Raw genomic sequence first — 72089 nt, forward strand, 5'->3', positions numbered from 1 at the left:
TATTTCTAAGTGCTCATTTGCATGCACATGTATATGTATATGCTGTTTATGAATATTCAACTCAGCATTTTATCTTATCCACACTTGCATATTCATACATAGACTCATATGCATATATGAAAAATATCTGTAATAGACTAAGATGGTGACTTTCAATATCAAAATGTGGTAGATAGTAATTCTGAGTGTAAAACAATTATCGCTTTTTTGTATCATCATCATTGTGTCACACATACTGCCTGGTGTTACTAAGTGAAATAAGAAAATCAAAATATATGAAAGACATTACTGGAACAAACTCAGCATTCATGTGGTAGGTAATAGAGTCGTATGTCCTGTTGTTAACTTGAACAATGGCTGTTCATGAGCAGTGGAATACCTCACACCCAGGTCTCTATCACTCGCAAATACCTTGTACCTTAGTGGCACATTCTGTTCAAACTTTCCCACAATTTGGCAATACTGGATAAATGTCCCAGGCTTAAGTGAGAAATCCCCCTGTGTTCTGGGCTTACAACTGACATTAGCTCTAAATTCTCATCAATTATTACTCAGAACCTAGAAGGGTGACAGGTTATAAATTTACTTACTCTGTTTTACTCATCTCTCCAGCAGGAGAGCAACATTTTCAATTGGGCAAATTATCTTTCAGCAGCCATTAGAACTGACAAGCAGGCAGGGGGGGGATGAGGAACCTTGGCAGCCTAATTATCCCAATGATCAAACTGCTTAAACTCTAGAATTTGATAAGAAGAATCTAAATGCAAGACACTCCCTTTGCTTATGTGGAGGAGTGTCATTATATCCCCGAGATGTATACCTAATGAGATAGTTTGATACTTGGAAAAGAAAGGAGCTTGATTACATCGGCCAGCATAGTTAAGAGTGCATTTATTGTGCTTTCATGTATCTAAAATGCACTTTCCGATCCTAAGAAAGCCAATCTGCTGGCTGATAAACTCTTTTACTAGAAAGATTCTATCACACATGTAAATCCCTTAGAGGATAACACGTGTTCTGTGTGATAACTATTATAATTATAAGCATTTGTCAAGATAACTTAAAACATTCTTATCACAGAAAGCTTGATTGTAAGAGTGGGCTGATCATCAGGGAACAGTCTATCTGGAGCACTTCAGAAATGGAAGAATAGCTTTTGTCTTGAATGCTAAAATTCCAAAAGGCTCCATTTGTGGTGTGAGTACCCCCATAGAAACACCGGGGGAGAGGAAGCACCAGCTTTGAGGGTCAGGCAGTGTCTTCAGTATCAGGTTCTCTCAGGACTAATAACACAGCTGTGGCACTGGAAAGGTAGTGACAAGTATGACACAGTTTGCAACTGCTGACACTGCAGATCTGGGGCATCAGAACAGCACTGTATGTCAGGATCCTAGTTCCATCAGAATGTGCCTATTAATGAGACACTATAAATTATCCTTTAAATAGCTCTGCTTTATTTTCACCTTAGTGACTCAGCTAAACAAGTGAGTTTGCAGGCCAAGTCTCAAGTTCAGTGGTTGTAGTCAGTCAGACGATTGGCTGTGACTCTCTGCATCTATATTGATCAGGTGCAGGTAGAACCTTCCAGGGAACAGCCTTACCAGGCTTCCATCAGCAAGTACTTCTTGGCATCAGCAAGAGTGTGGGGATTTTGTTCTGTAGATGGGATGGAACCCTATGTGGAGCAGTCTCTGGATGGCCTTTCCTTCAGTCACTGTTCCAATTTTTTTTTTTTTTGTCCCTGTCTTTCCTCTGGACAGAAACATTTCTGGGTTAACAATTTTGAGATTGGTGGGTGGTCCTATCACTCAACTGGGGGCCAGGCCTATGTACCGAAGGTGGTCTCTATAGATTCTATCTCCCCTTTGTTTAGTATTTCAGCTAAAGTCATTGCAGTTGGGTCCTGCGAGCCTCTTGTTTCCCTGGCATCTGGGACTTTCTAGTGACTGTCCCCCATTCCCATTCCCCACTGCGAGATATTTCTCTTTGATTTCCTGACTTTCTGTACCTCTCTCCTATCCCTTCAAATACTTGATTCTCCCCATCCTTTTTTCTCCCCCTTCTTTCTCACTCCCAGGCTCCTCCCGCCCTCCCCTCCCATGATTATTTTGTCCCCCCTTCTCTTGTAGGGTGGAAGCATCCACACTTTGGTCTTCTTACATTCCTGATGGTTTGTGGGGTTTATCAGGAGTATTCTGGGATTTGAGGCTAATATCCACTTATCAGTGAGTACATATCATATGTATTCTTTTGTGTCTGGGTTACTTCACTCAGGATGATATTTTCTAGTTCTGTCCATTTGTCTGTAAATTTCATGAAGTCATCGTTTTTCATAGCTGAATAGTACTCCATTGTGTAAATGTACCACGTTTTCTGTATCCATTCATCTGTTGAGGGATGTGTGGGTTGTTTCCAGCTTCTGACAATTAAATAAGGCTACTATAAACATAGTGGAGTATGTATCCTTGTATATGTTGGAGCATCTTTTGGGTATATGCCCAGAAATGGTATAGCTGGGACTTCAGGTAGAACTCACAGGTGAGGATCCAACCCCTGCCTCAATACCTTGCCTAACCAAGATCCCCAGGACTCAGGGGAAGCAGGAAACCCCTGCCCAGCCAGAAGATTCATTCTGGTTTGCACCTGCTCTGGATCCCCGCCCACTCAGCCCACGTAGAGATGCAGCTTGACGCCCAGGAGTCCTGACACATCCAGGATCACAGGTGAGATGCCAACCCCAATACCTGGCCTAATAGGAAACCCTTGGGACCCAGGGGACAGAGAAACCCCTGCCCAGCCAGGAGCAGAGGCTGTGCTCCTGGCTCCCAACCCACCCATGGCCAGAGATAGCTTGACACCCAGGAGTTCTGACACACCCAGGATCACAGGTAAAGCCCCAACCCCTGCCAGGCTCCAGTCAGAGACAGCAAGGCCACTTAACACCAGAGATAACCAGAAGATGAGAAGCAAGCACAAGAACAAACGCAACGAAACCCAATGAATGCTGCTTGGCAACATCAGAATGTGGTGGAATTCTCTCACCACAGCAAGCCCTGGATACCCCAACACACCCGAAAAGCAAGACTCAGATCTAAAATTCTATCTCATGTAGATGATAGAGGACTTTAAGGAGGACATAAATAACCCCCTTAAAGAAATACAGAACACAGGTAAACAAGTAGAAACCCTTAAAGAGAAACCATATAAATCTCTTAAAGAGATGCAGGAAAACATAATCAAACAGGTGAGGGAATTGAGCAAAATTGTCAAGGATCTAAAATTAGAAATAGAAACATTAAAGAAAACACAAAGGGGAAGAACGCTAGAGATGGAAAACCTAGGAAAGAGAGCAGGAGTCACAGATGCAAGTGTCACCAACAGAATACAAGAGCTAGAAGAGAGAATCTCAGGTGTAGAAGATACCGATTTAATCGTTCTTTTTTTTTTTTTTGTGTTCTTTTTTTTTTTTTATTTTTTATTTTTTTTTATTAACTTGAGTATTTCTTATATACATTTCGAGTGTTATTCCCTTTCCCGGTTTCCGGGCAAACATCCCCCTCCCCCCTCCCCTTCCTTATGGGTGTTCCCCTCCCAACCCTCCCACCATTGCCGCCCTCCCCCCATAGACTAGTTCACTGGGGGTTCAGTCTTAGCAGGACCCAGGGCTTCCCCTTCCATTGGTGCTCTTACTAGGATATTCATTGCTACCTATGGGGTCAGAGTCCAGGGTCAGTCCATGTATAGTCTTTAGGTAGTGGCTTAGTCCCTGGAAGCTCTGGTTGCTTGGCATTGTTGTACTTTTGGGGTCTCGAGCCCCTTCAAGCTCTTCCAGTTCTTTCTCTGATTCCTTCAATAGGGGACCTATTCTCAGTTCAGTGGTTTGCTGCTGGCATTCGCCTCTGTATTTGCTGTATTCTGGCTGTGTCTCTCAGGAGCGATCTACATCCGGCTCCTGTCGGTCTGCACTTCTTTGCTTCATCCATCTAGTCCAATTGGGTGGCTGTATATGTATGGGCCAAATGTGGGACAGGCTCTGAATGGGTGTTCCTTCAGTCTCTGTTTTAATCTTTGCCTCTCCCTTCCCTGCCAAGGGTATTCTTTTTCCTCATTTAAAGAAGGAGTGAAGCTTAAATGGCAATAATATTGTCCCTTAAAATGGCTGAAGATTTGTTCTCACACCTCTTTCTTTAAATGCTGACAATGGGAAACTTCCAGCTTATTACCATGTGGATAAAGAACCCTTCATTCTGACAGACTTTACCACTACTGCTAGTCAACCACAATCCTCCACTTTCCACACATTGGAATCCAGACATCATGGGCCATGCCCAAGACCCACTTACTGCCTAGTCATCACTCTTGCTTCAAAAGACAACTAGTACCCTGGACTTCAGAATCCAGTTTAGGTCATTCATTGACAGAAAGCCTGGGGGTGTTTACATCTAGATATTAGGAGTAAGTACCGTACACACATACTGCCCGTTCTCTGCTGTGGGTCAGATTTGTTCAGTGATTGCACTGACATTGCCAAGGCTGTCAATCAGCCTCTGCTGCTGAACACTGCAAGGACAGGTCATAAGTCAAGATAAAAGTCAACCATATTTTTTCAGCTATGGAGTTAGAGGTTCCAGTTTAAACTGAAGATAATTGTGGAAGCATGTTAAAATAACACTCGTATAGACTCAACAGTTATCATATTAAGATACGTATACTATATACATATGTTAAATGTATATATTCTTAAATCTAAGCTGTTGTGTATATATGTACACACACATATACATATGTATGTATGTATGTATGTATATTTTTATTCAGAAACAATTAATGAAAAAATTGCCATGAATTTGAAGGAGATTAGAAGGGGGTATATGAAATTATTTGGAGAGAGAAAATGGAAAGAATAATGTTGTAATCAAATCACCTTCTTCAAAAATAAATAACAGAAATGGTTATAAGCCCTTGGACGATAACCTTGACAAGGTATCAATAACAGAAGCCTAGACACAGAAACACTCATGAAGGCTGGATTGAGAGTGATTTTTAACTGACAATCCTGTCTCAATAGGATGAACATGGTAAAAATAATATGAAAACGTATTTTTATTTGTCTCTATCATTTTGTATTTACTAACTTACACCAAAGATTAATTGAGCTGTCTTTGTTATGAATAAACACATTCCTTTGGCCAGTATATCATACATGATTCATGGCACTGTGGGGTTATATTTGCCCTGAATAAGATAAAATTTAGTTAAAGCATTTTTTTAGTTCCACAGGAAAATAGAATTAAGTTTCACTTTAAAAATCATTAATATTAATAGATCTGGTGTAATCTTGCTTGAAGTAGTTTTGTTCATATTCTCATTTAAAACAAAACAGTTTCACAGTCTAAGCATGAGGATTATATGTGGGGTTTGTGGCAGACCACATTTTAAAACACTTGACATTTAATCTTTATCTGGGATTAGCAACACCTTGTATAAACGGATTTCAATTCTGACGCACTATTGGTTAAATCAGCTGGTTTTGTTGTTATTGGACAAGGAGGAAGAAGCCCTCTCCAAGACATTGGTCCTCTGCACAGAGACACAGCTGTCTGAGGTCACCCAAAGTCTACAGCACTGAGCTGAAGCCATTATCCACCTCCTCCCCTCCGCTTTCCTCCTTACTGTTCTGTCAACACTATCTTCCTGAATCTGTGACATCTTTAGATCATCCCACTTGTTAGCTTTTGTACCTATGTACAAAACCAATCCCGGTTTCCATACTAGTTATTTGTTATGGGTTGAAATGTTTGCTCTTGACATAGGATGAAGGCCTGACTCCTACTGTCTCAGAATGACTTTATTTGGAAATGGTGTCATTGGAGATGTAATTAATTAAGATGACGTCATTAGAGTGGATCTTAATCTAATGTACCCTATGTCCTTATTCTAAAAAGGGAAATATTGACATGTGAAGTACAAGTACAGAATGGCCATACTGCGTGCTCTAAAGACAGAAGGAGGAGATGGCATCTACGACGCAGAGGAGAAGTGGGCATCCCTCGTAGTCTTCTGAATGAAGCATTCGTGCAGTCTTCCAGCTTCTGAAGCTGTGAGACAATTGAGACTGTTTCTGTGACTCAGTGTATGTATTGATTTATGGAGGTCTATACTGTCCATATATAATATGGTACTTCCTACCTACATATAACCTTTTAGAATTTCAAAAAATAATTACATTTAGTATCCAAATTATCTTTCATGCTACAGTCCTTATTTTTAAAGAACAAAATTACACAATCATATAGAAGTATCTCATATTCCTCAGTTCTTCCCAAGTTACAATCTGCAATTGAAGCATCTGTTTCTGAGCATGTTCTCAGTACAGCACAGGAACTACTACCCTGAAGAAAGGATCTCTCCATTATTAATTTATCATTTCTTCATTTGTACTAGTGTTTGAATTCATCACACAGGGGATTGGCAAGATGTCCCAAGTAAAGTGCTTGCCACTCAACAGTAAAACTTAAGTTGAGACACTCGGCACCAACATAAAAATCTGAGGAGAGCAGCACACAGCAAGAATTTTAACTCTGAGAAAGAAGAGGAAGGAGTATGTATCCCTGGGCTCAGTGGCATGTCAGTCTTGATGGTCTCTAGTTCAGTGAAAGCCTGTCGAAAAATATTAAGGTAGAACCCAATAGAAGAACATGCCAATGTCAACCCCTGGCTTTCACACACATACACACACATATGTACAGACATACAGGCATACGTACACACATATACACAAATGTACATATCATACAACAAAAGTAAAAGAAGGATAAAATTATCATTCAGGATTATCCCAAAACTTTTCAAAACAAGTCAAGAAAGCAATTATGAGTCATCATGGAATTCCATGGGATTTCTGCAAAGCTAGAACATGGTAATGACTGAAGTCATGTTCCCTATAATGCTGAGGAATCACTATTGACATGGTCCATACTGTTTTTTCTTTATTCACTCCATTCATGTACATAGGTCTCACCTCACGGGAAAGAATGTTCTGTAGTTTATCCTGATCATTGTAACACAAGATCACACAAAGGTTTTCATCATCTGGGAAGCTGAAGGTTCCCCTGGCACTTCATACTCTTTATCACTTATGAAGACTTTAAATGATGACTGTCACAGCAACATCTCGAAGCAGAGCTCCACATTTGCATCATGAAAATAGAGTATAGACATACTGAGGCATAGGTACCCTGGGTCCTCCGGGGTGGCAGATGTCTCTTCACTCGACAGTATTTTAATAGCCTGAATTGACAGTAAGAGACTTCTGCTATTTCTTTTCTCTAAGAGTCGAGTTCTCCGTCTATATTTTTGACAATGGAAACGTGAGGCAGAGAAGTAGCTCATTCACATCATTTCAGATCAGGACACAGAGGACAATCAAAAATATACGTTAGAGACTGTTAACCTTCCAAGGCTCTCTCCTCTTCACATGCCAGCCCCTCCTACTTCTCATAGCTCCCAAAAAATGTAATCACCATTGGGAAAATATTCAAGACATGTGCGTGTAGGCAACACTTTCCTTCTGCCTAACAAAGTCTTATGGTAATCTCGTAACATAAAGCACTTCCTGTCTGATTTCTAAAGTTCCCCCAGCATCTTAACAACCTGAACATGGTTTTGAAGTGAAGAATCCAGGGCTACAGAGACGTACAGGAAGGTTTGCTACTATTGTAAAGGATCAGAGTTTGGTTCCTAGCATCAATGTCAGTCTCATAATCACCAATCTCCAGTTCCAGGAGTTCCAGTGCCCATTTCTGGCCTCCATGGTCACCCACACTCATGGGCACCCCCAACATGTGCATTGATTTTACAAACACATACATGACTTAACAAAATGTACAGTCTCTTCTAGGACTTAAGGCAACTTGGTAACTGGAGGCATAGGAATCAAAATGAAGGTTGTATGTACCCAAAATACAATGGTGCAGAGTAAATATTTCAATTCCAAAGCAGAAAAGTAAAACTATAGCAAGGAAATACAACAAATGAAGAAACAAAACATAGTATAAGGATATTAAACCCTTTATAATTGTGTGAATCACCTGAATGCCAGTGGAGTAATATGGGCTTTGTCAGGCCTGGGATCAGTTTTGCCCCATGTTCTTGACCATCTGTTGTACATATCATTACTTTTAGTCTGACTCCACTAAGTGCCTGCAGTTTTCCTCAGAAGACAGTCTACCTTTTTGGCATCTTCCCGCTATCCCAAGCTTTCCATTGCAAATTAGGATTACCTCCTAGTTTTAAGTATAGACCACTCTTGGAATTTCTACAGGTAATGCAGTTTTGTTGAACATAATCTGGCCTCCACTGCTTTACTGTGGGGGTCTTCTCACAAGGCATGATGACACTTGGAATTTGCATTCTCCATGCTTTCGAAAGCAGCCCCGTGTGGATAACGGAATGTTCTGTTGTTAGTTCTTGAGGTAACTGCACCTTTTGAACTGTGAACACATTGGCTTCTAAACATCTGGGCAGCTAAAGTGAAAAATTATTCCCATGGGTGACACTGTACAAGCAGAACACACCCACCCCGCGGATCCCTTCTCTTCTCACTCTCAAAGAAATTCTTACAAATAGTTGGTTCCTTTATGTTCTGGATCCATACACAGATACGAACTTGCTCTTTCCTAGTGACCCAGTATGAAGTGCAGTTTCTCCTCGGTGCTGCTTCTCTTTTAAGCAATTATAGCTCTGTTGTTTGTTTTTGCTTCACCTACTATTTTAAATGCATTTATGCCCTCCAAATTATACAGTTTTCAAATCCTTCTGCTCTCTGCTGTTAGCTCCCATTTTCAGTGTGAAAAAAAAAAAAACAAAAAAAAAAAAACAAAACAAAACTGGCAACAAGAAACCACAAATAACAATGGTACAAACTGAACATCATGTTATCTTGGAATGTTCTCTTTCAAATAGACCAATTTAGTACTTTTGGTTCAGCCCTATTCAGATTTTTCAGGACAGTCAGATCTACCACAGTCAGGTCATTTGTGAGAGTGCAGCACGGATAAATAGCTTCTAGCCCAGTTCCCAGTGTAGCCCTTGCTCTCAGCTGAAACCGCATGAATACATTCTTTCTTTGCATTTTCTGAGATCTGCCGTAATGGCTCGTCACACGTTATTCTAGCTTCCTCTGCCCCATATCTCCAGATTCTTTCACATTCTTACAGCATATCAATTCCCCACTCCGGTGTGAAGTTTATGTACTTAGTACTTTTACATTTAGTGATGAAATACTGAACAGTCTATGGAGAGAAAGGTATTTGGACTTATGGATTAGTCTTCAATCCTTCATAGCAGGGAAATCAGGGAAATGTGGCTTTGTTCCTGGCAGGAAGAATATGCAGGGAAACATCATATATACTTCAGACCTGAAAACAGAAAACAAGGATTGGTGGGGGGGAAGGTGAGCAGAGTGTCTTCAAAGACCTTCCTATACTGAACTAATTCCATCAGTCAAACCTCGTTTCCTAAACATTTCACAGCCTCCCAATATATGGCTACATTCTATGGAACATGCGTGTAAAATATAAGCTTGTATTGGATAAAGTTCAAATGCCAAATAACTGCCAATTATAAAGATAGCAACATAACTTAAACAATACAAGGTATAAACACCAGATTATAGGAAAGTTATTGTTTCTGCATAACCTTTTCTTGTCCTTATCATTGATTCTGCAGATCTTTACAAACCCTGTCTGAAGGCGGGAACGGTAGGTCCCATTGCCATAGTCACATAGGCATCTAACTGGTATCTCTCTGTAGGATGGATTCGTCCTAGCATTCAGAGAATGCAGTACTTTTTCCATTGGAAGGGACCCAATAAACAAATGAGCAAAGGAGCTGAAAGACAAAAGTGATCTCTAGGCAACATAAATCATATCTTATCCTGGGACCTGTAGCAAAATGAAAAGGGCATTGCCTTGTGCCAGATAAAGCAATTTTGCCTGAACTTTAAAAACTTGGCCTAAAATGCACACAGAATTCTCTCAATATTCAAAGCAATCATATTTTCCTTTATATGACAAAGCATCAAAATATTATCGTAAATATAATTACTTAAGCACACTAAAGAACTTTAGCAATACCCAAGCAGCCATAAATTCAAACAAGTATCACTCTGAGGCAAGGTCTGAGAGATGTTCCAGGGAAAAGGTGGGACTGAACAAAGGTGAGGCAGTTTCTGTCTAATGAGACTGACACAGTCTGTAAACTGAAATTATGCCTATTTTTAAGGAATCTTCAGATTACTTCTCTTCAGTGTATCTGTAGAACATAATTGGCATAGCAATTTATCAGATGACACACAAATATTTGAACCATTGATGGTCTATGTTATACCAAAATTGTTTCAAAATACTTGTGGGCAGATGACCTGCCTGGAAAGCCTCTTATTGCGTCACTTAAAACACGGAAGGAATCTTTCATCCTACTGAGTAAAGAAACAACTGCCTCATACCTTCTCTGGTACATGAAAAGGAAACTTCTGGTTTCTTTGGAAAGTCAATTATGTCAAATGACTCTTTTCAGGGGCACACAGGTGAAAGGATGTCTTGCTAAAGCCGACACGTGAAAGAATGTTTTCCTGAAGCAGATACAGGTGAAAGGACGTTTTGCTGAAGCAGACACAGGAAAGAATATGTTTTCCTGAAGCAGACCCAAGTGAAAGAGTGTTTTGATATACCAAACACGTGAAAGGACCCTTGATGAAGACGTACATAGGACCCGCCAGACGGTGAAAGACAAGCACTGAGCGTTGGTTTAGTCTGCTCTGCCTCTTTGCTAAGGACACACGTTTTGGTTCGCTTTACATAGCATCGTTGAGATCACCTTGTGATAACACTGCCATAGAGAGAAACTCGCCCAAGAATTGCTCATGAGGTTCCTTCAGCGGCTTGCTGCTTCGGTGGCCTTGTGTCAGGCCAGTGGGCAAGCCTGGCAGTTCCTTCAGGATTGAACTATAGTTGTTGGTTCTGGTTCGTGCATGGTGTCTGCCAGCCAAGAGGACTTGGACTGTAACTGCCGTTTCGTGTGTTGTGTCTTCATGCCTAGAGAACTGGTCTGCAGCTGCTGAGTCATGTTTAATGTTTGCTACAGGACTGAACCACTGAAAAAGAAGATCAAGCCAGCCCTCAAAGAACTATTACTAGCAGGTCCACTTCCCTCACAGCCTAATAACTCTTCTCTTACACTCTTTCTGCAGGATCGTGAGCTAGAAGAGAGGTTGAACCCTTATTAAAGGTAGGTTGCAGCAATCTGTGACTACAGGTAGAAGTATTTCTCATCAATTTTCTACTGTTATGCTTTTATGCTTGGAGCTGGTCAGGAAAAGAAAGCATCACAAAGCCCTCTCTTAGCAACATCATGTTCTAGAGTCTTCCTTAAATACTTTAGGATATTAAGCATTGGTTAGTTTAATCTAGACCTTATAAGTTCAGTCAAAAGTGAGTTTTCTTTTCTTGACGGTCGACTGCTGATTGTGATTTTTGACATCAGTAATTTCATATGCCCTTAACGTAATGAACACCTTATTTTATTAGGACATCCTTTTCATTTGATTAGTCCTCATCAAAACTGGAGACACTTCTTCGGCACTTCTGCTCTATCAATCCAAAACTTTTAGAATGACACACAAAAAAATAGTTACCTGTATATGCTTATTTCATTTGCTTTCTAGAACTAAAATAAGAGTTCTTCAAACAAATGAGCAAAATGTATGTTTTTCCAGTATTCTGAAAACTATGTTTCTAAGGTCTCTTTTATTCTAAACCAGCAGCAAATGGCTATGCACAGCTCAACTCGGAAAGATTATTAGATATGCTCAGGAGAAAGGGCTTTCCTCTCTTTTGCTGACTCTTCTGATGGTGACATGCATGACACAGGTTTTGTATTTTAGGATGCTGCTTAACAATGAGTGCTGTTGACTGGTACAATCATTTTGGAAATCGGTCTGGAGGTTCCTCAGAAAATTGGACATTGAACTACCTGAGGACCCAGATATACCACTCTTGGGCATATACCCAAAAGATTCCCCAACATATAACAAAGACACATGCTCCACTATGTTCATAGCAGCCTTATTTATAATAGCCAGAAGCTGGAAGGAACCCAGATGCCCTTCAACAGAGGAATGGATACAGAAAATGTGGTACATCTACACAATGGAATATTACTCAGCTATCAAAAACAATGACTTTATGAAACTCATAGGCAAATGGTTGGAACTGGAAAATATCATCCTGAGTGAGGTAACCCAATCACAGAAAAACACACGTGGTATGCACTCATTGATAAGTGGATATTAGCCCAAATGCTCGAATTACCCTAGATGCACAGAACACACGAAACTCAAGAAGGATGACCAAAATGCGAATGCTTCACTCCTTCTTTAAAAGGGGAACAAGAATACCCTCGGGAGGGAATAGGGAGGCAAAGTTTAGAACAGAGGCAGAAGGAACACCCATTCAGAGCCTGCCCCACATGTGGCCCATACATATATAGCCACCAAACTAGACTGGATGAAGCAAAGAAGTGCAGGCTGACAGGAACTGGATGTAGATCTCTCCTGAGAGACACAGCCAGAACACAGCAAATACAGAGGCGAATGCCAGCAGCAAACCAGTGAACTGAGAATGGGATCCCTGTTGAAGGAATCAGAGAAAGAACTGAAAGAGCTTGAAGGGACTTGAGACCCCATATGAACAACAATGCTAGCCAACCAGAGCTTCCAGGGACTAAGCCACTACCCAAAGACTATACATGGACTGACCCTGGACTTCAACCGCATAGGTAGCAATGGATAGCCTAGTAAGGGCACCAGTGGAAGGGGAAGCCCTTGGTCCTGCCAAGACTGAACCCCCAGTGAACATGATTGTTGAGGGAAGGGTGGTAATGGGGGGAGGATGGGGAGGGGAACACTCATATAGAAGGGGATGGGGAGGGGTTAGGGGGATGTTGGCCCGGAAACCTGGAAAGGGAATAACAATCAAAATGTAAATAAGAAATAACCAAGTTAATAAAAATGGAAAAAAAAATAAAAAGTGATAGGATAGCTGGTAAAAATAATAATAATAGTAATAATAATAATAATAATAATAATAATAATGAGTGCTGTTGCTCCTGCTGCTGGTTTGCGACTTCTAATTCTTCTTAGATACCTTCATATACTCTTTGTCTCTGTGATCTTTTATTCAACTTTCATTAAAAAATATAGGACTTGTTTTCTCTCTTTTATTTGATTTGCTATTTATTTATCATGTCCATTTTTCCAATTTCCATAGATTCTCTCCCGGAGGCCTTGGGAGGAGCAACCATGAGAGGAGCTATTGTGTAACACTATTACCTGTGAGATCTGAACAAATGTCTGTTTACTCCAGAGCCAATACCACACCAAAGTATGAATATCACCAAAGTCCAACTTGGTGAACCAATTTGTTGCTTTCAGGAAATTAATGAGGGTTTGCTTATAGGAGCAGAAATAAATGAAATATACAGCTAGCTGTATAAACAAAAGTCAAGTCCAGCATGGATGATGGCGTTGGAAAACTGGAACCCTTGAACTCACTATCCTATATTCAGGTAGGTCAACATGAGGAGAGTCTCTTTCCGGCAGCTCCAGTGGTCTGAGCCTTTTCCAGAAAGCTTGGCAGCTATGCTTACCTGAGACTGTCTCTCAAAAATTTTTATTGCTTATATAAACTGGAGGAGGAAAGAACCTAGAGAATCTGGTCAATTTCTGGGACTTCCTGAAGCTGTTGAGTTGCTTCCTTTCCACATTTGAAGGAGATTCTCTGCAATATGGAATATTTGACCTTTCTTTAGAATACCTGGTGTCCTAGGAACTTCCCTCCAAGATGGAATGTTGTATCTCAAGAAATTGCTGGACACCAGGAGCTTTTGGTGAAACTCTACGTTATGGGGGGTATTTATTTGAAATTAAAAAGTGATGATTATCAATGTGTACATTGAATGACGGATACAAACTATAATTCTCCAATGTTTGAATTATTCACTTTGTCTTAAAATCAGTTTTTGGATAATTAAATTCATCATGACTGTTGGACATGCTACTTTTTAACATTTCTGAAACAGTAATATATATTAGATTTAACTTTAGTAAAAGGTCTCTGATTTATTGTTTTTACCTTTTAAGTGTCAAATAAGGATCTCTGTCTAGCAAACAAGACAGACAGATAAACAGACATACAGAGAAAGAGAGAGAGAGTGAGAGAGAGAGAGAGAAAGAGAGAGAGAGATCCTTTTTATTGAAAGATTCTTACATCTCTGATTGACTAGGAGCCATGATTTTTATTTGTTTCTACAGATTATACAAAAGAGGCAAATTTGTGATTTCAAAAGAAACACAAATCATATAGTTTTGTCCCTGGACAAGTGTTATAAGTATAGAAAGACTAGGTATAATCAATCTCAAATCATTTTAGACAATGTGAACCTTTATGACATTCTATTCTCCAGGAAAGTGAAACATTAAACAAATAGAAAAGTATCTGACTCAGTCTAGGCAAGGTCCCAAGCCTTGAATTCTGGCTGCATCGTGCTTGTGCTTTAGCCTAGTTTGAAAGTTTGAAAGATCTCCCAGGCTGCAAGCTAACTTGTTTTAGTCATTCGTTTTTTTTTTTTTTCAAAATTTAATTAATTTATTTATGTTCTATTCATTGCCCCTTCCTGGTCCCCCCTCCCACAGTTCCTCATCCCATTCCTCTCGCCTTTGCCTCTGAGAGGGTGCTGCCCCCTAAACTCCCACCATCCCCCTTCCCTAGGAAGTTATACTGCCTGGTTTGTGGCTCAGTCTCTGGGAGTCCCCAGGGGTCCAGGTTAGTTGAGACTGCTGATCTTCCTATGGGATCATCCTCCCCTTTGGCTCATTAAATCCTTCCCCTAATTCCTCCACAAGGGTCCCTGACTTCAGTCCAATGGTTGGGTGTCAGTATCTGCTTCTGTCTCAGTCAGCTGCTGGCAGAGCCTCTCAGAGGACAGCCATACTAGGCTCCTGTCTGCAAGCACATCATAGCATTAGTAATAATGTCAGGCTTCGATGCCCTTGACCATGAGATGGATTCCAATTTGGGCCAGTCGCTGGACAGCCTTTCCTTCAGTATCTTCTCCATTTTTGTCCCTGTAGTTCTTTTAAACAAGAACAATTCTGGGTGATAAAATTTTGACTGTGAGTTTGTAACCCTGCTCCTCCACTTGGGGCCCCATCTATCTATTGGAGGTAGACTCTTCATGTTCCCTCTCCCCACTGTTAGGCATTTGGGCTAAGGTCACTCCAATTGAGCCCTGGGAGTCTGTCACATCCCAGGTCTCTGGGACTTTCTAGAGTGTCCCCCAGAAGATGCATATTTCATTCATTGTCCTCGCCCTTGTGGCTTCTCTCTTGACCACACCCACCTGCTCCATACCTGATCCTGTTCTCCTTTTCCCCTCCCCATCCATTCTCCTACCCAGGTCCCTCCTTCCTTCTGTCTTCCATGATTCTGTTCCCCCTTTTAAGTGGGATTGAAGCATCCTCACTTGGAATTCTTATGGTCTGTGAGTCCTGAGTATTCTGTAATTTTACAAATCACTGAGCATTCCATGATGTTGCAAACACCCAGAGTAGTGCCAATTCTTCACAGAACATGTGCATTAATTGAAAAATAAAGTTAAACTTAAAAGAAAAGTAACACAAAACAAATATTCCCAAATGAATGCTATTTCTATAGTTGGTAGAAATTTGATTATAACTATGAAGACTCTATTAAGAAAACTGAGTATTTTCACATCGTCTTCATTTTCAGAAAATAGATGAGTCAGAAGTGGAGAAATAAGGAGACTAAATAACTTTCAGTGAGTCCCACTGTCAAGTTTACCCAGAAGAAGTCAAGCCAAGTTAAGAAATGTTACCTAAAGGAATAGTTTTTCAGATCCACAAAACTCTATTATGACAAAATTGAAGTAGGCATGTAAAAAAATTAGTTATGTCAATCAAAATGGAGTTTGTAGTAGCATAAGACAAGTATGAAAAAACAAACATGGAAGAAAAATCTCAAAATTAAAATTAACTCAATTGCCCTATTTATTTATGTAAGAGAAGCTGTCAGGAATATCCCTGTAACAGTGCAAATAGTTTAAAATAAGTTTTAAGACATTAAACATTTAAGTCAAATGGCTAATTTTCTTTAATCTACCATGATCTTCTTAAGGAGATATTTTATGTTGCTTTCCCAAATTCCAACCATTTTGTTTGTTTGTTTGTTTGGTTGGTTGTTTGGTTGTTTGGTTTGGTTTGATTTTTGCTATTAATTTGCTTTTTACATAGTGGTTTAAAAGACTGATAAATTCATCCTTAAGTCCACACTTTCTGAAGATTTCCAAAGGCATTCTGGCTGCATGACAACCTCCTCGTGATGGACTCCGCCCTTCTACTGTGAACCAAAATACCTGTCTTAAGTTGTGTTTGACAAATACCTTACCACATCAACACAAATGAAACTGATGTATCTATCAAACCTCACAATAAGTTGCCTTTCTAAAAATGAGACTAATTATAATCAATCATTCTCATCTGAATTCGTGTGTTGTCTCACGGTTCTGTCATACATCAATTTTAACATTAAAATGGGCACCAAGAGAAAACACTAATGAACTTCAGCATGCCAGTGGATTGGTGAGCATGTTTTACATGGAGAGAGGTGATGAATGCCAAGCTCAACTCAAAAAGATTCCTTCTGATCAGGCAGAAGAGATGCATATTATTAACAAAACTCCTCTGAAAGTACATTGTCCCTGGAAGGCTGTGAAAGGAGGTGAAAGGAGTTGAAAGGAAAGCTTAAAGCTGTATGTGCTAGGTGTGGATGAGCTGGGTCCAGTTGTGCTACAACAAGCAATTGTGAATCTCTTGGCACAAGACAGTTTCTTCTTCTGGCCTTCCATTGTGACTTAACTGGCTCCCAGTCTACATACTCAGCTTCCTTACTCTCTGGCCCACTTGTTTCAGTGCAGCAACTGATTCAGTTAACAAGACTTGTGAACAGGATATAAATAAACCTCCCCTAGGAAAGAAAAGATAAGGAGGTGCTCGGAGAAGAAGGGAGAAATGACTTGTTAACATGCATAATACTATCGAAAGTGATCATTTGAACAACCGTATAATACAACAATGTCAAATTAAGTTGACTGAACCAAATGGTCAAAGCTCCAGAGAAACAGGAAGTCTGTTATTGTCTGAGTAGTGACTCTTTGAATATAAAACAGTATATGAAGCTGCAAGTTATACTTGATGAAAGGAAAGAGAAGACAAAATATAGACTCTGTCTCCTCTTCAGGCCCATCACTGCTCTATCTGCAGGATACAGTGCTCCTTATTACAGTAATGTATAATTTTTAAGATAGTTAAGATAGACCAAATGATAATTGTGTGCCTTCACTGACTTTCATTTTCAAACACAAAATTCAAACATGCTCTCATCTTTGCTAAAATAATTGACCTATGCTGCTATCTAGTGACCTTCACAATGGCCCTGTGCCCAAACTATGTGCCTTGCTTGGGGCTGAGAACACAAAGGGATTCTCATCGAGATCCCAAGACAAGGCACTGACATGTTGTCTTTTCTAAAATTGGAGGACAGCAAGTGTTCTAATCTGTACTCTCTAGTTCTGCCAAAACAGAAATTATAAGTGGATTATATGCAGAATCTACTCAGGCTTATTTTTGTTTTATTGGAAATGTAAAGGGTCATGTGTCTTAGTCAATTTTCTTAGGGAAACGAAGCAAACAATTAATTACAATTTCTACACAAAGTGACCCCCAGTAAAGAATTTGCAGGCCAATACAAACACATAGCCTATTTGGGGAAAGGATCACACAGACTTTGACATACCTAGTTAGGAAAATAAATAGCACTCAAAATCAGTGCCATATGATACCCTACACAAACTAAAAGTAGTGTGATAGAACATCATGTTCAGTTCCAGTTATGAGACTCTTTTTTCCACTAGTTTTAATATAGTCAGAGCTAATTTCATCAGTGGCACAAAAAAATGTTCCATATTTTCAAATCATCACAAAAGAGGCAACCTCGATATTATTGTGTTATAGATTGACTGTAAGATTCAGAAAATGAAACTAATCCATAAATTTTCTACAGGAAACACTTCAAAAGAGTAAAACACTTGCCCCAACGCCTTGTCTACTTTTTAAACTATAAATGCTCACATAGCTACTGAGTGTGCTGCAGAATTGCAACGGCCACCATACATGTTGTGTTGACTTTCTACTCAACAGTGTTCCACATAGCAGCACCTGATATTTCCTTCCTGTAATGTAAGAATTGTCATGGCTCTTCATCTGTAGCACTTGGTGTTTTTGTGTTTACAATGGTGGTGACTTTGATCCCAGCACTCAGGAGGCAGAGGCATGTGGATGTCTGTGAATTTGAGGCCAGGCTGGTCTACAGAGTGAGTTCTAGAACAGCCCAGGATACACTAAGAAACCCTGTCTGAAAAAACCAAAACCAAACTAAACAAAAACAAAACGAAGAGAACAAAAACAGTGGTCAAAAGCCTACTGCTGTCTAAGTAAACACAATTCTAAGATCCCCTTATAACCTCAGCCTTGGTGTCTCTCCCAGGAGTTCATTACATTGCGAGATCAAAAGTATTTGGCAAATGTGATTTCAGCTCCTAATCAGCCAGCTTTGAAATAAGAATCCAAACAAGTAACATCAGTAATGCAATAGCAAAGTTTTTCTCTACATGGAGGCAGAACAAAATTCAGGGGAAGATTAAAAGCACGACCAGAATCCCACATGAGAGAGATCCTCCATCTTGCTTGGGAAAAAATGAAGGAGATATGGATGGGTCAGGGAGCAGAAGTCAGCCCTTACTCACGGGCAGCCAGAAAATGTCAGCCTCAGACCCATAGTCATGAAAATCCAACTTCAGCCAATGACTTTTGCAGATGTGAAGGCCGTATTCTCTAGAGTTTGCAATCAAGAAACCACCTCTGTGAACTCCAGAACTGTGGCCCAATGAGCCCCTCATAAAAGAGGGGCCATACCCACATAGGATGAAAAGCCAACAAGTTACCATTGTGTTAAGTTACTCTGTGTGACAATGAGAATTTTTTATATAGCAATGAGAATTTAAACAACTATCTGTGACTGAGAAGGTAGTACCCCAGGCCAGTCAATGAGCCTCCTTCACCTACCTCTAGTGGGTTTTTGTCACAGGACTATGAGTTCACTGATTTAAGCCTTTTGCAAAATGCTAAAAATTATTCATTTTCAGTTTGGGTTGATTTTTTTAATCAATAATCAATTGAATGAAAAAATGAAATTGCTATGCAGACCAAATAAGTTGCTTCTGAGGCCAACTTGCTTGAAACTGTGACCTAGACAAGGACTAAAGGCCCATTCAGTTCTAGAGTCAGTAGACTCACTTACTTGTGCTATAAAGTATTTTTCTTTATGACTGAAATAGTAAATATCAAAGAACATTGTACTATCCTAACTAGCCTCTAACTTCCAAGAAGCAAAAACGAAAGATTTGTGATTTTTAACACACTTAATTTTTTTCTGTAAGGTACATTCTTACAAGAAAGTTTAAAGGAATTGCAGTTTACATTGGAATGTTGCTATGGCAAACCACTGGGCAAGAAATTTAAACACAGACTATAGTATTCATGTTTGTTCTCTGTCCTTTGAGTGCACAAATGGCAATAGTGTGTATGAAGAAGGAATGACTGTGATCTTGGTGATCAGGAGACAAGATTCTTTCCACACCACTGACTTACAGTCTTAAAAATCCCTTTGTCATTTGCAAACGTTAAGATTAAAAGAGAAGAAGAAGAAAAGAAAAAAAGAAAAAGGAAAAGGTCCTATCCTCACTAAAAATAGAACTTCAGGACTTGTCAGGACGAAGCAGAACTGGGCTTACTAAAGACAGTTTAATACAGCCTTTAAGCACAGTAAGCTTACAGGCAAAGAGATAGTGTGTTTCTCAGACAGAAATATATCCTAGAGCATGGGTATGAGCTTCTCAATGGAGAAACATGGTTCACCAAAAGATATTTTTACCATAGATATTTGAAAGCATAAAATTTTAAGTGGAAGGGGTGCTCATAAATGGTAGGACCCACCCAAGTGTTGAGTGTGTGCCTCTCAAGGCTGAGGGGCATTTCACTGTCTTCACATCGGAACCTAGTAGGGTTTGAAGCTCTTATCTTCAAGGGGTTGCTAAGAAACCTAAATGATATCACAGGGTGCTTCTGAGTGTTGCCTGATGGGATTAAAATTGGAGGTAAGCACAGATCGTTGGGATGCAGGAAAGTCTGCTGTCTTCATTGCAGATACAGAGAGCGCTCATGAGATGCCCAGCAGTGAGGACCTATCCAAGGTCATGCGTGATTAGGCCTTAAGATGGTTAATAGCAATTGTGATCATCAGTATATGAAATGAACATTGTCTTAACATTGATCAGCATATGTGGTTATTATGACACAGATCTTAGTTGGAAAGAGTCTGCTTCCACCAAAGCATATTTAGAGTGAGATGAATTTTCCCTTCCTCTGCCACATAATTCTCTCAGTCTCTTTCTCCTGCCTTCGTTTCCTTCTCATCCACATAGTGTGACCATGGGTAAGAACAACGATCTGGGAGAAGCATTCTCTAGCTCTGTGTAAGGCTTAAAGAAACCCATTCACCTGCTGCACTTAGACTAGTGAAGGGTCCTCAGTAAGATCTGAATTACCTAACAGTGATGAGGCTTTGACCCTGGCCTTGGCCTAGCCAGGAACACTTCATAGCTCCATCCTCCTTGTACTACTTTCAATCTAGCCCAGGTCCACATTCAAGGCCCTTGTCAACTATGCTGATTGTTTAACATATTTCAGATCCAATTCCCATTCTTTCTTATCACAATCTCACATTCAGAGGCACCGAGTGTACTGTTGATATTCTTTGTTTTCTATGTCCCTTCTAAAATTCAACCCTGCAGATATTACATTTCTTATAAACAGAAAATACATTTTATTTGTGATCCCAACAAAACTTAGTATGATTATCTGTATATTTAGGGATTTTATAAGTGCTAATTAAATTGAATAAAAATATGCAACATCAGTGGTTCAACAATATTCATCAAAAAGTAAAGATAAAATAAGACGACAATGACCTAGTGTATTTATTTTGGTAAGTTTAAATAGGCTCTGTACTACCCTTTGGTAGAATTTGATTTTCATTCATTGTATGTATGTGCTTACTTGCATATTTCTTTTCAGGCTTAAAAACCAAGTAGCTACAAGAATAAGAAGGCTCCAGGAAGCAAACACTTCAAATAACATAATTATGTGTACATTGCCTTGACTTAGGAGTGTTTCCATTCCTTAAGCAAGGTGAAGTTCCATTGTGACCCAATAGCCTAAAGTACATTTGTAAAACACACTCAGGCTTTTGGCAAAATCAAGTCACAAAACTGCAACAAAAAATGAACACTATGTGAGTCTACAAATGCAAGAGATTTTTTTTTTATAATCCACAATGTTTTCTTTATGGAGAGCAAGCTAAGAATGTTCCTTTGGCATAAATAGTGTTGCCTCGTAGAATCCCACATTACAGGGAAAAACAAGACTCTTAAAAAAATTGAAGGTTTTAAGTCAAAACATTCTTTATATCGTATCTTCTTGGTGATTTTCCAGTGCTTTGAAAAGACACCATGACCACAGCAATTCTTGAAAGCAGTTAATTGGGGACTTCCTTACAATTTTAGAGCCATGATCCATTATCATTAGGGTGGCCAGCATAGCAGAAGACATGGCAGGCATAGTTTTGGAGATATAGTTGAGAGTTACACCCTTACCCTCAGGCAGAAAAAACGACTGGATTATGGGCAATAAAACCTCAAAGTTCACTCTCAGTGACAGGCTTCCTCCAACAAAGCCACATTTCCTAATCCTTCTAATCCTTTCAAACAGCTATTCTCTGGTGACTGAGCATTCCAATATAAATATATGAGCCTATGGGGACATTCTCATTCAAACCACCACACCTACCCAAAGACAGATTTATGTCTTCATTTTATTTGAATACTAATGTCCTGCTTGGTTTGGCCAATAGCTAGGGCCACTGTCCCTGCCTCTCTACATAATAGGCAAGTGCCAGGACAGTCTGACACTTTAAACATATGTAGTTTGCCTCCTAATTTTCTCTGCTATGTACCTACTGTTGATGTTGAAGATATTACTGTCTACTGCCAAGGGCCTTTCAACTAGGATCTAGAAATAGCTGTATAGTCAAGTATAGCTAGTTCAATGGGAATTGCTGCAAACTGAATTTCAGGAAGAAAGATTTCATCCCTAGGAAAAACATCTCTTTCTGAGTCTGTACATGTAAGGGTCTCCCTATGACCTAGAAAACATTCTGAGACATGCTTAAAGACTAAAGATAAATCATTGAAATTCAGACATGGGAGGTTAGAAAACTCCCTACTCCTTAACAACACTGTTTTGACTGAAGGTCAGAGCCAGAACCAGTCAACTCTGGACTTCCTATGAGATAATAAATTCACATGATTTAAACCACTTTGATTTGTGTGTTGCTTTACATTCTCACATAAATCGAATTTTGCTTTCATAGTGTGTGTCTGTCCATTTGGCATGCTGTAAAGCGCTCCCACACTCTGGGTAACTTGAAGTATTCCTTTTTGAAGTTTAGTGGTTGGAAGCTGGAAATCAGAAAACCTGGTCATGGTCAAGTTAATTTTGATACCCATCTTCCGAGTTTACAGGTAGATACCTCTTTGCTGTATCCTCTCCTATCAGAAAACACAGATCTTTTGTTTTTATTCTTTCAATCAGGACATCTATCTTAGCCTCCCATCTATCCCCAATCACCTTCTGAAACCCTCACTCCAAACACCATCCCACTAACAATTGCAGTTTCAACTAAGGCATGTGAAGAGGGTTTAACTATTCAGACTGTAGGAGTTTAGATCTTGCAATGAGAACAACTTGCCTAAGGTGTTTCCCTAAATCTGTAGCATTCAACATAATCACAGCAGGCTCAGACTTACAATTTTCAATTAACAGAAAGGTTTACTTAAAATAAAATGATGACTTAAGGGACACTTAAAATGAAATCATGTGGCTGTCTTTATAAGCTTGGATACTTTCAAAGCTGAAGCTAAAGCTAATCTTGCACAGTTAAACGTTAATATTTGGCTAATCCTGGGCCTCTCTAGTGAGTACTTTGCACTTCACTGAATGCTGTTAATAAATATTCCAAGGTAATGCATGTCAATAATGCTGACTGTGTAAGGGCCATAGCCACTTTCTTCCAAATCAACAGAAAGACTCTGAATTCAAAACCTGCCATTTATTTTAGTACAGAAAAATAGGCAATTTCTCATGCTAACATGAAGTGATATAAGTCACCCAGTTTAAGATCCTTTGCTTTGAGAACTTACCCAGTTATGTCTGATGCATAGACTTCTTACGTTGTCATGGTGTTATATTTAGACATTACTGTTTTCATCATGGTAATTTGAAAGCTTTCTGTGTTAACATCCTTATAATCCTCTGCAGAAGTCACTCACATACACCTTTATGAAGCACACAAAGCTGGGGTTAAAATCCTCTTTTTTCAGATCCATCCTCCTTTCAAAAGGGAGCAGGGCTCCCAGGGATATTACAAGCATTGTAAATCATGTTACAAGACTAGACACATGCCCTCATATTAAGACTGGACAAGTCAGACCAGTAGTCGAAAAAGATCAGTACTTCTATGTCTGTACTTTAACTATTCACACACCATTCTTCATCTATTTCGTGTTTGTGGAAGAGTTGATTATGGTAGAATGTAAGAAAACTGGCTAATGACATGTTTCAAAGTGAATGGACCAAGAGGGCTCTCTGGAGAGAGATGGGTGGTGAAGAGTTTTATCTCATACTTGAAATCAACCAGTTACCATTCCTGTGACCTCACATGACAGACATTTGAACTCAGCCTGAATGAGGTCCAAACCACAAGCCTACTGGGGCAGGCATCCAATTCCAGAAGAGCCGAGTTTCATTCAGTCTGATAAGGTCATACTCAATGTCATTTGGAATGTGTGTCTCTGTTGTTTTGTTGTTTCTCTACTCATCTCTAACCTATGTACATGCCAGTAGGCTCTGGATCACAACAGCATCATTACTAGCATGATCAGTAAAAAAGACACAGGCCTTTCTTTCATTCACTTCAGAAAATATCTTCTTGCCAATCTAGGGATGGAGCTGAGTGATAGAGTCCTTAGCATGCACAAGAACTGAATCTGGGTTCAACCCAGTTCAAAAACAAAACCTATGCAAGGGTCTCCTTGCATTCTATTCTCTATGTTCTGGTTCATGTCTACTTCTGAGCTAGTGACTAGAGCAGTGTAACACCAATGAGCATGGAGCCAGAAGCACTCACTTTTGCCCTGTTCTACAAGTAAGAGAAAAATAAATAAAATAAAATAAATTTACAATTATTACAATGAAGTATGTAAAAATGGGTGCTGAACAGCAAAAACAAATGTGTTCACAACTATCTATCTGCATAAATCTACACTATATACAGTATTGCTATGCATATAAAACTAACCTGGGGTCTGTTCTTTTAAAAAATTACTCAATTAATTGTTTTTTTAAGCTTTCTTCTTCATATGACATATTCTGAGCATATAATTTTCCTCCCCTAATTTCTCTTTAATCCTTGCTACCTCCCTAACTATCCAACTTTATTTTCTCTATCTCACAATAAAAAAGAAAAAACACAAAAATCAAAACAAGTTAACAAAAGACAAACATAATCAAAAACAAAAGTGTACAAACACATGAAGTCCACTTTGTGTTAGCTCACTACTCCTGGGCATGGGACCTGCACTGGAGAATGGTCAATAAATCCAGTGATACTCTGTTGGAGTAAATGATTTTGCCCTTAACGTAGATATCAACTGCAAATAGTTTCTTGATTAGAGGTTGGATTTGTGCTCATTCTCCTTTCCATGCTGGGATTTTGTTTTTTCTAATTTGAGTTTGTGCTCATCTTTTGGGTGTTGTTCTAGTCTCTGTAAGTTCATGTGTGTATCAGTCTAGCTGAGTCTGGAAGCTGCTGTTTCCCTGGAGTCCTATTCTGCTTCTGGTCTTACAATCTTTCTACCCTATTCTGTGTAGATCCCTAAGTCTTGAGGGATGATTTCATCCTTAGGGCTGAGTACTCCTAAGTCTTTTGCTCTCTGCATATTGTCCAGTTGTGGGTCTGAAGTGGAAATTCCTGGTTCCCTTGCAAACTCAGTTGTGGCACATGATGTTTTTCTGGAAGCTGTTTTGTCAGAAGATGTTTTGCTAAAACACACATGTGAGAGGATGTTTTGTTGCATGTGATGTTTTGCTGGATAAAAGCTTGAGAGGCCACATGATAGTTGGAAAGACCATAAATAGTGAGAGGATGCTCTTGCATTGCTAAGCCTTGCAACACTTTGCTGGTCTTTTCTGGTCTTCACTTTATAGAGAGAAATGAATCAAAGAATTCATGGTATTCCAATTGATTCTTGCTGCTTCCATTGACTGGTGCAGATTCGGTGAAGTCTTACAGTCTAGCTGCTGCTACTAATTTGTATGTGGTGTTTGCAGTTGGACTAGACTAATGGTATCCTGATAACAAAGAGTAGAATCACCCCAAGAAACTACTTCTAAACAGATCCACAATCCCCTTTTCCTATAAACTTTCTTTCTCCCTACCTTTAGTCAGGGGGCTATAAAGGAGGTTGAAGTGTTCTAGAATAGTAAATAAATAAGGTTTAGAGTGAAGTTCCATCTAAAGACTAGGTGAGTGAGAATGTGAAGTACAGGTTGGCCTGGAATATCTGATCAACCCTGATATAACTTGAAAAAGGGTTAGGTAAAGGTGAGTGAAGACTTAGAAGACTGAGGCAGAGCACACTTGAGTCCTTGGCTCTAGAGACTGAGGAACCTATCTTGAGTCCATATTTTCTCACCTATTAGCTGTTTAGCCGTAATAAGTTCTATGTCCATGCTAAATATCAGTTTCTTCACCTGTGAAATATGAGTATTCAGAATAATTATGACAGTGTGTTGGTGTAAGGAGTAGATGAGGTCATACAAGTGACATGGTGTGACAGTAGATCATTAATACTCAACTCAACAACCTTCTGTGGTCATCTTGACTCCAAGAAGAGTTCAGACGGTAAAGATTGAACTTTACTTAAAAGTTCCAGAGCCCTTAGAAAAGAGGCTGACCTGAAAGTGCAAAGACCAGGCTCATCGTTGGATGTGTTGGGTGTTGTGCTGTAGGAAGGAATATCTAATTACAGGGAGAAGAAAAAAAATGTGCTGGGGAAGAGAACAGAGATAACTCTGTTAGAAAGAGTATCATTACTCATTTATAGGAACATAGAACTTTCTTAATTTGAACTATGAATAATGTTGTGTAAGTTATCAACCTTTTATACCATTTAAAATATATTCTGAAATTAACTGGAAAGATCAATATAAGTGATTTTAATTTATACAAGTATCATGTGAAGTTTCTTTCAAAATAAATCATGTGAAATAATGTTCCTTAAGGAGTGAGTGTATGTAGAAATATTTAGAAGACTATAATGTATTGATAGAATTTTAAATTACTTCTGTGTGCCATGTCATTTAATACTCCAGAAGGTGTGATGACTTCTCGGTGGGGTCTATCAGAAATTCTGTAAACATGTTAAGCACCACTGCCTCTTATCAACTTCTCAAGCAATAAATCACATCATCCTTTCCCAATGACTCCATTCAACACACACACACACACGCACACACACACACACACACACACACACACACACACACACACACACAGAGAGAGAGAGAGAGAGAGAGAGAGAGAGAGAGATCACCAAGATTCTTTGTATGAATTCTTTGCCACTCAGATGGTCCTTACCCTGTGTTCCAACTATCATTCCTTTTTTAAAAAATTTATTATTGATTATTTTATTTATTTACCTTTTCAAATTTTACCCCCCTTCCTGGTTTCCCCTCCAAAGACCCCCTATTTCACCCCGTCTCCCTGCTTCTATGAGGGTGCTCCCCCACCCACCCACCTACTCATTCCCGCCTCACAACCCTAGCATTCCCCTATGCAGGGGCATCAAGTCTTCACAGGACCAGTGGCCTTCCATCCCATTGATACCAGATAAGGCCATCCTCTGCCATGTATGCAGCTGGAGTCATGGGTCCCTTCATGTGTATTCTCTGGTTGGTGGTTTAGTATCTGGGATCTCTGGGGGTTCTGGTTGGTGGACATTGTTGTTTCTCCTATGGGGTTGTAAACCCCTTCAGCTCCTTCAGTCCTTTCTCTAACTCCTCCCTTGGGGTCCCCATGCTTAGTCCGATGGTAGGCTGCAAGCATCTATATCTGCATCCCCAAGGCTGTAACAGGGCCTTTCAGGAGACATCCATATCAGGCTCCTGTCATCAAGTACTTCTTGGCATCAGAAATAGTGACTGGGATTGGTGGTTGCACATGGGTTGGATCCCCAGGTAGGGCAGTCTCTGAATGGCCTTTTCTTCAGTCTCTGTTCCACTCTTTGTCCCTGTATTTCCTTTAGACTGGAGCAATTCTGGGTTAAAGTTTTGAGAAGGGTGGATGGCCCCATCTCTCAGCCGGGTGCCTTGCCTAATCTCTAGAAATGGTCTCTATAGGTTCTCTCACCCCTTTGTTGGATATTTCAGCTAATGTCATCCCTGTTGGGTCTTGAGAGCTTCCTGTTTTTGTGGAGTCTAGAACTTTCTGTTGGCTACCCCCAGTTCCCCATCACCCATTGCTACACACCTCTGTTCAATTTCCTGACTCTTTGTACATCTTCCATGTCTCCTCCCACACTTGATCCTATCTCCTATTTTTCTCTCCTCCTCCTCTATTACTCCCAAGTCCTTCCCACCCTCTACCTCCTGTGATCATTTTGGTCCCCCCTTCTAAGTAGAACTGAAGCATCCACACTTTGGTCTGCCTTCTTCTTGACCTTCCTGTGGTCTATAAGTTGTATCATGGGTATTCTGGGCTTTTTTCCTAATATCCACTTATCTGAAGGTACATAGCATGTGTGTTCTTTAGTGACTGTTTTACCTCACTCAGGACGATATTTTCTAGTTCTATCCATTTGCCTAAGAATTTCATGTAGTCATTGTTTTTAATAGTTGAGTTGTACTCCATTGTGTAAATGTACCACATTTTCTGTATCCATTCCTCCATTGAAGGACATCTAGATACTTTCTAACTTTTGGCTATTATAAATAAGGCTGCTATGAACTAGTGGGGAACATATGGGTATATGCCCAGGAATAGTATAGCTTGGTCCTTAGGTAGTACTATGACCAATTTTCTGAGGAACTGCCAGTCTGATTTCCAGAGTGGTTTTACCAACTTGCAAGCCCATCAGCAATAGAGGAGTATTCCTCTTTCTCCATATCCTCATCAGCATCTGCTGTCATCTGAGTGTCTTTATCTTAGCCTTTCTGACTGGTGTTAGGTGGAATCGCAGGGTTGTTTTGATTTTCATTTCCCTAATGACTAAGGATGTTGAACATTTCTTTAGGTGTTTCCTGATTGTTCAAGATTTCTCAGTTGAGAATTCTTTGTTTAGCTCTGTACCCTATTTTTAATAGGGTTATTTGGTTCTCTGGAATCTAACTTCTTGATTTTTTTGTATATATTAGATATTAGCTGTCTATTGGATGTAGGGCTGGTAAAGATCATTCCCTTAATCTAAGGCAGTCACCTTGCTTGTAGCAGACTCCATCCAATTTTCTGGGCCACTGTCATGACTTACAAGCCACTTTTACTCATGTTCTTTTCCAATCCTCATTGTGAAACATAATGTAATCTTGCTTGTCTAATCCTTAAATGCCAACAGTTATTTCCTGCAGACCTTCGATGAAATCCAATCTCTCTGACACAATGTACATGGCCCCTGTCTGGCTGAGATCTCCTTGCAATGTCTCATCTGTCGCCAATCTCTAATCTCTACTCATCATCAGTGTCTGCATTCTTTGTAGCTCATGGCTTACCCTCTGTCTTCGTCCTATCTGCCTGGACATACCTAAACAACTAGACTGTGCACATGAATTCTTCTAAGTAAATACTTTCTAAGTGGTCCTTTCTGCCACCTTTCCTCTTCTAATTCGTTCCTCATGAAAACCAACACACACAGAATTCCCTGCTTATTCTGCTCATCGAGCTGCACACTCATAGAAGACCATGGGAGTTTTGTGTGCAGTCAAAACTGCAAGGGTAAATAGCTTAACCTACAGTGCTGAAAGAATATAATATTTATTGGATACATTGATTTTTTTGAAATAATTCTATAAGATCAAGTAAAAATCATTTGAATTTGGTGCTGAGTAATTATATCATTTCAATTATTTATCCAGAACGCCCATTTAGTTTACATTCTGCAACATGAGATATACTAAGGAGCATAAAAGGCATTTATATATGCAAATTTTAAGTCAGAAAATGCATGTTTATATTAACTAAAAGAGATACCCTTCCTTTTAAGACTCTGACTTCATACGAGCATTGGCTTCATAGCTATGTATATGATTTTAGAAAATATGAAAATCTGTTTTTCACAAATATATCTCTGTGCTACTAAACTTTTGGCAAGAGATTAACTGTGTAATTGCCCTGGATTCTTTCCTCTGAACTCTTTTGCAATCCAAATACTTTCTTTATATTGAATTAATATGAATTGTTCAGTTTATAAATAATCTCATATGAGAAAGAATAAACTGCGAAACCTGGTGCTTGGACATGTCTGTATATGCTAGTCAATCTAAGCTGACTGAAGAATGTCACAAATGTAGATGTGGCTTAATTGTCAGTGTGGGCCAAATGGCATAATGTGACAGCTATAATGCTTGAGGCTCAGTTGTACTTGAATTTCTCAAGGAAACACACCCTTCAATATACAAAGGTCATTTCAATTCAATCCCAAAATAATGGAGCCTAAATTATTAAATAGAATCTGTTTCAGACACCTCGAATTAAACCAGAAGTCAATTAAGGCTTAGTGCTGTGGGGTATCGTGAACTAATTCTCCCAAACTCCAGGGACAAGGTTCTTTCTAACCCAGTTCTAAAAATAAGAAAACTGGGAGCCTGAGAATATTTTATTTCATCCCAGGTTATCCATTGAGCCCCTGGCTGTTCTTATGTGGAAGTGAGGACAGCAAAGTGCAGGCTGTGATAGGGAAAGCATTTACAGGTTAAGACAGACAATGATTGATGGAATGAATAAGTAAAGAATAAGTAAATACTCTTGATTGGCAGAGTTAGGGATGAAGAGGAGGAGGCAGGAGGGAGGAAGGAGAGAGGGGAGAAAGAGAGAGAGAGAGAGAGAGAGAGAGAGAGAGAGAGATCATTTTACCCTTGTTGACTGTTGCCAGCAGTAGCAGTGAGGATAGCACACAGGTGTTTCCACCCCCTGCCATCTGCTGGTGGCCCTAGTAGTTGCCAAGGGCATCTCACATTTCTTCCATGTGCCTGAGGGCTGTGGTGTTTGATGATTCTGTTAATTCTGCTATTCTGTAAGCTGAACTTGCTGAGGATTCAGATGTCATTCTTCCCTTCCTTCTTGTCCAATCTCTCCACTCTACTCCACGAGGAATTCTATCTGCCTCTTAAACATGTCTTCAATCCTTTGCTTGGTTCAGCTCTCAACATCACTGAAATCTTGACATCTTGAGCAATGGCAGACACAATCCTAGCAATTTTGTCTCAAATGAGGAGTCTATTGTCACTTCTGGCCATAGGTTGAAAGAAAAACTATCTCTATATAATCTAGAAACCTCAATCCAGACTGCCAATGATCCCATAAAACCAAAACCAGAAGATTCTTCTTGGCTTTAGTCTTTCCATCATTGGACATCATTTGGTAATAAATTTCATCCTTCCTCTTTTGGTCTCCATGAACAAACACTGCACTCCTGGTTCTCCTTATACTTAATGAAGTGAACCCCCATACACACACCTGTAATTCTCCATTGTGTATAAAGGAGTCACTCCCTATGAGACCTGTGTCACCTCAGGCTTTGCCTTCTATTTCTGTGCTTCTTTCACATATACTGTGATTTCCTACAATAACGGAAAGTGCAGCTAGACAAACAGAGCAGCACTCTTAGAAAGCCATTGTCTACCATATATATTTCAAAATCCACAACGTGGTGTTCAGACACTGTCAATTTAGCTCCCCAACAATGTTCTTGTCACTGATGAGGGATCCACCCAATGGAAGCCAAACACATCAAAGTTCTGCACCATACCTTGTGCTTTTTCTTTCTGTAAACATTCTCTCTCTTTTTCTTTCTTTACCTATTTACAATCCATTCCCTTTCAGGCTCTGGGATGCAGGCCACTCACTGTGATTTACCAAACATTCCCTCTTCTCTTCCATTCACCCAGGAGATGGCAGAGCTAGACACTCACTTTATAGAACCACATCTAGCAACTGACCCTACCCTTACTGTAGACAATGTATCGTTTTATCATACTCACTTTCCTATTTTATTTTTTTTAGCTCTAAGACCTTCCTGGATGAGACTGTCTTATTAGTGTGCATATACCTGGGTTTCAGTAGAACAGTGTCTTACAGTTAATATTTGATCATTGAATGAAAATAGATGGACAGATGCGTTAAACCATGTTTAAGTCTCCTGAGCTGGCTCAAACACATTTCTATTGAAGCTTATGTAAGGAAAGCTTATGCATTTGGGGGCAGGGGGAGCCCATGTCAGGAGCATTGTGTCTTTTCAGTGAAAGACGAAATGTGGAAAGCAGTACAACTAAACCACAGTGTCCTTCGGCTTAATGAAGACACACACTGAGAATAATTTGGCTAATGGAATATTAGGCCACATAAGTGGCTACCTAGCAATTCTCTAAGAACAAAGACACTCTAGCAATTCTGTTGTATTCTTGGCGACACTGAAGAAAGCCAGCATGGATTTACGACATTCGCTGTGCTTAAGTAGAAAGGATCTAGGCCATCTTTACAGAAAAAGGAGAAACAATTCACTTTAAATATGGCACAGAGTGGGAGGAAGGATTAGCCCTGAATATAAATTATTAATGGACAACCAAAATAAAATCTTTAGGTCCCTCTTAGGCCAGTCAATGGCATAAATCTCTTCATGTTTTATAGCATATTACTCAAGGGTTTCATATAGCTCATTTATTTATACATTCATTATTTTAAAAATATGTAGCATAAAACACAATAGCTCCAGTAGGGATATTATGCTAAGTATGCCAAGGGATTCAAAGAAGACTGACCCTTACACCCAACCTTTAAATATACCCAATGCAGAATTGCTGGTACTCTGAGAAAGGCCTTTCTTGGTGTGGGATGGTACACTGCATACCAGGTTGATTAGGATTCCTGTTACCCTTCACTGAATACTGGTATTATCCCTGGGTCAAGGTAGCAGAAGTCCTTGTGTATTTCCTAATATTTCCTAGGGCCAGAAACACCTACAGTTGAGACTTATCAGACTTTTAGTATCCTTATGAGTAACATCCCCCACCCCCACCAATAACAGCACTTAGCCTTGTTCTGCCGTCCCTCCCATACTGAAGGGAGTGCAAATAAACAATGGATGGATGCTTACATTTAACTGACACTTGCTTGCGTTAATATTCACATGCTACTCACAGTTCATTACAGTTTACCTGTGAATACTCATGGCACTTTAGGAATCAGTTACCAAAGAAATAAACATAACTTAAATTAATGGGATCTATTGGGTCATAGATTGTGTTATCTGGACTGGAATCTAGTTAGACTACATGCACATAAGAGAATGGTTAATGTCCTACCAATAAATCACATAAACAAGTGTACTAAATTTTGTGGAAAACTAATTTGCATACACTGTAGACAAGTGTCTACAGTGGACTGTGGCAGTGACTTCTCATTTTGTTCCTTAATTATATAATGAAGTATTTATTTTATTACTTTATTAATGTAATGAAGACTTGTTTTTAATACAAAAATAAATCTAAAAATAGATAATCCATAATGTCAATTTCTTAATTTCAACTGTTTGACAGAGCATTTTAATTATCTCCTGAGAGTCATTCCATAAGACACATTTTTATGTAAATTCATCTCTCCATATGGAATGTTTCCGTCCTTGTCCAGTTCATTCAGTGACGTCTAAATCCGCCTCTGGGTTCATCGTCAATGTGTTTACCTCGGGTAATGAGTGATCTTAAAACTCCATGGCAATTTCCCTGTCTTGTTTAGTCCCTCTTAATGGCTTTTCATTGCTCTGAGGATAAAAACTTATAAAGGCTGTTTTTAAAAATAAAAACTGGAAGATTTAATAGTCAGCAAACTGGGGCCCTGAAACAATTCTAAACTAACCTTTACCAACTAAACAAAAACCACAACAAATGAAAAGTGGGCACAACATGTGTAGGGGAAGAATTCGAAAATGGTTAAATGTGTGGGTAATAAAAACCTCACTTGATTCATTGTCTTTATTTCTTCAAGTGCTGAGCAATATTTACAAGAATAATAATGGCATTACAGTGTTGATTTATAATATATGAAAAGGAAAGCTGTAGGATTACATGATAACTTATATTATAATTTTACAAGATTTTCTCTTTATGTAGTTTTGAGAATTTCACACATGAGTACCATATTCATATAATTTCTAATGACTGCATTCCTAAACCAACTCTACCCTCACCTTTCTCCAACTCCTTAACAAATTTATAACCTTCTCTTCTTTATTGGTATTACAAACACACAGACACAGACACAGACACACACACACACACACACACACAGACACACACACACACACACACAGGACTCCTGCTGAACCCTTCAGTACCATGTGCTAATATTTATATTTACAACTGAGCACTGTGATCATAACCTATCAGGAGGCTCATCACAGGAGAACAAGTGTTCTTTTTTCTCAGCAGCCATCACCTATAGCTCATTACCTACACGTTTGAGACCAAAAGAAGGGGCATGAGTAGAAAGATTGTAAGGTCTTTTGGGGCTTATGTATAAAGATTGTGACATATCTATTGTCATTGGACACCCTACAGTCAGCTGCTCTGTACACCTTGACCAGTTGTGAGTTTCTGAGTTAGTGGACAGTCCGGCTCATAATGCTTTGTTATGAATTTTCTAATTGGGTTATTAAGTTTTTCAATTACATCTTCATTTCTGCTTGAGCTCTCTTCAATATTTTTATCTCTTTGCTGAATTCAGTTTCATATCTTGGATTGTCTTCTTTACTTCATCCAGCAGCATATTTGTATTTTCTTGACCATCACTCAGGCTTTCATTCTAGTCCTCTTCAAGTTCAATGACAAGTTAGTCCTCAGGTTCTTCAAGCTTTGATTCTTTGATCTGCTTTATGATTGCTCCTTTAAATTCTGTGTCCTGCGCTTGATCTAGGGGATTCTCATCAGAAAACATTTCTGTAGGACTAGTGAAGGTTCTCAGGGAGTGGGAAGGACATAATGCCTTGGCATCCATATTGCTCATGTTTTATTTGCTTGTGTTTGAGGTGAGGTTGTACCCTGCCTCAGGCTGGGCCAGTGTGGGAGCTTCAGCACAGACTTGGCCTGGGAGTGTGGAGAAGTAACATTTGCAAGGCTTTCTGACCCTACATGATGTGTTACAAAATTAATTCCAATAGTACTATCTTAGTTTTGCAAAAATAGCAAAACATTTTAAATGTATAATTCATAAATGAAATAATGAAATTATTATTATTATTATTATCATTATTATTATTATATTTTTAAAGGTGAAATAGAAAGGACAGAATGGTCACTCAGTCATAAAGGGCTTCCCACGTAAGTATGAGGACGTGAGCTTGGAAAAGTTGGGCATAGTAGGGATGTGGTCGTAAACCAGGCCTTGGGCAGCAGAGGCAAAGGCCAACAAGCCTTTTCTGCTGGATAAGACCCTCAGAGTAAACCTGTCTCAAAAACAAGGGCGACAGTAACAGAAGAATAACAGCTGAGGTTGCCTTGTCCTGTGGCTTCAACATACATGTGCACAATCTATGCATGCATGTACACCTAAACATATGTACTTACACACACTAACATGAACAAATGTGTACCTACATGTACAAACAATAAAATATTTTAAATGAAGTAGAAAGTTAGAAAAGCTTCAAGCAAGTAAAGCCAGAAAGTAATCCTATAAAAAAAACTATAGACTAATGTGTCATATCAATAATTAGAAAGGTTTAAGTCCACCCAAAAAGTAAATGTAAATCTGTGTCAGTGTGGATAAGTAAGTAAAGGACTACATAGTTGAGGCAAAGCCATAGAGACACTGAAAGCAAGAGTCAAAATTACAGACCATCCAGAAAAGAAAGCCAGTATAGTTTTAGAAATGATAGTGTTTCTAAAGGAACTAATACCAAACTTATAAATGAGACAGCTTCAAATAAATAATAATAATATTAGAAAGTGATGCCACCAGCCAGAATGGCTAAGATAAAAAACTCAGGTGACAACAGTTGCTGGTGAGGATGTTGAAAAAGAGGAACACTCCTCCATTGTTGGTGAGATTGTGAACTAGTACAACCACTCTGGAAATCAGTCAGGAAGTTCCTCAGAAAATTGTACATTGCACTACCTTAGGACCAGTTATACCACTCCTGCCACTCCTGGGCATATACCCAAAAGATGCTCCAACATATAACAAAGACACATGCTCTCAAAAACAATGACGTTATGAAATTCATAGGCAAATGGATGGAACTAGAAAATATCATCCTGAGTGAGGTAACCCAAAATCTATCTCTCTCTCTCTCTCTCTCTCTCTCTCTCTCTCTCTCTCACACACACACACACACACACACACACACACACACACACAGCATGCTTCAGTCCTTTTTAAAAAGGGGAAACAAAAATATTCATAAGAGGGGATATGGAGACAAAGTTTGGAGCAGAGACTGAAGGAATGGCAATTCAGAGCCAGAGCCTGTCCCACCTGGGGATCTGGATATATATATATATATATATATATATATATCCACCAAAACTAGATAATCTTGATGAAGCCAAGAAGTGCATGCTGACAGGAGCCTGATATAGCTGTCTCCTGAGAGGCTCAGCCAGAGCATGTCAAATATATAAGCGAATGCTAGCAGCAAACTATTAAATGGGGTCCCTGTTGGAGGAGTTCGAGAAAGGATTGAAGAAGCTGAAGGGGCTTGCAACCCCATAAGAAGAACAATACCAACCAACCACAGCTCCCAGGGACTAAACTACTATCCAGAGACTACACATGGACAGACCCATGGCTCCAGCTGAATATGTAGCAGAGGATGGCCTTGTTGGGCACCAATGGGAGGAGAAGCCCTTTGTCCAGCCAAGGCTGGACCTCCCAGTGTAGGAGATTGTTGGGGGTAGAGGGTGAGGGCGACAGGAAGTGGGGTGGTTGGGAAGGGGAACACCCTATAGAAGGGGAAGGGATAGGGGGCTTAATGGCTGGGAAACCGGAAAAGGGAATAACATTTGAAATGTAAATAAAAAATATCAAATAAAAAAAAGAAAGTTGATGCACATGGAAATACAACTTCATGTTTTTTTTTAATAATAAACCAACATGTAGCAAAACTAAAGAGAGGGATATACAAATCCAATGTAATAATAATACTCATATGTACAAAAGCTGACTTCAACCAGTAGATTTCAAAACTGTAATTAATATTAATAACAGTAGTGGCCATATAGAAGATTGGAAACAATTGACAGGGTGGATCATCCTGGCAGAATAAATTCTCTCTTCAGTGCACCTGCTTCATGCTTCCCCAGATTCTTTAGGCACTGTGCAAAACACAACAAATTTCAAGAATTAGAGATTAAACCGCCATCATGCATAAGAGGCAGACATTTTAATCAGATAATATACTGTAAATTTGTACTAATTAAAACAAATGATAGGAAAAATTTTAACCTAAGGAATCATGAATAGAAATAATTACTGGGAGGCAGCTGAAACAGAGGAAGTCTAGTGACACTCCATGTCTATTTTGTAAAGGAAGGTAGAATTAAAGCCAATCTAAGTATCTATCCCAGGGAATATAAAGGATTAAATTATAAGAACAGATGCCAAACTAAAAGCATTCATCAGAGAAATTCATATCTAATGGAGAAAGTTAACTACGGCAGACAAAATGCTGCTGTGATCTCTGAAGTCTGAGCATGGGTGCTTTACACGGCAAATGGGCTTTAGAGCTATATAATGTAAGGGTGTGTAATTTAGAGAGAGAAGATTGTTCTCAGTTACCTAGATGGGCAAGACTTTAGAAGGAATTTTTTTTCTTTCTCAAATCAGAGACTTTGCAGAGATTGGAGACCTGGGGGGGACTTCAGGGACTGTTCTGGACTGATCCTGAAAAGGTAAAATGATCAGGAAGGTAGTGCTCCTGGTAAGAGACCTGTGGCCATGAGAAACAGAGAAACAGAGCTGAGATGCAGGGCTCAAAAGTTTCCCCAGCCTGTGCTGCTTGGGATGGGAAGGGAGAGAGGGGGAGAGGAAAGTCCTGTGTTTATAAACTGAATTTGTTAAAAATCCCTCCCAAAAGAAAATATCAAGCCAACATCATATTTGAACGATGAGTTCATGTATGAAATGCTAATGAATTTTCATTTCATTTAATTAATGTGTTTGCATCTTAGCTGAATCTGCAAATAGAATAGAGTAACCTTTTAGAATGCTGAAATTCCCCTGACTGAACCACGGTTTGTATATTTGCATATAAATGAAATTAGTTCATTTCTTCAAATTAATACCAGAGTTAAAGAAACCCAATCCTCAAATCTGAAATTTCAAAGCCTATTCATATTTCTCATGCATTCCTCCCCTGGTAAATGCATTTCTGTCTGAGGTTGTCTCCTGTTGACATTAGCATGTAGCATCCGTAGAGATCTGGGCAGACAGGTTATCAAGTACGATGCCATGTACCAATCTGTGAAACATAAATTGTGTTTTAAGATATGAATTAGTTCAGCTTGCCAAACATTTCTCTGAGACATTTTACAACCCTCGGCTAATGAAGCATGGGTCATGATAATGAGGCAGATACTGTTATTTATTTCAGTGTGAGACTCTGTATTTTATATTTCTGAATATGGCTGCTTAGTTAAGATAAATGTGTGAAATGGGATTTGCCCTGATTGGTCAGATTCCCCTTAGTGGAGCTTGCATTATACACATAGAAAAGGGTAGGAAAAGCTGAAGACCTGAAGTAGTGAATTGTGCAAACCAATCTCTTCAAGATCAGTTTCAGTATAGCAAAGTTAAAAATCTAGCATAAGAACCTAACATCCATTTCAATGACCAGAGCCAAAATTAAATGATGACTATAGCCGGGATGACTTAAAGTTCATACATCTGCCAAGATTCATTAAGATCAAAATCTTTCTTTCCCCCTAAAACCTCTTACCCTGAAACAGTCCTGGATAGCCCGGGAATTTCTCCATAAGTGAATTTAGAATGAGCAAACACAAAAACTAAATGGAACAGTGGTTAGGGAGGAGTGGCAGGCAGCTCACTGGAGCGTGGATTTGGGGAACTCGGAGGGTGAGATTGCCACGGAACAAAGCCTTTGGCTCCACAGAATAGAAAAGGGGAAGAGGGTAACAGCTTCTAGAGCAATATGTTCTCAGAACACCAAGTGGTAAATACTGAGATGAGAGCTAGCTGCTGCCCCAGAGGACACAATAACAACACCAGAATCAAAGGATGAACTCAGAGTGGATCCTCCAAGAGTTCAAGGTAGATGATGCCCCTGCTGCAGAAAACAGTCGGGTGGTGGAAGATGAGAACCGGCTGACAGCTTTGGTTCTAATGAGCCCGAAGGCTTTGGAATGGTTAGGTGGCAGGTACCCATGACAGTTGAAACATCACCCAGCAGATCATCCTTCTGTAGTGGTCATTCTCAGGCTGAAGGACAAATTCGAGCTCTCCCATAAATAAAACCATCCCCACTCCCAGAAAATTCCTTTTTACAAATCTCTAAATACTTAAAAAAACAAAACAAAGCAAAACATTTCCTGGGTACCAAGTTCATCGTCCTCACTAGCTTTCTTCTCATAATGTGGTACTGCCCCTTTCCTAAAAGTTAGAAACCATCAGGTGGGACCTAATAACTTTTAGGGTTATACTGTACTTCATAATTTTTCTCCACAAGAAAAATAAAAGACCCTAGTGGAATGTGTACTTCTAATCCTTCAAACAAAACAAATCCAATTTGTTTCCTTCTCTGTGCCTATAATGTTTCCTCAACCAAGAGGAAAGCAATTTCCCTAGTGGACATTCAACCCTTGTAGACCTACAGAGACCTGTAAGGGTCACCAGACGGCAAATGCATTTATCACAGCACAAGACAGTGCCTGCTCCACATGCTTTCATGGGTCTCCTTACTACGCAATGCATCTTACTTTCAGTGACTTGTGTTCGATGTGGGATGACTGTGGGCCAACTGTGTGAAACAGCCATTCATCCCAGAATCCTTCAAAAAGAAGCCTTTACATTGTCAGTAGAAACTCATATTTGGGCCAATCAGTTGGGGTAGCTGCCCTCTGTCAATCTAAATGTTTTCCTCCTTTGACTGAAAGAATCATTTTCCTCTTTAAGTTTTAATATATTGTAAAATTCTGGAAGTCACTTTAGTAATACCTATTAATCAGTAAAGACAGCAGCTTTCAGTTGCTTTTTCCCCACAGCAAATGACTTAGATATTCCGGGCCTTATTTTTCTCACCGGAGAAGCAGTAACATCAAACTGAAATGGCATTCCTCCAGGTAGGTTTTATGGAACCTGGCCAGTCCTGCAGAGTGAATAATACTGTCTGAATTTTATAAAGGACTTATCATTTACAAAAGGCCTATTACAGAAGTTAAAAGGTAGTTCCCAGCTGGAGGTTCATCCTCCAGTTCCCTGACTTCAGAAGCAGGATTTTTACACATGTGAGGTGACTCTCCAACCTGCCTCCACCCAGAGTTAGAAGCAAGGATGTCACCTAAGTTTCATCAGAAGAAAGGAAGGTGGGCTGTGTACCACTAAATTAGACCATTACAAAATGCTGTTTAGAAAGAATACTGCCAGCATGATAACCCCATGTGAACAACAATGCTAACCAACCAGAGCTTCCAGGGGCTAAACCACTACCAAAAGACTATATATACCTGGACTGACTCAGGGCTCCAACTGCATATGTAGCAGAGAATAGCCTTGTTGGGGCACCAGTGGAAGAAGAAGCCCTTGGGCCTGCCAAGGTTGGACCCCCCAGTGCAGGGGAATGTTGGGGGGTGGGAACATTAAGGGGGGATGGATGGGGGCACCCTTATGGGGGAGAGGGTGGGATGGGGGCTTATGGACTGGAAACTGGAAAAAGAATACCATTTGAAATGTAAGTAAAGAAATGTATCTAACAAAAAAAAGATGTGGAAGAAACAAAGGTATTCACATATGAGCTACTAATTAGTAAATCTGCTCATTAGTACAGGGCTCTTTGTAGGAAACAGGTTGAGTAGGCATTGGAGAAACCATATTGTCAATCGCACAGGCCTATTTTCTTCAATGGAAGGAAAGATAGGAATGAGTACACCTCGTCATCTGGAATGCCAGTGAAAGTAGTCAAACAGCCTGATGACCCTTTGCTAGTCTGCTAAGAGGTAGCCTCCCTGTGAAATCCCCCAATATCCTGAGAATTGTTGAAGCCTTCATCCTGGGCTTTGTCTCTCAGTGAATGGACCTCATTCCTATGGGAGAAGCTTCATGATGAGAAGCTTTGCACCTTCCACCAACAGAATCTATCCTTACGCTTACCACAGACCCTTCCTGTAGACCCTAGTCCTGAGCTCCATTTACCAGCCAATAGAACTCATTCTTGTTGTAGAGGCCACAGGTAATTCACTCCATTGCTAGGGAGTTTCTATGTAGTTATGCTTAAAGTTTGCTTGTGCTAACTGCCCATGGAAGTCCTTTCATTCTTCACCTTGTACACATCTTTCCCTCACCTGTGGTGAGGCTTTTAGGGTCCCCTAGAGCTTGTGCATGTTTCTAAGAAGAAATGGCTCTTATGAGATATTACTGTTTGGAGTATGTAAGTGAAGTTCATCTCACATCCTAGAAGAGACTGAAGAATGCAAAGATCAAGTACTGCATGTTCCTTAGTGATGGAAGGCGAATTATTTTCCACCATTATTGGATGCATTGTTCTGAAGGGAAAGATCTATGACTTTCTTTTGAAGTTGCATGGGGGGAAAAACCTTCCTAAAACTCATGGGCAGGTCACTGTGTGGGCTGTGCAGTTGTGAGTGCTTTAGTTAATGTATGGTTTGTTTTGCAAAGAGTTTTGAACATTTAAAAGGAACGCTCGTGAATTTCAAAATGCTATGTTTGCAGCAGCAAGAAACTCAGAGTAATCATTACCTCCAGTTGTGCTTTCCATCTTCCCACCTCTGCGCCCCCTGTGCGCTTGTTTTAAAGTTGACAGACACTCGACATTTTTAACCTTCCTGACAATAATTATGCATTTGGTGAGCAGCTTAGGTGCACTTAGTCCCAACCCAGTCCCAATTATGTGATCATAAAGCACTTCAAGAGGTAGCACAAAAGCCAAGAGTTACAACAATAAAAAGTAGCATTTAAATAAAAAGGAAAGTTATTTTGAGTGAAGTAGAAGAGAGGCATGTCTTTTCACAGAGGTTCTTGTTAATGTAATAAATTACCTTGAAACAAAGTACTCAAAACTAATTCGTGAAATTGCCATTAGAAAGTACATATTGTGTATAAAGAATCCATGCAAACGTTAAAAACCTTTGGAAAATTAAAACATTTTTAGCAACACTGTCCCCAAATAATGTTATTATCTGGTAACTTCAAGGAGGATTTTTTTTTCTGTTCAGAACCTCAGAATGTGAATTGTCCTATTATAAAACAACAACCGATGGGTCTTTTATCCCAAATAAAATTTGTAAATTTTATTTACAAATCCAACACAATTTAAAGTTGTGTCTAAATGGCATTGCCCTTAAAATATAGAAATAAAGCCAGTGATAGTATATTGGCACATTAAATTTCTTAGATTAGTTGGGTGGATAAAGAAAATGAGGTCTAGATGTATCCATTGAGATTGCGCTCCAAAACTCTGCATTTTGATTGCTTGTTATTTTCTGCACTTGTCTCCCCCTGCTAAGAAAGAAAAGCTCCCTTCATGAAGCTTTTTCTTAGATCTGTGAGTTTCACTAGCAGTGAGTGGCTACCTAAGTTCCCAGTGTGTGGCATGATTTTCCTCTGGTTGAGTGGCTGCTAAGTCCAATTAGAGAACTTTTGGTTACAGTTAGGCATAAGTGCCACTATGGCACCCTTGGAGTTACCATGCCATGCTGGGGGCTGTGATTCACACTCATCAGAGCTGGATAGAACTCTTGTTTATGCCCCTCCTTTACAAGCTGCATGGTATCTTTCTGGTACTGTGAAAGCTAGTCTGAGGGAGGAGACACTTAGGTCAGTTCCAGCTCAGCGTTCTCTGGACCCTGTATCTGAAGAGAGGCAGAGGATCAGGGAGTTTGCTGTGAGATTGTGTCTCTTATTAATATCAAGACCAACATAACTGTCTAGACATGAACTAAACAGAACGACTATAAAAGACATACTAATGTGGATGGGAAAAAGCCTGCAAGACCTCACCTTTACGTGGAGAAATTTGGGCAACTTAGGAAGACTGAGAGTGGGGGAAATATTCTACTTCAAGGAAGAGCACACCAATTGTTTGTCCAATTGCAAATGGCCGGTCATAAACACATAGAAAGAATGACATTATACAGATTGAACAGGTTGTATTTAGGATGATATATGTTTATGCAAATGCATGGATGCATGGAACAACAATTAATGAAAAATAGGCCATGAATCTGAAAGAGAGCTGGGGGGGAGGGTGTGAAGGAAGAACCAGAAAGCAGGAAATGATGAAATTATAAGTGCAAATAAACAGAAAACGAAAATGATGCTATATACATGACAGAATTTTATTCATCTTAATAAAAATCTATGGCAGTACAGGAAAATAGGAGGAACTAAAAATTATATTAGGGAAATGATCAAGACTGGAAAAGCATTTATATATAAAGGCTAGAGCGGCTCAGCTCAGCGGCTTTAGTCTCTAGTATGCACATGGTGGCTTACAACCAGCCAAGCCTTCAGTTTTCGGGAAATTTATACCATCTTTTGACCACTGTAAGCACCAAACATGCTCATGGTGGACACAAATATATGTTCAGTCATACACATAAAGTAAAATAAATGAATTAATTTACAGTTTAATTTTACACGTAAATGTGTGTGATGTTTATATAGGGAATGAAAATGAAAAGGGGACAGTGAGAAGGGATGAGGGATGCTTATTTGGGGGTAGGCTGGAGACTGGTGGATGGGGAATGGGTAACAGGAAAGGATAGTCAAAGGAGAAAATAAGAACAAAGGATACATCTATTAATTAAGTTAATTAAGAGCTTGGGCACTAGCTCTATACTCTCGGCCATACACTGAGATACAAAACAAATATGAAACTCGGAAGGGAAGCAAGGGATTTTATGTACCTCAGCTGACGGTGATGCCGCAGAGCTTCAGTCAATAGCAAAGCAATCCCTAGCAATGACACAGTCTCATGGAGATTAAACAGCGTTGTATTATTTACTCTTCTATTGCTGTGACAAAACACTGTGACACAGGTGACTGATAAACAGGGAAACACTTAATTTAACTAACACTTTCAGAAAGTTAAAAAGTCTATGATGAGAGAGTGAAGACCGTAGCTTGAACAGCTGAGAGCTCACATCTTGATCCTCACAGAGAAAGCATACAAGGGAAAGATCACATTTTTGAAACCTCAAACCCTGTCTTCTGTGACCTTCAACAAAGTTGCACCTTCCTATCTTCTCCAAATAGAGCCGTATATTCAAACATGAGCCTAAGGGAGTCATTCTCATCCAAACTCCCTGACCCCGTATAGGCTCCTGGCAAGGTCACAATGTAAAAATGTGCTTTAGTCCCATTTCAAAATTCACTGTGCATTTTCAGTCTCAACTCCATTAAAAAACCCAAAGTTCAAAATCTCTTCTGAGACTCAAGATGATCTCTAAACTGAAAGCCCTTGTAAAATCAAAAATCAAATTACATACTTCCCACATACAATGTATAGAATCAAGGGATACTGAGAAAATATTAGACCAAAACCCAGTAGGGAAAATTCCAAATCCAGTAGCTTCTCTGTCAGATGTCAGAGGGCCGAGATGGCTCTGCCTTACTGGATTTGTGCCTCCAATGTACTCCTTGATTTAGGCTGGTTCCATTTCTTGCCTTCAGATCTCCTTTGGTAGATGTCTCATAGCTCTGAAATCGCCAACATTTTGGGCTGTCCAAAGCAACCCAGTCTTCACCTTAGCAACGATATATAACAGCCTTTCAGGCCCTCCAAGAAGAAATTCTCCTGCCCCATATCTGGCCTTAGTTGCTCTCCTTAACCACAAAGAAGTCTCCATGATCCCTTTACTTATGTCTACTTCATGATGCTAAAGCCAGAAGCACGTAGACTATGCTGCCAAGTTTCTCTACCAAGGTGAAGGGAAATTTGCAGAAGCTTTGACTTGATTTGTTTTCTTTGTCTTTCTAGAAGCAGAAAATTCCTAAAGCTGCACCCACGAAATCTGAATAGCATGATTAACATGACCAGCACAGTGAAAAGACCAGTCTACCTGCCTACACTGATTAGTAAAATCTCATAAGGCCCCACCACTACACGAAGACGAGAGCTAAAGACAATTTATGAACACTAAAGGAAGCAGAAACAGTCTTGTCTAGGGACGATCCCTGATTGGTTATCCAACCCCAAGTGGTAAGAACAGTACTAAATGGCCTCAGCAGGCTGTATCGGTACACGCTCATGCATGTGCGTCCATGCGTGCTTTCGAGTATGCCTGTGCTCATGCTCAAAACAACAATAATTAGAGAGCAGGTCATGAACGTGAAATAGAGTGGGAGGACGAGGGAGGAGTTGAAGGTGAAGTGAGGGGTGGAAATCATATAAATACAATACTCCTGTATAAAAGCCTCAAAATAAAATAAGAAGTGTAGAGGGAAAAACAAAGAATAAGACAGACAAGATCACATTGTTACAGGGAGACCACCACCAGACCTGACCACTCAAGACTCATTGTAGTCTATTCCAGCTATCTGGGACCACACTCAAGTATTCGGGTTCCTAGATGTGGCTCCAAGCATCCAGAATATGATTTCAAAAAAAAAAAGTCAGAGACCTCATGGAGGCATCTGACTTGACATCTGCCAAGGAGGCTTCCCACAGTAAGTGGTTTGAATCGAGCACTTTTAGTTGAAGCTAAGTTAATCTGTTAGGTAGCTGGAGGGAGGTTCCTCACAAGCTGGCAGCTAAGAGAGATGGAGGAGGTTCTACACAGACATGCCCTTTTAACAAATGCTAAGTTAGCTAGGATATCCTGACCATTGGTTCCTTGAGTAGACTTAATTCTTTGAGTAGAGTTTCCATGGGATTCTCCACCAATGAGGTTAGATTCCAGATAAACCTGGGCAAGGCTTCAGGAACAGTACAAAATGGAGGATCCTCTGCACTGTCTTGCCCTGCTTCAGCATGAAGAAGGCAGAGAAAAGAGTGATAATATGTAATAAATAACTATTTACTTTATGTCTTCTTACCTGATGCTGAAAATGCTGATTACTGACACCTGCTGGAAGTTAGTAGAACCCAAGGAGGATTCTTTCCTAAGACCTTTGAAAGCAAACACTTGATTTTAGATACCAAGCCTCCAAAGATGTGAAAGCCTTAAGGAAACATATATATGAAGTTCTTCTATCTAGGGCTTGTCTTACGCCAAACAAAAGTCTGAACCTTCACTTTTCCCCTCTCTTATATAGGCTAGAGCCCTTCTCCATGGGTGAACTATTATGCTATTTTTTTTCTAAATTACCAGGGACACAACCATGTCTCATTCATCAGTACTGTGGAGAGAGAATCAATGCTGCCCATAGGACCAAGTAAGGTTCAGCACTGGGGCAGGACTCAGGCTACCTATGAAAACAATTTTCTCTCTGCTTCTCTTTGTTGCCCAGGATATGGTAATTTTGCCACTGGAGAAAACCTCATTTGCTTTTGTATAGCGCCTAATATGCTTGTTCATGGGTGTTCATTTCAAAGTTAAACAAACTGTGGAGTTCTATGCCCTAAGTAGGACATCTACATCACACCTCCTCCTACCAAGTCTCAGGGATCATTGCAGTGATACAAAATTTATCTGACGCGATAGGGCCATGGCACGTATGCATTCAAAGTGGTTAGGGTGCATGCACAAGACCCACATAAGATTAATCCATCCAAAACCTCATCATGGTCTGGAAAGACACTTATAAAATCCACCCCTAATTAAGAGGCTATTGGAAATTGATGGCTGCTGGGGGAGGAGAGTTCTTTTTAGTGTTTGGTTGGCCCCATGCAGGAGGTGCTGCAGTGGGCAAGTGAGCTTCCTGGAGACGACATAGGGTTTTGTTTAGATGAGATGGTTATATTCTGAAGATGAAGAGTCCCAGAATTGCTTCTTGCTACTGATGTGTCTTCTCATGTTTGTCATTTGATAGTCCTCATAAACCTGGCATGGTGTGATTGGGCATGGGCTTGGGGAGACCCTGACTACCTATAGCCTAGTGTGATAACTCACTCTGTTGAGCAAATTTCCTGCAGATCAACGGGAAGACAAACTTCCATTAGATAACGCTGTCCAAATGAATTAATGATTTTATGGAGTTCCTGATTTGATTTCAATAGATTTAGGAAGTTTGGTTGATTTAAGTAGTTTTCAGAAGTTAGGGTAGTCAATAGAAAGTTTAAGGAGATGGTTGAAGTTGTTTTGCCAGAAATATATAATGAAGTTAGAATCAGGAATAGAACATGCCCCCTACTTGTAGAATGGTAAGCAAAGGCTGAATAGATTAAAAAGAAGCATGGTGAGCTTTCATGTTTCATAAGCATGAAAAAAACGCGCTTGGGACAAGTTAATGATCAAAGAAATACTTCATCCTAGGTTGGGTCTGAGTTCCTGGGTCTTGTGATCTTTGGATGTGGCCACAGGCAGGTTTCAGTGTGCACCATGAAAAGGCAGGGTTATGAATAGAGAATAAATAGTTCTATTATGATTATAAGAACAGAGAGTAGATGATTAGCCAGTTTAGCTGAACAAGACTTCAAAGGTAAGATGTAAGATAGATGATGGTCTGTTTCTTGGTAAATACAAATTGTGACCGGCTAGGCATGGAATAAAACTTGCTACTGTAGACATGACTTGCTTTTAATCAATAACATAAAAATTATTGCTTTGGGGTTACAACGAACTTGTGGAGAGAAAGATAGATGAGAAATGTATAGTTTGGTATAAGTTTCCAAAGAAGAATATATAATCAATAATCCTTGTGTAATTTTCTTTTGTGTAATGACTTTAATCCATTTTTTGAAGGATATGTTTTTGTGGTGATTGCTTTTAGAAAATATGTAACTTGTGGCTATGAGGTAATTTTTTTCTTACATAGAGAACTTTGTCTTGGGGGGTTATAAAAGTGATAAGGGAAAAAACATTGTTGGAGCCTGTTCATTAAAGCTTGTTCCATCCACCAAATATGTGAATGTGTATGAATGCATGTATGTGTGTGTATGTATGTATGTATGTATGTATGTATGTATGTATGCATGCATGTGTATGTAAGTGTATATGTGAACTTGTTGGTGCTTATCTTGCTTCATCCACCAAGTGTGTGTATGTGTGTGCCTGCTTTATGTCATCTCTGACTGAACTTCCCCTACTTGGATCACTGAACATATTGTCAGACTTGGCCTTTCACAAGTGTTACATGTATAAATATGTGTTTAGTGATGAACTTGGTTTTAGATTATCAATTAGGAGACTCATCTCAGGAGAAGACTGATTCTCCATCTCTCAGTAGTCATAAATTACCTGTAGCTCTTCATTTAAGTTTCCCCATCCATATTGTTCTGGTCTTTTTATGTATTCATATTGAGATTCTGTGGGTGTGGCTTCTGTCATATATATGCAAATAATAATTCCTAGAAAGAAGCTGCTTCTACAGAGACAAATTTGGCTGGTTAGAATTTCAGTGTTGTGAGAAAATTAGAATGTTACAGGCCTTGGGCTAATTGCCTTGTCTTGGGCGAGTTCTAGCCTTCTTGAATACCATTCTTTGCCCACTAATCAGACCACTAGCTTCTACCAACCCAAAATGTGAGTGTCATCAGACAGCATGTTGGAGAAAAGCTTCCCCCATCTTCTTGTACCTGCCTTTCCAGTGTACCCAGCAATATATATTAAACTTGCCTTGTTTTATGACTTTCTTTTGTCTGTAAAACTCTAAAACTTTACGAATCACATCATAACATGTAATTTCTTATAAGCTATTCTGTATTCCCTGGCCATGCTCATTAGGTTATTCAAAATGACTTCAGAATAAATTATATCTTGTTTTATTATGTATTTTTATCATACTGTATTATAAGTGTAATCTTACATATAATATATATCTTCAAGGTTAAAGTGAGAGTTGTGATCTTTGCATTGACATATTGAAGACAATATCTCATAACCGATTTCCTGTTTCTCAGTCTCTTACTCTCTTGCTTACTCTTCTTCTGCCATGTTCCCCAATATCCATAACTATCTCTATCAAAAGTGTGGTGAACGTAAGGAAATAATCCCTAATATGACTATCTATACTGACCCCACTGAAATGAAAATCATGGCCATCCCAAATTTCAGTCAAGTAAATTTTATAATACATAAATTTTACTTTTGAAACAAAGTCTAGAAATTCAAAGTAATACCCTGATGTCTTAGCAGTTCAAAAATGTTTGGAAATTTTATAGGAATAGATATGGCTTTTGATTTATTATTTCTACTAACCACAGAGTACATGTTTTTGATGTTTAATATTATGGATGAATCCAGAACTCAGTGGGGACAAACTGCCTCCTTTGGCATATTAGTTTTGGATAGAGAGGACATGCACTTGTCACCTGCTCTCCTGGCAAGTAAATTAAATAATAAAAAATATTATCTGATCATGAGATTGGAACAAATATGAAAAATCTGGAGCCTCTGTGTTAGAAAGCTTGCCATTTGTAGACACCATTCTAAGCACACTGGAGTGGAACCTTCCTCTCTTCAGTCCTGTCCCAGTGGCTATGGCAAACTGTCCAACACAAAGTTAATGGGAGAAGCTAAAAGGAGATTCAGTCTGAACAACCACTGCAGACAGTGTCTGATACATGCAAATACATTCTTCCCAACTACCCTTGATCTATGTGTATGATCTCTTTGCATGAACAATTCATATCTTCCTTTATTGGATTTTTGACTATGTCTGACTGCTCTAGAATCTATTTATGATTGATCTGTGATCCCTATTGGATATGCTAAATTGTATTTGCTTGTTGTCCCCATTGTCTTTCTCCAATAATCTGGTGTTTTCCCCAGGAATTCTTAGGCAAGCAATAGTCACAATTCAAAGCATTAAATTAGCTTCTACAGTTGTTATTCTATGAATTGTGATAGGACTAATTAGAAAATTAATTTACACATAGCACGTGAAATATCAAAGCTGATGACCAACAATAGAGAGAAAATTACTTAAAAGGTCACCTTTCTAAACATGTTTACCAAGTATATGAAATCAGTTTGAGAATTGATGCTGCTACTTCAACATCTACTCGCATTGAGAGCTGTGAAGTTTATGATTTCATGTGCACGGAAGCCTACTGGGTTCTGGGAGTATAACTGAGTGCTAGCACACTTGCCCCCGAGTTCCATCTCAGGCAACACAGAGTAAACAAATCAAAGCAAAACAAAAATCCAAGCCAATTCTTAATGTGCTTCTGCAGGGTTACATTCACTTAGTGCATCAGAAGTCACCGAGAGGTTAGTGATGATCAGTACCTGGCAGATTCCATCAGTTATTATGGATAACTCGCAGAAAAAAAGTTATTCTGCGTCCTCATACTCACGCTGCCTCCACTCTACATTTGTGCTATTAAAAACTATTTCATGGTACCCAGGAATCAATTCCATAATTCTCCAATGACACCTACAGAGGAAGCTTTAAAAACTAGTTAAGACATCAGTCCATGCTATCTAGTGAGTAGTCTGCTTGCAGGTAAGATCCAAGGTTATAACAGCTACAGAGGCGTCCCTTGCCTGTGATCATTGTCCTCGTCTTCTGGGTGCAGAGTTCAAAATCGGCATACTTGAGAGTCATAGCCTTTATTTCCAAAGGGGCACATTTAAATTAATCTTGGAAAAAAATTTTTGCATGTGAAGCAAAGTGTTGAATCCTGCCCCAAGATAAAACTACACCCACCCTATCCCTGGAGACCATGTGCAGGACTCACGGAGAGATCCACATACACTGATGAGCTCATGTCTACTTAGTAGTTCAGCCCTAGCCGAAAAACAGAAATTTTACACTTACACTTTAATCTTTTTATTAAGTTCTATTAAAGAAGCTTAATTCTTCTTTGTCCTAGAGGAAGCAAGCAGCTATGTTGTTTGGACATAAATGCTTATTTACAGCTCAATATTTCAATCACAGTGAAAGTGAGAGACAAACACATGTAGCAATGGGTTATCAGACCTGAAGTCTTAAGTTTCAGAAAAGAAGTCCCTTCAGTGAAGTAGCACAAGACAGTACTGCAGCTGCCTGAGATGTCATACTCTTAATTAAGGAAGTGGATCACAGTGATAGCTTTGGTCAATAAAACACGTTGGTTCCTAAGGACTGTGACATTTATACATTTATCCTATTAAAATAATATTGTTTCTCTTTCTTCTATTCCTCCTCCTCTTCTCTGTCTCTCTCTCATTAGAATATTTACAACTCTTCCTTTGTATGTGTAATTCCATAAGTTAATAGTTTATATGAAAATTCACTTCTATAAAAAAATTCTATTGGTGCGGTCTCCAGCAGTGAGCTCAAATCACTGGGAGAAGAAAAAAAAATGGCCAGAGGAATGTCAGAGTCCACATTTTAAAGGAGAGCTACTGTTTCACTTTTGCATTTAGTACAGAAAGTGGAAAAATATAAAGGAACCTTTTCAAAAGAGGTATTGGGACACAAAAGAAAAGCAAAAAGAAGGGGGAAGAACAGGAAAAAAAGTCAAACCACCTAAGGGTAGGCTAGTGAAAGGCCAAGGTCATTTTCTTCAATGCCATGGGTATATTCTAAACACAAGCCCGTCACACAGTGAAAGATGACAATACAGCTTTAAATAAAGACCCTTTCAGCCTAAGGCAGCGTATCAAGTAAGAGGTTATCTAGTCACGCAGTGCAATCATTTATTTAAAAAAATGTACGGATAATTGTAAAACTTTTCCCTACCACACATATGCATAGGGAGCAGGTGGAGCTACCACATCAGAAGAAAGACCTTTCTAAAGCTGTCATGCACTTTCCCCTTCCTCACAGTCTTGCTCACCTTAGTCCCCCTGAAAGGGACAAGCAGGGAGAGAAAGCCCTGCTGGAAAGCTCCAGCTTTAGGGGCACTCTCTCTGCATGCTTACCTTTTTGTCTCAGGCAATCGTGTAGGCATTGTGTATTGATTATACATCATGCATTAGGCTGACTGTTGGCGCTGGAGTAAATAATGAGCATAATACAGTTCCTCTCTTCAAGGAAATCATTATCCAGAGGGAAGAGAAGGCTGTAGAAAAGAACAGTAAATTCTCCCCTCTGAATATTATCTTCTATGACGGGACTAGGGATGCTGAAAATGGCTATAATCAGAAAACGCATAAAAGATCTGCACAGGAGGACAGGGAGGTCATGGTAGGAAAGACATAAAATGTAATTTCATGTACTTTTAGATAGAGCATAGGGTAAGACATGGGACCACCACTTGCTTGTCCGGGCCTTTTTCATGCCTAACACTAATCCTACACAAACACAGGGGCCAGGTCAGACAGATAGTCTTTGCTTCTTCTGGTAGCTCTCCAAAATAAGCAGGTAAAAGGATTCATGGAACAACCGGAGTGTGCAACACGTCTGTCCAACAGCGTTCGGCTACTTCTCATCACCTGAAGATAGTATTTCAGATTATAAAATTGGAAGGGTCATCTGAGACCTTAGGATGGCTTGAAGTCATAGCAACATAAGCGGTGACATTAACAAATAAATGTTCAGGAGAAGTAGACAGGTAGAATAAATGAAAAGTACATTTTAGTTACCTTCACATTTGGGATATTTAAATGTACTTTGGAAGAGGAATCATAAGAAGGATGTCTATGGTGCAAAGGCAGCCACAGAAACCTTCTGTTATTTTGTCTTTTTTTTTTTTTCCCGGAGCTGAGGACCAAACCCAGGGCCTTGTACTTGCTAGGCAAGCACTCTACCACTGAACTCAATCCCCAACCCCTATAAGAACCTTCTGAACCTGGAGAAAGGACTGAATAATGATCAAAAGGGACTTGAAGCTACCCTGAAACCAGGAGGGGACCAGTGCCTGCTATCCTCTAGGGCAGCAGTTTTCAACCTGCAAAGTGAAAACCCCCTTGAGGGTTGCACATTAAATATCGTAAAATATCAGATATTTACATTATGATTCATAACCAGCAAAATTATAGTCATGAAATAGCAATGAAAATAATGTTGTGGTTGGGGTTCACCACAACATGAACTATATTAAAAGGTCACAGCATTAGTAAGGTTGAGAAGCACTGCCCTAGGGGGCTGTTGTGCACAGAAGATGCTCTGGTGAAGAAGAACGGGAGCTACTTCTGGACTTAGAGTTGTCTCATTCTGAAGTGTGAGTGGGCAGAGTGCCTGTGAGATTCCTCCTCATGAGATGTGAATCTTATAGATGGAAGAATGGCTTGGACCACTGACAGTTCTGAAGAGGAGCGCCTGAGAGATGACTTCCTGGAAGGCACTCAATCTCCAGAAGAGAGGATTGGGGAGCATATTCCATAACACCAGAATTTAGGACCAAGAAGGAACAAAAGAAAGAAAGATACACACACCAAGGGAAGCACCACAGAGTAGGGTACCCAAAACTCACAAGATTTCTTACAAAGAAGCTTGCTGCACGTGTTGCCAGCTTTTAACATTACAGTCAACCCATCCTCTTTCCTCAGACTTTGGCATTAGAAAATAAACACATCACAAGGCTGGCTCTCCAGGTTCAATCCACTATATAAACCACAGTGTGATGGCACAAGCCATGAATCCCAGTAATGGGGGTGGGGGGGAGGGGAATTAGACATTTGAGAACATCTCTTGTGACACAGAGTGTTTAAGACTACAGAAGACCTTGTCTAGAAAATTAGAAAAAGAAAGGGAACCAGAGGAGGGAGAGAAAAGGGAAAGGAGGAGGAAGAAAAGGACTAAGAAGGGGGGGAAGAGGACAGAAAGGAGAGGGAATGGAGGAGGCAGGAGGGACAGAGAAGAAAGGCCAGAAGAGGACAAATGGGAGAAGAGGGGAGAGAAAAAGAACAAATAAAAGTTCTACAAAGGTGATGTGGGAAAATTGCCTAAAACTTAAGAGCCATCATAGTGGGAGGACCAATTGGCTTCCCAGCATTACAATTGAAACATATTTTGACAAAGTAACCCTCAGGAAGAATCATTATTTCACTTATTATCCCTGTAGATTAGGCCCAAACTTCAGACTGTGACAGTCATACATTTTTATCTAGAAATAAAACATAATCCCCAAAGGAACAGGTTTTTTTAATTACTTATGAATTTAGCTTCCTTTTCCTCAAGCATTCTCAAACTATTTTGATTACTTCACAGGTTCTCTCCTTTACACACTCACCACACATACACACACATGCATACACATCCACACACAAACACACACTTACACATGCACACACATATATATGCACACATACACTTAGCCAAACATACAAAAACACAAGCAAACCCACACATATGCTCAGACACACAAATACATACACACACACTCAGCCACACATACATACACACAAACACACATAAAACACTCATACATACATGTGCTTATATTCACCACACATATGTACCCATGCATACACACACACATACTCAGCTACATATACTCATACATATACATGAACACACACATTTAGCCACACATGTACACATATTTAGCCACATATATGTGCATACACACACACACACACTCAACTACATATACTCATACATACATATACATGGACACACATACTTAGCCACACATGCACACATATTCAGCCACACATACACACACACACACACACACACACACACACATACTCAGCTACATATACTCATACATACAAACACGTGGACATACTCATTTAGCCACACATGCACAAATATTCAGCCACACATATATGCACATACATATATAAACATTTTCTTGTTTCCTCATTATAATATAATCTTTTCACCATCAGTACTCATATAAACTTTTGGGGTTAGTACTTCAAGAAAAGTTCTCGCTAGCCCTAGCTGGCCTTTCACTCAGTATGTGAACAAAGTTGACTTCAAACTTAGGTTAATCCTCCTGTCTCCGTCTCTCTGTGCTGAGATTTCAAGCCTGAGAGCCACATTCAATTACTATGTATTTATTCTTTACAAATATAGAGGAATTGTGATTTAAACTGATTTTAAAAGACTCTGAAAAACTACATAAACAGCCTTTTCTTTCGTTCCTTGACAATCCCGGACCTGTATCAGAAACCCAGCCAAGGAAGAAGAGAGAACGTAATGATAGTCCAGCTCTGAACGTCCATCAGTGCAGGGTGACTCAGATTTCTGAACTAATTTTGAGGAATTGCTAAGAATATAAAGTGACTTTAAAAGTTCGGGTTGCTGGAGAGGGAGCATAAGTGTCATTTATTACAACAAAGTTATATGTTGGGTGATTAATGAGCCCTTTCTCCAATAAAATATTTTAAAAGTCAAGGGATGAGAGAATATTTTTAAAAGATAAAAATCAAAACAAAACAGCCTTTTTGGATAAATATGTGAGATCCATCTTTTTGAATCACCCATGCCAGAGGGTTTGACTTGCCCTATTAAGAAGAAAACTGAGGGACATGAATTTTCACATTCTCAGCCTGGGGGTTTGCAGTTTGACTGTGGGGAGAGGGGGTTTACATAAATGATCTAGAGTCCTTTCAAACAAATGGAAAAGCTACAGATTGATAGATCGTAGGTGACACAGAAGTGGAGATTATATAAATATAAATGCACAAATGCCCAAGCATAGCACGTGCTAGGAAACAAGAGAGTGGATATTGATGGGACACAAGAGACAAGCTTTGAAAGTCATAGTTTCATCAGGATGATTCCATTTGAGCTCTGTTTTATCTAAATGTTACCAATAATGCATTTTTCTTGAGTAATTATAAAAGCAGATGGGATCTTATTATAGATCTTTTTCTCATAGCAACAGTGAGATCAGCTATAAGCAAAGTTGAGATGACCTATAAAACCGGGCGCAGCTTGTGCTATACAAGATGTTAACATTTTAACATACCCTACACAGAAATTCAAATGAAATAAAATAAAATGCAGAACTACGGAAAAATGAATGATGCTTGTTAAAAACACCCTGACATTAAATATAACCTTTGAACATGAAACACACACACACACACACACACACACACACACACACACATACTACCTCACAGGACAATACAGTAAACACACACACACACACACACACACACACACACACACACACAAAGACAATACACAGAAAAACTTCCTCATGTGCATTTTACATTTGTGAAATGTGGAAGTGGAATCCCAGGAACTGAGTCAGAAAATTGAGGTTAGAAGTTGGCAAGATGGCTCAGTGGGTAAGGGCATATGCTACCAGAGAGGACGATCTGAGTTCCATCCCTGGAACCACATTGGTGGAAGGAAAAACAGGACTCCAGCAAATTGTCATCTCCCCTCCACAGGTGAGAGCCCTCGTACATGTATGCTCACAAAACAAATAAATAAGGCGTAAAATGATGACTGGAAGAAGGAAAATGATTTAAAAGGAAATCTGGGGTTGGAAGATGTATGTGTCAACTGTGAAGTCTCTATGGATCCTGTAGAGACTTGGAAGTCATTGTGGTTGTGTACAATCATTGAAGCACAAGCTCCCATTGAACTTGCATATTGCAAATATCTTACATACTTAAAATTCTGTGCTGGCACTAATGGTTATTAAAATTTGCTTTTAAAATATGTATTTTCCATCTGGGAAAGAGTTATCAGAATAACACGTCACATCTTCCTGAAAATTGTGATCAGTTACAGAGAGAAGGCACGATAAGCCCATCTTTGAAAACTCTAATCTGATAAACTGAGGCTTTGAACCTGAGAGGAAGGCAGGTGTGGACAACTGGTGCAGCTTTTGCTCATTTCTGGGCAGGGCCATGAGAAGCCTGGAAGCGCAGATCGTAGGCTCCCACTAGGCGGCAGCTCAGAGGAAACTCCCGGGGTCTAAAGCCAAAAGAACACTGAAGAGCTCTGGGAGGAGGCTGCAAAAGTCCTTTCTCAGAAGAGGAAAGATGTCTTCACTCTTTTTTTTTTAAGTTTTCAAATATTCACCTTTTTAAAAAATTTTTTATTAACTTGAGTATTTCTTATTTACATTTCGATTGTTATTCCCCTTCTGGGCCAACATCCCCCTAACCCCAACCCCTCCCCTTCTGTATGGGTGTTCCCCTTCCCATCCTACCCCCATTACCACCCTCCCCCTCAACAATCATGTTCACTGGGGGTTCAGTCTTGGCAGGACCAAGGGCTTCTTCACTCTTAAAGAGAAACTGACTCCAGTTTCCCCACATAACTGCTCCCAGCCACTTATACCTCCAGCTCCACTGGGATTTGTTGCCTCTGGTCTTTAAAGTCACCCTCAATCACACACACTGGCACATAGTTTAAAATAATAAAAATAGATCTTTAAAAATGAAAGCCAGGTTGGGGATTTAGCTCAGTGGTAGAGCGCTTGCCTAGCAAGTGCAAGGCCCTGGGTTCGGTCCCCAGCTCCAAAAAGAGAAAAGAAAAAAAAAAAAAAAAGAAAAAAGAAAGCCTTTCTTCTATTTTCTTTCCTCTATGTTTTGCAATGTCTCCTAGAAGCAACTTACAGAAGCAATGGGCTATTAGGAGCTGAAGATCCACCACAGCAGGAGACTGACATTGTGGAGGGTACCATATTAATGGGAGACACGACAGGACATGGCTACACCTGGCAGAGTGACGCAGAGTACTGAAAAGAATCAGAGAAGCAAGGCCATCAGAAGAACATATACCAACAGAACGCAGGCTTCCTCAAACTTTAAAGAGACAATTTTTGTTTTCTAGAGATATATTTTAGGAGGAATTTTTTTACTAAAGTTACTTCACTAAGAAAATATTCTATAATCTCTGCAGGAAAAAGAAAAAGAAAGCAAAAGATGTAAGATTATTCCTGAGTAGAAAGGGTTAACTTCAGACCACTAAGTCATTTACTGCTAAGGTAACTCCTCAGACACACTCACACTCCTGTATAGTCCTGAGAGCCAAAAAAAAACAGGATGGTAAACAAACTGTCACACAGCAAACTTCCTGTGAGTGAAGGCCTGATGCTTAGCATTGTAGGAGACAGTGGGTGGTGCATTTACACAAATGCATGCTGGGAGCTGGAGGAGCCAGCTTCTCACTAAGCAATTGGCTTTGCATCTCTGGCGAATGGCTACACAAGTCTCTGCAAGAACAACAAATCAATACTGTGTGAGATGCATACATAGCAGCCAGCACTCTTTATATTTTGGTATCAGAAAAGGTCAGGAGAGAGTGATAAATTCCAGCTTGGGGTTGCTGTATTAATAAACTTGTCAATGAGTCAGCCTCTACCTGAGTCCCGGCAGAAGCCACAGCTACCAGACATCATCAATTATATTACAGCTAAAAGGCATTTCTTCACACCACAATGAAATGATACCCAGAGTAAACTATGTTTTCAACAAATTCCCAAGTGGACTCAAGATGCCTCAGGAGAGCATTCACATGTCCGCCATTTTTATAAAAGGACAATCTCTAGAGAGTCACATAAATGTGTCCTCCCATCGGACCTAGGAACACAGGGTTTCTTCTGTGCTCTAATGAAAGCTGGTCTGGAATTTTATCTCACTGTCTTGGTGATCAACATCGAAAGAAGCATACCTTTATACAGAACTGTATCCATAGACTCCCAAACAAACACAATTGTTTGTACTTTCTTTTTCAAAATAAAGCGTGGTGTGGTTCTAACAATATCTTCTTTGATTTCTGCATGAACATAATAAATCAGTACAAAAAGAAAGAAAGAAAGAACCTGAGGGAAAGACCTGAAGACAACTGGAATGCAGTAGTCATTAAATATGGGGATTGTGATTCTTGTTTTGACTGCATCACCTACAAACTGTGAGGAAGGAGTACCAACAATAATCTACATCAGCCTGCCAGTCTGCACGGGAGACTACATGCTGCTTGGGAAAGAGACCCACTGTTTGCTGACCTGAACCGTGAGGCACTCAGGGTGGGTCATTTCTGAGGACATCTTAGTTCTCAGGTCCCATGTCTAGAAGCAGAGAATGCTTAGTTCTAATTTGCAGGGAAACACAACGCTCTTTATTTACAAAAAAAAAAAAAAGCACTATTTTAACAATTGATTTTCTTTTCTTAAGTAAGTCAAGTTAAAAAAAAAACCAGGAAAGATGGGGCTGGAGCAATAGCTCAATGGTTAAAAACACTTCTGCAGAACCAAGAACAGATCCCAGAGGGCTGATCGCAAACAGCTGTAAGTATTTCTAGTTCTAGCTTCAGGGATCTAATACCCTTTTCTAACCCCCATGGACACATATGTGGCATACATACATATAGACACAAATACATAAGGTTAAAAACCATCAAGCAAAGCAGGATAGTCATTTCTTTCAAAAGTTAACATTGATGACATTGTGACATATATTCAAGCACAAAATTAAATCTCTGTTAAGTCTGCATGTGATATACATATCACATTGTTTAACCATCCAGGTTATTGGCATTTGTGTTTACTTTTTCTAGATATAAATTTATAGTCAAAAGGTAAAATCGAATGTGTGTTAACCTAATAAATAATACAGACTGCCCGACCTGTATTTCATGTTACAGAATACAGTATCTGGCATGAATGGAAACTGTTTAAAATGTACTTTCTATTCAGAAATGATACACATACCTCATTTTCAGAGGGCCTACCATCTGATGATGAGTTATAAATTTGCCATAATTAGAGTCTAAAATGCCTGCATTTAAATGTAAAACACAATCAGAATAGCTAAGCAATGTGCGTCAACCATATTAATTTTCAGGGCTGCTGGAAACTATAAATTCCGAAGAAAGTAGTCAATTCACTAAGAAAATAATGTTGATTCCTGAGTCTTATATCATATTCATGCCCGGATTTTCCATTGCCACCAGTCAGAAAGAGAAATATAGCATATGAGGCAGCAGAAACCAACAGTCAATCTTAAATCAAAGCAATCTTTGCATATGGTTTCCTAGAAATATTTAACATACCGAGATGCTAAATGGTGCTGAATAGTAAGAAAGAATTCAACGCATTACATATTTCCCAATTTGGAGAATGAAATGAGTTGTTACCCCCACATTCTCTTCCCTCTTCTCTACACCAGACCCTCTTTTCTCTCACCCAGAAGAAGAAAGACTATCTATAATATTATATAAGTTACTATAATATAGATCATTCTCCGTTTTGATGTAACTAGAATTGGAGATGTACCTGGCTTCTTAATTTGCACTTCTGTTGCTGTCATCAAACACTCACTAAAAGGAACTAAGAGAGGAAAGGGTTTTATTACAGCGTACAGTTTACAGTCCACCATAAACCGAAGTCAGATCGAGAGTTCAGGCAGCACTCGGGAAGCAGGAATTGAGGTAAAGCTATGGAACATCTGCCTAGAGTTAGTACTGGACACTGTGCTGGGTCCTCCTACATCAATCATTATTCAGGAAAAGTCCCCAACAATCTTCCCCAATGGGGGGCATTTTCTCAATTGAGGTTCCCTCTTCCCAGATGACTCTGTCTTGTATCAAATTGACAAAAACAAACAAGAAAAATTTAATAGCACGTCTGATGTATACGTCCCCCTGTCCACTAAAGAGATAAACAGTGGCCTGAATTGTGCAGTTCACACTTTCAAAGCTAGACAAAAGCTGGGACAGGCACAATGCCCAAAGTAGTGGGTACCTTGGAAGAGACAGAATCCTGTCTTCTCCAGGAGCTGATGGGAGCCAAAACTAGGCTCATCAATCATCATCAATCACCTGTCTTATGAAGGGATCTTGATAAAAGCTTTCAAGGCATTCTTCTGGATGTTATAGACAACTCTTTTAATAGAGAGTTTCCTTCAGAAAGTATGGACAAGTTTTAATAATGATTTAATGAGCTCTAACAAAAGTAAACTTAGGGGTCAGTAAATTAAGACCTATATGAAATCTTTATCATGAACATTTATTAAAAGGAAGAAAAGACATAGCGTCATAAAAGCACATTTCTAGATATATGACAACATGTTTAAGAAGCTGGAAACAGAACCCAGATAATTCGACACTTTTATTTCCTTTATTACATAAGTCACTGGATATAGAAGCAATGCACAATTCAAGTCCACTTCATCTGACTTTATTAGGACCAGATAATCAAGGCTTAGTTTGGTATGAGCATGTACTTGGCTGAATTTTCATTAAGTAAACTAAACCTTTACCTATTTTCAATTTGCACAGCTCAATTAATATGGAGACATTAACTAAAAAGACTTGTATTCCCCCACATACAGTGACCATAAGGTATCTATGGTTTATTTTTAAAAAGGAAGAAGCTTTGACACTAAAAACTAATGACTACCTGAGTAAGTATCATTCTTCAACATACATCTGAGGAGACACCAGAGAGATTTTTCCTTCATCAAACTTAATGATAATTATCCAGCCCATTAGCGAGTAGGCTGTTTAGGAGCAATTAGAAAGTGTTGTCGATGCATTTTGCCTTAAAATTCAGGCCTGTGTGAGGACTCTGCCACTTCACCAATTGCCAATTGTTTCTTCTAATTATCTTCTAATGCTACTGTTCCAAGAATTAGTGCTAGAATCACTGTCCTGGGTTGGGATAGTTGTGAGGAGTTTGATGGACTTTGCGTTCACTGTAGAGTAGGCCACTGTGGTGAAGTCACTTCCATGTGACCGCCTTTCCCTTCCTCCCAATCTTCCAGAACGACCTCATAAGCTCCCTACCACAGAAGCCCTCTTCTCAACCCACATAAGATGCCCATCATTCTCTCCTCTTCCAATACAAAAGCACTGATGGCTTTCTGTTCCCTCCTATAAACTGTGTATCTCAGTCTTCCTGACAATTTGTATTAATATCTCTTAACTACATTATCACAATACATCCTTTGTTTTATGGCCCCTGCACTGTATCCAAAGTTGTTTAACAAGCTTTGTTTAAAAAGTAAAATAGCTAACATTTTGCCTTTGCTGGTGGACCTTCTAAACCACAGTTGTTCTACTCTTGGGACCCCTTTACTCCAGCTAGGCTGCCTCACCCATCCTTGATATGAGGGTTTGTTCCTGGTCTTATTTTAAAGTTGTGTGTTCAGTTGCTATCCCTCGGAGGTCTGCTTGTTAATGAAGAGAAATAGAGGAGGAGTGAATCTCTGGGAAAAGAAAAGTGGAGGAAGGGGCAGGAAGGAGTGTAGGGAGCAGAAACTGTGGTCTGGATGTAATAAATGAGAGAATTGTAAAAGTAATTCTCAGTGGGGAAGGGGTTCTATTTTACCCTTGTTCTCAGATAACTGCTGGGCATTTTTTTACCCATTATGGGCTGTTTTAGCTCCCAAGGAAAGATGCAGAGACCTGATACTTTTAATAACAAGCTGCAAGCCTCAGCTAGGCAGCTTCTGAGTTATTCTAACCAAACTAGGCTGCTAATACCCAGACAAATGCTCTATGCTTGTCAATCTGGTCTTGTCCTAGCTCGCTCTGGTCCATGTATATCCACAGGTCTGCTCTCTCAACTCTACCTCATGGCACTTCCTTCTGGTCTCTCTACCTTGTCTCCTCATGGTTCTTCTCTCTTCTTTAGACATGGGACCCCTAGTCTTCCTATCTCTTCTGCCCAGTCATACCCTGAATCAGCTCTTTTTTGACCAATCAGAGATGGTGGAAAAATTTTTTTACCTAACATTGAGACAGGAGATGCTTGACCATGTCATTGTCTGAACTGTAAACAGATAGATGTCTGGACATAGAAGTCAGCACCTGAATACACAGTGTGCAAAATTGTCCCCCAATAAAGAATAAAGTTTTAAGAAGGAAAGAAGAAAAAAGAGGGATCTAGCAATATTGAGAAGACAGACATACTTTGTTGGTGCCACAGTGCTTTCCGCTGAAGTTGCATACCCTGTCAGAGCAATGTCTTCAGTCTCAGGATGCAGCTTGGAATGAATAACAAGTTTCACTCTCCGCCAAAATTTTAATTTGCTGGTGCCTAAGGGCTAATGCATCTAATTCTCTTTTAGGCTTTATTCTCAGCTATTCTACCCTTCTGCCTCCAAATTCTGCCTCTAGCTTTAAATTTTATTTTCTTACAAATTTGTCCATTATTGTGGCCTCTATATGTGCTACACACTGCAGATTGGACAGCCTTTCATTTGCCTTCTTGGGAAACCATGTTTTAAAAGTTTAAAACAAGAGTGTTCTAACTTTTGTCTAGAGTGAAAGTTTGAGCATAGCCACTCATTTCTTCAAGGAGAGGGTAGAGAGATGCCAAGTGCCATGTCACCACCCACCTGTCTTTGGGTTTATTGTCATTTTGGAACCTGCTGGGAAAAACCACTGGGAACTAATATAAGTCTTAAGTCATGGGAGGCAGAATGCTTATGAAGATGACATCAATTCTTCTTCACCTTTTATTTCTGAATTTTCCTACCAGAGAACATCTTTGATCTGGGCTTTTCTCCTGAGTTTCTCTGACCGACAACACATAAGAGAACTGGAAAGCAGGTTATGTAGACATAGATCTTGGAAGGCCATGCATAGTCTCCTTTTGGATTCCTTCTGCCCTGTGAATACAGGCATTGGCCAGCCAGACCTTGCTGAGATACCTGTAAGAGCTGGTGCAGCACTATCCATCCCTGAGCACATCGAACAGCTTATAGCAAGTATGTAAATGGTACCCAAAGCAATGGCCATGAATAGCCAGCCTCCATGTGCATGATAACTGAGAAATGGTGATTGTTTAAAGTCGCCAAACATTTTGGTGATTCATTCTTGTGCAGTGTTTCTTTACTAGTCTGACAAATACATCAGGAATGATATCCTTTCCACTGACAAGTCAGAAAATTTAGCATTCTATGCAAGGCAGAGTCATAATGAGCAATATAAGAGGAATTCAGTACTCAGTAGGTGCCCAGTTTCACTGAAGAAAAAAATCATGGCCGTGTTTCAATTCCTCTTCAGGAACTTGGAACCAAAAACAGGACTCTGGTTCGGTACTGGTTAGTTTTGGTCAACTTGAAGAGAACCAAGAGGAAGGATTTTCAATTAAGAAACTTCCTTCATCAGATTGTTTCACAGGCATACGTGTGGGGCATTTTCTGGGTTTAATGATAGCTATAAACGGATGGGACCCACAGTAGGCAATGCCACCCTTGAGCAGATGGCCCTGTGTTGTATAAGCAAGTGTAGCAAGCCATGGACAGCATGTCAGCATGAAGCAGTTCTCCATGCTTTCTGTTCTAGCTCCTGCCTTGAGCTCCTGTTTTGGCTTCCTTCAATTACGGAAGATGACCTGGTGTAAACCAAATATACCTTCCTGCCCACAGTTGCTTTTGGTCCAGTATTCTACTACAGCAACAGAAACCTTATTAGGACCACTTCCCAGAGATCATGGAATTCATTTTCCTTTGGTCTCTCTCCTTTCTTGGAATTTCCCTGAATAATATGCCCAAGATCCCATCCCTATATAAAAATCCTAATCCCATCACTACTTCTTAAAAAAAAGTCTGCTGTCTCTTCCTGAGAAAGCAGTCTTTGCTTTGATTCAAGTGTGTTCTTCTCAGTTCTTCAACAGTATAGGTGTTGGTGGACTGTTTGCTTGAATAACAACAGATGATAGTTCAGAGGAGTAGACAAGTCCAGTCTTCGGATGCTAGATATATTTTAGTGTAGGAAAGATATGGAAGAAAGTGGTTTGCATTAAAACATCTCATGGCCATATTTTAACATTTGGTACTGAAAGATGTCCCCTAGAAAATGTCACTGGTAACTTTAAGATGGCATTGTTAGAGTGAGTCTTTTTTAATTGTGCTTGGCATAGATTTAATATCTTAGTGCTGTCCATCTTGGCCATGTGTTTTGTGCTTATAAATCCCAGGAGACAAGAGAAGGGGGGACATTAGCATAAAGAAAGCCTGGGCTACGTAGCAAAGCCCTATCTCTAATAAAAGAGAAAAACAAACAAAAAAGATGTTATTATTGCCTGTCACTTCCGTTTAGGTTGAAATGGAAGGAAGCAGAGAAAACCCACAAGAGCTGATTTCTGTGGAGGCTGCACTTACAGCCAGGCCCTCTCTTCTTCACTGGTCTTCAAATGTCAGCTGTGATGCCTCTGAGCCTTCCTGGTGTTCCTATAGCACACAGCACATCCAGGCACACACTTCTGTGTCTCTCCTTTGGTGAACATGTGGATACAGCACTCTTTGACTTCTGACAATGACTCTGTCTAATTTGTTCATGCCATGATTAGCACAAGTATTTTACAACTTTGATTATGTCTTTCTCTAGTATTTTTGCTATGTAATAATCTTCCCACAGTTGACCACAACTAAATTTTTTCTAAGTTGTTAATTTTCACTTGCATGTTCCATTAGGTATTGTTGAACATTCCCCTTTTTTAAATCATCTTGGCTGAGTTTAGAACAAAGTTGGTTGCACTGAAAGGATGTTGGATAGCATCTACTATATTGGAGCCAAAGAATAATACTTTTGGATAATATTAGGCTTCTTTTAGTAAGACATTCCTCAAATAGTATTTTTCTGTCACAAAACTTTTAGTTCTTTCAGTTTCACACTGTGAATCAAAAAAAGAGGACAGAGTAAATTGCTAAATTTTCTAAATGGATTCATAAGAGAACTTCTGTTTTGCAGTATTCCATGATGCTCATTTTTCCAAATGCATTCTTCATGACCCAGCAGCTGCCTCAAAATTACATCCAGGACCCACGTAGGGATGAGTTAGCCTTCCCATAAACGTGTCCTTCCTCTCTTTCCCTTACACTTCTACCTTCTTATAGACCCATGATCCCATAGTGTCAGCCATTAAGAAACAGGCTCCCAGAGTTGAGAAAAGTAAGTTTGTATATAGATTGTAATTTTTGTGGAAGGTGTGTGTGTGTTTGTGTGTATACATGAACAACTACATTCACCAGGCCTACTATGTGTAGAAGTCAGAGGTTGACACAAATGCTTTCCTTTGTCACCTTCTATGTTATTTTCTGAGACAGTCTCTCACAGAACCTCTTCTTACCATTTCAGCTCAACTGTCTGGCCAGACACTTCTACCTTCTCCACAGTCAGTGCTAAGGATAGAGATGCACAGGCTGACTCCTGCCATTTTCATGTAGGCATTGGAGGTCCAAATCCAAGTCTTCATGCAACGGCAAACATTTTCCCCAATGAACTATCTCCCCAGCCCCTGAGTTTTTTGTTGTAAGCTTTCCATTCCTAAAATTTTCACTTATACTGTATGAGATGATAAAAGGTTAATGTTTGAATTATTTAACTGCCCCTAAGGCTTTTTTAAAAAAACTGAGGTATTAAATAATTTTTTAATAATTAGTACTTGTCACATTAACTCTTTATCCTTTATTAAACAATGCCAATGGCTTCTGCACTGTCTTGATATAGTTAACAAAGGGTAGTAATTTTATATTAGCATCACAAAAAGAATGAGCTCTCCCTGTACTTACTGACATCTATACAAAAGTGCAAACTGACATTGAGATCAGGCTGTGCCCTCTTCTAAGTTACTCCACATTATGCAGAACAGTGGGTTTTCAGAATGATTTCCCCTGACAACCTCCATTTTACAAACAGTTTTTTAACTCCATTTTAAAGATAAAGATACAGCACCAGGACATACATGCAAATGGTACTACCTGACTTGAACTACCCACAAGGCACAGGCTAGTAATTGATGTATTTCTGAGAGTAGAGAGGGTATAATTGTATAAATTCATCAGGACAAACTGAGATCATAAGGATACATGGTCACATTAGAGAAGCCATGCCCAAGGACTTATCAGACATGCTAGACCAAGATGCCATCAGTGTTTGTGACATGCTGATACATTTTTAATCCTTCTAGTAATAAACATGATGTGTTTCAGTTTAAGTTGTCAAACTCCTCTTGGATGGACCATAGCTATTTCTGAAGACGGTCATTAATTTTCGAGAAACTCATCATGAACATGTAGAATGTAGCATTTTGCAAATGCAGAATTGTCCTCTTTATTATAAAAATGACCTCTACGTACCTAACAATCCCAATTTCTTCAAACGAGCAATTCTCAGGAGCTAAACCTTTTATCAAATTAACCAGAAAGTTGATTCACTTTACTCTTAAACTTACCATCTTCTTTTTAAATAGTTAAAAGATAATTTTTACTCATTATTTCCTTGGAAAAGGATGAAGATTCCAAAATTTCTATGTACTTATGAGCAATTAATTTTATATGGAACCTACATTTTTGAAAAAGAACATAAAATATCACTATAGTCAAATAAAAAATATAATTGGTTATTTTAGATTTCATTATATGCTTAAAATTTTAAGATAGGCTGAGCAACAGTTAGACTCAATCTATAAAAATATGCTCAGAGAGTTATAGTTCATTCCTGTGTTACTGGTTTAGTTCCAGTACCAGCCATTAGTTGTGTGAAATTTTGCCTTGTAGCAATAATGCATGATTTATTTTTTATGTCTTAATGCACTTGAGTGGTAATTGAACTCCGATTTCATGTTGATTTTAATACAGAAAATATTTCCTTTTCCGTTCTATCTTTGTTTTAGCTTTGTTGGTGAGATTTTCAGTCCTAGCTCAGTGGGCATTCTAATCAATTTGATAATTCTTAAAGTTAACTTCCTACAGTTCATAGCTTCAGGGGCAAGTCAACTTCAATAAGCCATTCATTCAAGGGGCAAAGGAGCCAGTGGCAACAGTTAACAAAGACTAGATGAGCACACAGTGCAATGCCATTGGCTTTAGGAATCAGAACAGCAAGATGAGGGCCAGGGATACTGTGCAGGGCTCACCGATCAGAGGTGGTGCAGCTCATAGTCACAAGAGAGTCTATCTCAATACATAGTACTTGGCCTGATTTTTTTTTCCTTTCAGATGCTTGGCCATTCTCAGAATTTATGGGGAATTTTTAATGTAGAAAAGACTTCATAGATCCAGAAAAGCCTCTGAACCATTCAAATTAACCATGAGAACAAGCTGCATGATTTACAATGTAAGGATGCGAATGCTGCCTCTCTAGCAAGTCCAGCCCTTCTTCCTTAGCAGGGCATGTGGGCCCCCTACCCGCAGCAGCAAACTGTTTATCAGAAATTTTGAGGTTGTAAGAGTAGTCAGATAAAACTGGGGGGAAAATAAAAGATGTGGTTTCTGTATGAGAATCCACCTTTTTTTGTGTGTTGTGGGTGGGGGAGGGGGAGTTGCCTAGGATACAGAATACACAGGGCAAAAGAAGAAAGACTGAGGAGAGAGGGGGGGGGCGTGAGGGTGGGGTGCGGGGTTGGGGGGAATCAGTCATTCTAGGTCTTGAACCATTTCTGCCTAACAGTTCTCCAACATGCTAAGCGGGACAGAACCACCAGCAGATAAGAAGTGAATCCAAAACTGGAAAGATCTGACATTCTGAAAGAATCCTAGTGTCAAAAATTAACTGAAGAATGTTTATCCACTAGTAGATCTCTGTTTTGTTTACCCAAAATGAAATGTGGATATAACATATGCCATCTCCCAAATCTGCTGAATTAAATATGCTCAAAACTCTACTTAAGAAATTTAAAAGATGCTAAGTTATTTTCTTATTTATTAGTCTCACAGTCTGACACCGCACATCTCCAGCTGGAGGCAACTGAAAGGCCTGACACCAAGGTGCCAGACTGGAAGGCAGATGGTGATTTCTAACAACTAATGCCTGGCTGCTGGGGAATAGTGAAAGAATTTACTGGGGACCACCTTATACCTTGATGAATAAAGCATCCCACATTAGATTTCTGGAACTTTCTATAAGAAAAAAAATCATATTTATTTACAGAACAGAGGAAAGGGTATTACCTTTGTGTGTGAATTGTGGGACCACATAGAGACTAGAGGGAATTCTTTAATCCATTTCTTTAGAAGGGCTGACAGCCCTTTCTTCAGAGAAAAAAACTTTGCAGGGTTTTTAAATATTTAATATACACTGCTGCTTTATAGCTCAAGGAAAACCTGTGGTTCTTTATTGCCAAATATTTCAGAGCTTATCTCAACTTTTATGGAATTTTTTTTAAAAATGTTTATTATTTCTAAACTATAAGACTAGATGAAAAAGCAGGAGCTCGGGGGCAACAGGATAATTCTTCACAAAATTAAAAAACTAAATATTAAAACTTGAGCACCAGCGATTTTCACAGCTGAATGAAAATGTTTCTGTTACTGAGACTTACGCTCATTATCATTTAATTAATATGTATTGGGTGACCATACAACATGACATTCTTGAATTTAAAAGGAGGGGAGTCAAATAGTTATGTGGCCTCTGTTGCCAACAATGAATAATTTAGTGTAGACAGAGCAGTCAGACAGAAGACAAAGTGACGGCTTGTTAGGAGCCATGGATTTCTATGAGGGTAGAGATAACTCATTAGAATGTGATGATGGTAAAAATGTTAAAGGAGAGAAAACACAGTGAAATGTCTCTCTTGATGGTTGTTTATACATTTGAACCACTCACGTTATTAGCTCCATTAAGTCCTAACTAATAATGTACATTGCCTACGAAAATGAAAGAAACTTTTTAATCTTGACCTTGTTGTACATGCAGTACATGCTAAATTGTTTAGAATGTAGTTTTCATCTATGGGTAAAATGATTATTCAAATATTTTATGATAAATAGACAATATAAACTTCCTTAGCTGTAGAGCATTTTAAAAATAAAATGCCTAATTCCACAGGTTTAGCTCCAGACGAGGCCTCTATCTTTCTATTAAGCAATCATATCTATTATGCCTCTGTGAATTTTATTAAGATCATTGTGATTCAAATCTCTGATTGTTGAAGGAGAGGTATACAGTTCTCTAAAATACCTTTGATTTTAATACTTCTTATGGCCTGCTCAAATGAAAAATGAAATGACTCACCAAACATGTTAACAGTTGGGTCAGGCTACAAACTCATGTACAGAAGAAGAAAATTTGATGTAAGAAAAATAGGCTCAAAAACCCTGTGTGTCTCTTCTTTGACATAGAATAGAAGGATGTTCAAGATACGTCCATTGACCATAACAGAGAAACCTATAGCTATCTGGCTACAGGCTGCATTCATGCCACTCCTGTGGTCTAAAAGCTCCTCCTAAGAGAAGTAAGATTTACCACGCACCAGTTGAGTGTCAGACACAAGCAGAAACTCTTGCTGGTGATTTGAGTGGGAATGTGGTGAAAGTTTAAATGCATCAAATGCTAGGTCAGTATCAGAGATATTACAGGGGTAGGAAAATATAGTGATTAATTTCAAATTAGACCAAATTCTGTCACAAATCTACCCTCTTCCCAAACTAATTTGTAGGTTCTCCGCCAGGAAACAGATCTCTGCTTGTCTCACTGCTTGTCTGGGCCAATGGCATAGACAAGCTTGATGGAACACACATGTGTCTAATCTCGAACCAAGAAATCTACATTAGTATGCTACAAAGAGACAAAGCCATATTGGACTGTGGTATCGAAACTAATTGAGTGGTAACTTCAGTACTATTGAAACTAATTGAGTTACTAAGGCACTGAAAATACTGCCTAGAAATAATGTCTAAGGGATATAACTCGATTGGGAGAATGCTTGTCTAATCTACACAAAGCTCTGGGTTTCAACCACAACATTGTCTCAATTACACATGGCAGAACACATTTGCAATGCCAAAACATAGGAGGTTCAAAGGTATCCTCAGCTATGTAGAGAATCCTTGGCCAGCCTAACTCATCCTCAGCTATGTAGACTCTATGGCCAGTCTAGGTCATCTTTAGCTATGTACAGAGAGTATGGCCAGGCTAGGTCAACCTCAGCTATATAGAGTATATGATCAGCCTAAGTCATACGAAACTTTCTGAAAACTGAAAGGAAGAATGAAGGAAAGAATGAACAAAGAAAAGGATATCTATCCAAATAATTAGTTATTATCTTTCATAATCAATAGTTTTTTTTGTATCCAACCTTATCATACATGGAACTAAACTGAAGATTCTAATTTATAGAATAATTAACAAGATCAAAATCAAGGAAAAATATTGTAGTAATGCAAAGTACTGAAATTGTAAAGTTGTGAATGGCATTTTTCTGAGTGCTTCCCAACTACAATTTTATGTGGGTGGATAGCCAAAATGTAATGACTCAGATCACTTAAGAAGTAGAAGTGTTTGTCAAGCTAATGTGAAAAAAAGTAAATAATGTTACCTGGGATGGTAAAAGTTGTTGGTTGAGAAGGAAAATGGCGTTTGACTTGAACACAGAACATTGACAAAGTGATTATTATGACGTACAATAGACACCATTCCAGGGTAGAGTAAATGCACATGCAAAGACCCAAAGAAATGAAAGTGTTTGCTGTGGGTCAGTCTCTCCTTCTGTCTGGATTAACTAGATGATTCTGTGTGAGGAGAAAAATGATCAAATACGAGGCCAAAGCTTTCATTAACTAAGCATTCTTTAAGAAATGGATGTCAGGGGGTTGGGGATTTAGCTCAGTGGTAGAGCGCTTGCCTAGGAAGCGCAAGGCCCTGGGTTCGGTCCCCAGCTCCGAAAAAAAAGAACCAAAAAAAAAAAAAAAAGAAAAAGAAAAAGAAAGAAATGGATGTCAGGGCAGAAACACAGCTTAGCAGTTAAAACTAGTGGCTGCTTTTCCACTGGATTTAAGTACAATCCCCAGCACCTACATGGCAGTTCACAACCATGTCCAGTCCCTGAAGATCTGATGCCCTCTCTGGCCTTTACAGGTACTTTAAACAGAGCACCATCATACATGCAGGCAAAATGTCCATACACATAAAAACCACACACAAAAAGAAACAGATGATACCTAAGATTTCTAGAGAGGCCAGTGTTATTACAGTCTCCGCATGTTGAAATATGAGAGGGAGAGAGTAATAATCAGGGCCTTCTGGGAAATGTCTGTTAAAATCAAAGAACTTAGGACACTTGAGAAACAATCATGGGTAGAAATTTGAAGTTCATGTGTGTGCTGTGCCTTTCTACAGGTAATTCCACTAAATCATTTATAATATTTAGACAACAGGCCAACCATTATAGTACAGCTGGGAATGAAATCTTAAGTCTGCTTAACACCAACGTCCTGCCCTTTGCAACAATGCAGTGTGCTGCCCATTCAGCTACACAGCCAGCCCTACCCACTTTGCTGAGAGTTCTCACTTCCAGTGTACAGAAGAAGAAAAACAAATACGTCAAAAAGCCTCAAGTAACATGTTTCTTCTTATGGTTTATTCAGTTGGCCAAATAAAGCTCCTACAAAACAAAGTAATTTAACTACAATTAATTAGTCA

General features: G+C 39.4%; 2 long non-coding RNA genes across 2 annotated transcripts; one reads left to right on the plus strand and one right to left on the minus strand.

Annotated features, from left to right (window-relative positions):
- The first annotated feature begins 3029 nt into the window (after window positions 1-3029).
- On the plus strand, window positions 3030-14033 carry LOC120094230 (uncharacterized). Its single transcript, XR_005488379.2, has 4 exons — window positions 3030-3170; window positions 5946-6133; window positions 11252-11289; window positions 13329-14033. It is a non-coding gene; the product is annotated as an uncharacterized LOC120094230 (long non-coding RNA).
- On the minus strand, window positions 8910-11345 carry LOC134480087 (uncharacterized). The gene is made up of 2 exons (XR_010054241.1): window positions 10508-11345; window positions 8910-9419 (listed from the first exon to the last, which is right to left on the minus strand). It is a non-coding gene; the product is annotated as an uncharacterized LOC134480087 (long non-coding RNA).
- Window positions 14034-72089: the final 58056 nt, after the last annotated feature.

Source organism: Rattus norvegicus, chromosome 8 (assembly GCF_036323735.1).
Source record: "Rattus norvegicus strain BN/NHsdMcwi chromosome 8, GRCr8, whole genome shotgun sequence".
In the NCBI taxonomy this organism is placed as follows: Eukaryota; Metazoa; Chordata; class Mammalia; order Rodentia; family Muridae; genus Rattus; species Rattus norvegicus.